General features: G+C 47.7%; 1 protein-coding gene across 1 annotated transcript; it reads right to left on the reverse strand.

The window, feature by feature from the left end:
* Positions 1-20,471: 20,471 nt before the first annotated feature.
* Positions 20,472-52,547, reverse strand: MARCO (macrophage receptor with collagenous structure; the record flags this gene model as incomplete). The annotated part of the gene is made up of 12 exons (XM_079710713.1): positions 20,472-20,602; positions 21,818-21,994; positions 23,282-23,380; positions 24,307-24,351; positions 32,240-32,302; positions 32,396-32,494; positions 32,990-33,025; positions 33,132-33,398; positions 37,712-37,786; positions 39,127-39,279; positions 40,157-40,258; positions 52,439-52,547. 12 exons carry the CDS (start codon positions 52,545-52,547, stop codon positions 20,472-20,474), a joined length of 1,356 nt encoding a protein of 451 aa, XP_079566839.1.
* Positions 52,548-72,089: the final 19,542 nt, after the last annotated feature.

The following is a 72,089-nucleotide window of genomic DNA, read 5'->3' on the forward strand; positions in this document are numbered from 1 at the left end:
TCTCTCTGTGGCTTGATGAGCAGCCTGCCCATCTGCCACCAGCCAGATGTCCCCCATCCACGTGGGGCCCATCCATCCTTTGCCAGGGGCTACAGCGTATCCAGAGAATGAGAAGACAGAGGTCCTCCCTCGAGGACCCTGGCATCTCTTTGGGAGACAAAGTGTAGGCACAGCCATGCCCTTAGAGAACTGCACGGAGCGGTTTGGACTGCAGGTGGGCGGGACGTCTGGGAGGCTGGGGCTGGAACACGTGGTCAGGAAGAGCCTCGTGGGTGGCTGGCTGAGAGCAGGTGCTGGTGGAAGAGGATATTCCATGGGGAGGTGAGAAGGTGTAGGAAGTTGGAGGAGGGGCGTTTGCAGGCATGGGGTAACCTGGTGACACGCCACCCTCCACCTACATCTTACGCTCAGACCACGTGTATGGCTGCTGGGACTGCAGGTACTGGGTCCCACCCCCCAAGCCTTTGCCATGCGTCTCCCCCTGTCCAAATCCCCCTTTCCTCCTGGAATTCCTGCACAACCTTGCAAGGGGGACTTCTCTCCGAAGGCCACAGACCAGGAGAGCATTTGCAGCCTGGACTTCACATGGCCTCTCCCTCCCTCGGCTAGGCCCTCTCCTAGGACAGACCACATCTTACCTCACTCATCCTGGACTCCCAGTGTCACAGCAGGTTTGCCACAAATGCTGACTGGATCAAACTGAACTGCTGGCCCAGCCCGGCCCAAGAGCCTCTTTCCACTGCGAATGTGCCCATGCTGTCCCGATGCTGGTCCTCTCCTGCATCTCCGCTCCCCCCGTCCCCAGCTCTGCCACTTACTCCCGGTGATGCCTGGGCCATGTGCTTTAACTTTCGGGCCTCAGGCTTCTCCACGTCGGTCAGTTATGAAGAGATCTCCACACCGAGCGGTTCTGAGGCTTACATGGCCCAGAGCCTGGCAACTCGGAGGCCCTCCAAAAACAGCCCTTCCCTTCCCCCACGCCTGGCTCCCTTCACCAGCCCCTGTCCTGTTCCTGCAGCCTCCACCCATCTCCTTTTAGCCAGTCTTCCCTTCGCTGACACCTCTTGGTGGCCCAGGTGAGCCTTTGGGGCTGGTCCAGACTCTCGAAGCTTGCCAGACAGGAGGTTTGCATGTTTGGTTAATAGGAGAAAACACAACCCTGGCAGAGGGAAGACTGCAGTGTGCAAAGGTGAGATAAAGGCTCAGGGAGGTGGACCCCAGGGAGAAAAACACCGGCTCAGCAAGCCCCTCACCCTGTCTCTGTTCTCAGGTGCGTCTGTCATGGCTGGAGGAAGAGGGTTTGCCCAGTTGCAGATGCCCCAAGCCCTATGAAACAAACGTGACAGTGGCTACACAGGCACTGGGTCCAATTCTGCTTTGGCCACCGACTAGGCTGTGTGAACTCTGGCAAGATAGACTACCTCTCTGAGCCTCAGACTCCCCAGGTAGAAAATGCAAATGGTGCTAGAGCCATCTTCAAAGAGGGTGACACGAAGATGAAATGCAATAATGCTAGCACCATGCTTAGCATGGCGCAGGGGATGTGGGAAGCATGAAATGAATTATATAAATGAGTGAATATGTGCATTTTTACAGCTGGACCAAGCCCAGAGAACAGAAGGATCCTTAGGGTGCATGAGGCCCCAGGAAAACATTTGATTAAAAATGTGTTATAAAATCCATGTGGAGTATAATGATTCATAGATGAAGATTTAGAATAATGGGCAGAGAAGAGAAACTTAATTGTTTGTTTATTGTCCAATCAGAGCTCATGAAGACTCTTCAGAGTCCCCAGGCTCTATGTCTCCCTGTTCAGGCCCAGAACCTTCTCTTTGTAGCTTTACTGTCACATGCACATTCCTGGCTAGTTTCCTATTTCCCACTTCAAGGAAAAGGTGGCAACACTATTTTAACTCTCAATGCCATGGCTTTTCGGAACCTGTATATAAACCTTTTCGTCTCTGCAGGTCCCTAACGCTACTTAGTTAATGCTGGTTTACATCGTTACTCCCAAAGCTGCATCAGCCACTGTGCTGCCCGTGACTACTGACTTCACTGATTTTAAGCTATTATTGTGTTTTATTTCCTGATGACCACTTGGGCAGGTCTTGCCCAAGACTGCAAGGAAATGAGAACAGTAATTCATTTTCTGGTCATGTTAAATTTGCCTCTTGGAATTTTGTAGCATTAACGTAAAACAACACATATCTTCCACCCACGCCTTCTCTGGAACTCGTAATCACTGCGTCCCTAGAATGTGATAGCTCTCACTGTGGCCCGGGGGCTGGCCTTTCGCATGCTGCCACCAGCATGGAGAACAGGCAAGGGAGGGTGGGGGGAGCCAGCAGACTGGTGCATGCACGTAGGGGTGTCCATTCCCTCTCCGGCATGGCTTAAGATGGGCCAGGGGACCGTGGTGTCACCACACCACTGGCCATAAGAGAAGGCATCAGTTGGAAAGCTCCACTGGCATTTCTCCAAAGCCTGCAGAGGAGATATGTGTGGCCATCCATGGAGTCTGCCTGACTGGGAGCCTGGGGAAGAGGTGTGGGAGCCATCCCGGGTGCCCGAGGTGGGAGGCACGCAGGGGGGAAGGAGGCCAGCCTCCACTCCCAGTGTCCTCAGGTGCCATAGACTGAGGCAGCACCGCGATGGAAACACACCCAGAAAGAACCAGCACGTGGGCGCACAGCGGTGGCTCAAGCCCGGGGGTCCATGGTGGACTGGGATCACTCAGAGACCCCAATTCATCCTCTGTCTGTCACGAATGAGAGTTACCCCAGAGCAGCATGTCCGTTCCCTTCTAGGGGCAGAGGCCCATGCCAGCCAAGTGAAAGAACTAGCCGGCCAGCCAGCAGCTGTGATCCACTCAGCTGGCCACGCTCCTGGAACCACGGCCTGGCCGTGGGGCCCTTGGATGACCCCCACGGCATGAGTCCTTGGGGGCTCCAGTTGTCTTGTAGATCCCCACGTGTGGAGTGGAGGGTCTGAGAGCACCTGCAGAAACAGGGCTAGAGGCCCTCACCAGGCTCAATCTGGACCAGGGGTGCCCTGCTCAGAGGCTCTGCCAGCCCTGGGGATCTCAGGTACCAGAAGGGACGTCAGAAAATTTCAAGGAGCGTGCAGCTGGAACCTGGGAACACACAGGATCTGGTCGGGGCCTGGGGTACCCTGCTTGGACACAGCTCCTAGCCCCAGCTTGTCCTGGGTACCCAAGGGGTCTCAGAGAATTTCAAGAAAAGCAGCGCCAAGTGAGGCCCCTTAAGGTGCAAAGGCCAGGGCAGGGGTCTGCTTGCCTAGGCCTAAGGGAGGTGCTTCCAAAGAAAACATTGAATGAGATTTTACATCTAAGGTTCATGAAAAACCAAATTGCATAAGAATTTCTCTGCCCCAGCCAACATTAACCTAATTGCTATGGGCCTGTCTGGCTGTAGTGGGGCACAGGGGCTTGGCTTGGGAAGGGATGACCCAGGTGCCCCAGGGAGGCCACTGTTTAAAGAGGGTAACTCAGCAGGCCGGTGCTTCTCCTTGGGCCTTGCCTTCCGGTGCCAGGGCAGGGGTGCCCAACCTGGTGATGTCCTGGTCCCACACCAGACCAGTTAAATCAGAATCTCTGGGGGCTCCTATGCTCAGAGAATGCATGAAGAGGTAGCAGTGATCTGACTCCAAATCCTAGCTCCTCCACCTAGAAGCTGTTTGACCTTGAACAAGTTAATTAACCTCTCTGAGATTCAGTTTCTGATTCCGTAAATGGGATAGGACTCTGCCTTTCCGGACTGTCACAAATGCAGTAATTGAGACCGTGGACTTGGAGGTCAGGCAGGTTCTCTGTTCTTTACTAGCTGTGTGACCTTGGGCAATTTTCTAACCTCTCCTGAACCTTCATTTCTCCAGTTTTTTTAAAAAAATTATTTATTTGTTTATTTATTTTTGGCCGCATTGGGGTCTTCTTTGCTGCACGCACGCTTTCTCTAGTTGTGGCGAGCGGGGGCTACTCTTCATTGCGGTGTGCGGGCTTCTCATTGCGGTGGCTTCTCTTGTTGCAGAGCACGGGCTCTAGGCGCACGGGCTTCAATAGTTGTGGCACGTGGGCTCAGTAGTTGTGGTGCATGGGCTTAGTTGCTCCGCGGCATGTGGGATCTTCCCAGACCAGGGCTTGAACCCGTGTCCCCTGCACTGGCAGGCGGATTCTTAACCACTGCATCACCAGGGAAGTCCTCTCCAGTTTTTAAATGGGCGTTATAGTGTTACCTCCCAGGGCTGTGGACATGGAGTAGGATAAAGTATTTTAAATACCTAACATAGTACCTGGTTCATGGTTAGGAATTTCTTAAAAAGATGATTCTCTTGCCTGTAGCCCTGCCTATAAGGAGTGGATGATCCAAATCCCCCATCGGCTTTCAGCGGTCTCCACTGTTGCTTTCCTGTCTGCTCCCCCGCCCCCAGTCCTGACAACATGCACCTCATCAATCCTTGTCTCCCCTAACTGCTCCAGTCATATTAATCTTCCTTGTTCTTTCTTAGCTCCGAGCCTTTGCTCCTGTCAGGGGCAACAGAATGATCTCCCCTCTCCTTTCTGCCAAACTAGGCTGAGCACCTCATTCATGTCTTTGTCAAATTAAAATTTTCTCCATGGCAAAAAAGACCATGAACAAAGTAAAAGGACAAACCAAGGGAATCTATTTACATATTCATATCCACGCAATACGAAGAGCTCTTACAAACTAGTTAAAAAGAATAATAACTCAATTAAAAAATAGGGAATGACCACATAAGGCAGTTTCCAAAAAGGGAAGTACAAACGGTCAATAAACATATGAAAAGCAGCTCAGACTCACTCATTATTAAAAAATGCACATCAAAACAATGAGATGCCATTTTCACAATTATATTGGCAAAATGAGGATGACAATATACAGTCAGACAAGAGGATGGGGAGAAAGACAGTCATGCACTGTTAATGGGGATGTAAGCTTGTGCAGCCTCTTGGGACAGCAGCTTGACAGATTTACCGGTATTTTAAACGCTAATTCCCTTTGAGAGGGCAATGCCACGGCTAGAAGCTCTTTTACAGTTGTAATTACACGTGCACCTCTGTTCAGTCAACAAATCTGCAGTAAACTCCTGCTGTAGGCACTGTTCTTGGCGTTGGAATGCAATGAGGAGAAGGCAAAACCCAGCTATGCCTGGATTTGTTTCCTATTGCTGCTGTAACCAATTATCATAAACCGAGTGACTTAGAACAACATGGATTTATCAGGTTACAGTTATGGAGGTCGGAAGTCCTACAATCAAGGTTTCGGCAAGGCTGAGTTCCTTCCGGAGGCCCTAGGGGAGGATGCATTTCCTTGATTTCCCAGCTTGTAGAGGCCTCATGCCCTCCTTGGGTCATGGCCCCTCATCCTTACTCTGACTCTGACCCTCCTGCCTTCCTCTTATGAGGACCCTGTGATTACATTTAGGGCCTGTGGGGATAATCCAGGATGATCTTCCAGTCCCCAGATCTTTCATTTAAATCCCATCTGCAAAGTCCATTTTGCTACAGAAACGAACATAGTCCACGGGTCCTGGGGAGGATGTGGGCCTCTCTGGGAGCTGTTGTTCTGTTTGCAGCACAGCCTTGTGAAGTTACTATTCTAGTGATATTTATACACAAAGATATTCATGGCAGCATTACTTGTAACAACAAAGAACGTAGCAAAGAAAAGCCTAACCATTCAGTAGTGGACTAGTTCAACTGGTTATGATACACCCACTTAGGGAAATCCTAGGCTGCCGAAGACCTAAACGGTAGAGCTGGGATCCATCTCCCAGACACCTTGCTGAGTGAAGAGGTGACACCAGAGCAGGATGAAGAGTAAGCTGACAACCGTGTAGAAAGAAAAGCACGTGTGCTTCTACAGGTATAGACCGCATTTGAAACTATACACAGGAAACCGCTAACGGAGACCGGGATCGGGAGCTAGGGTTTGAGTGAGGGTGAGACTTACTCTTCATAATATACCCCATTGTAGTCCTTTCCTGTTTTACTGTTTGTGAAAATAACTTTTCAATTAAAAAAAAAATCTCGCTAAGGAAAAGATAGAAACGATACCTTCCGTGTCTTACCTGCAGCCTCCAGCACTTCCCCAAAGCTCTGACCACATCCTCTTCCTCCATGACCTCCCCTCCCAGGCGCCCTGGGGCAGGATCCCCAGGGATCTGCAGACTTGAAGCATCGGATGCCCCACCCTGGGAGGACTGCTAGAGGGCCAAGGGTGCTCAGAAACTTCAGGCTGAGGCAGCAGCAGAGTGAGGAGGTGGGATCTGAAGGAAAGTAAAGGCAGGACAGATAACAGCTAGGTATTCTCCATTTCATTCATTCATTCATTCAACACATAGATGTAGGAAACCGCTGTGTGCAGGGTCTGAATCAGGGCCTGGGAGGAGAGCTTGGAGATATCTCTGGGGGATGTGCTGGAGCCCCATCTCTCAAGGTCCCCCGTCTCACTTCAAACCCACAAACCTTTGTCAGCTGCCCACTCTCTGCCTGGTTCTGGGCTGGAATTTTGCCCCATGGAATGATGAAGTCAGATTTGAATGTTAGAGATGCCTTTGGGCTGCAGCGGGCCCAGAGATTGGATGGGCTGAGGATTGAGGCAGGCAGCTAACTGGAGGCTGGTTCGAGGGGAGAGAGGACAAAGATCCAGATAAGACAGTGGCTGTCGGGGAACAGGGAGAGGATCTGAGGATGACTTGTGACAGAATTGAAAGGACTGGGGGAACTGGAGCGCTCGCTCCGGGAACTGCTGCCTGTCTAAGAGACTGCATGGACGACAGCATCTTCCAGTGGGAGAAGCGATCTGGTGAGAAGGTCCTGGTGTGGGACTGTGCAGTGGAGGCGCTCGTGGGGCACCCAGAGGGTGGTGAAGCTGCAGCAGTCGGAAGGTGAGGTGGCCCAGGCAGCAGGGGTGACATCCAGGAGACACAGAGCAGCCGCACTGCTGAGAGGGGAGAGGCCGTGTGCACGTGTACAGCATGCTGCTCTGGCTTAGGGTACATCAATAGAAATAGCAAGATTTTCTAAGGTGTGTACAGTCAAGCTCTACTGGAGAATGAGAAAACATGCACTTCACTCACCTTTTTCCTCTCCACTTGCTTCTTCATCTGCTTTGGAAGGTGCTTTGGGAGGAAGCAGATGGAGTTGGAGGGTAACCACCCCCAGGCACCCCTTGGCATCATCCCTGCTAGGGACCATGGGGCCAGTGAAGAGAGAGAGTGAATGTCCATTTTTAAGCCACAGGCAGAGAGAAAGAAGCCAGGGAGGAAGGCTGAGGAGGGGTCAGGGAGACAAAGCGGGGTGAGACTCCAAAAAAGGTTGAGAAAATCAGGGGGAGAAATGTTTCAAAAAGTACATAGTGCATTTTGAATTTAAAAAACATTTTTTGAAAGGAGGCAATGATTAACATGGTCAAATACCTCCAATATCTCTCTCTCTCTCTCTCTCTCTCTATCTATCTATCATCTATCTATCTATCTATCATCTATCTATCTATAATCCATCTACCTAGTCAGTAAATACTTAAGACATGCCTGCCAAGCATAAGGCATCACCTTAGAATCTGCAGGCAATGCTGTTAAGGCACTGTATATTCTAGTCGGTTGAAAACTGAAACTAGCTATAAAATATTTAAATAACAGTTTAACCCTGAAGCCACAAAGGAAAAGATAGATAAATTTGACTCCACAAAAAATGAAAAGCTTTAGTACAAGGGAAAAAAATCTTCAGGACAGACTGTAAAGGTATTTGACAGACAAAAGACTAATTTCCTTCATTTACATTGCAAGAATCACTGAGACAGACTCCGAATGAGCAGATGTGAACAGGAAGTTCTTAAAAACGAAAGCTGATATGGAAGTATTCTCAACCTAACTCATAATGAAAGAAATGTAATTCAAAACTTCATTAACCACATCTCAGTTTGGCAAATATTAAAAGGCTCCTCAAGGCCCAGTGCCATGAGAAGCGTGAGGAAAATAGACAGCTACTTACTACTGGTACCAGTTAACTGGTACAGCCTTTTTGGAAGGTAATTTAGGATCATGTCAACATTTAAAATACATATCCCATTTGACCTAGAAATTCCATCCCTAGGAATGAGCTCTATAGGTGTCTTGCATAGACACCAAGGTGGACCGGGAAGGATGCACACAAGTGGCAAAGATTGCACACGACCTAATATTCATCAACTGGGGACTGGATAAATAAATGAGGCTATGTCCAGACTGTGGAATATCGTGTAGCCATTAGGAAGGATGAGCTAGAAGTGAAACCAGCTCAATAGAGAACAGGGTGTCTCTCATTAGGACATTACACTGATAAAAACATATATACTGTATATGGATTATACTAAATTTTATTTTGGAAGTAGACATGTGAAACTAGTAACCATTTCTGTCTTGAGACACTGCGTGATTGATTGTTCCATCAAGTGAGATAAGAAATGCAGGAGCAGATCTTTGGGTGAAAATCATGACTCTGGTGACTGTTGAGTTTAAAGTACACTTGGGAGGAGGACTGAGCAGGGTTCAGTATAGAAAGGAAGGCTGCTGTTATCTAGTTTATGTTTTCAAGTACTCTATGAACTTTTTTATTAAGTACATGTATTATATTTTATAATATATAAAATATTTTAGAATAGATTGATTTTTTTTTTTTTTTTTTTTTTTGCGGTACGCGGGCCTTTCACTGCCATGGCCTCTCCCGTTGCGGAGCACAGGCTCTGGACGCGCAGGCTCAGTGGCCATGGCTCACGGGCCCAGCTGCTCCATGGCATGTGGGATCTTCCCAGACTGGGGCACGAACCCATGTCCCCTGCATCTGCAGGCAGACTCTCAACCACTGCGCCACCAGGGAAGCCCTAGAATAGGTTTTAAATTAAATTACATATTAAGACAATACTTGAGCAGTTGGCCCAAGGCCACATGTGACAAACATCATTGAATTTTTCCCCCAAAAATGGCCAGGACAGGAAGTCTCTCTGATCACCCCTCTGTATCATGTTGTTTCTCTATTTTGGGAAATCCTTTTGTCACTGCGTATTGTTCATGGAGGCCCTTAGGAAAACCCCCTGCAAGATGCCTGAGATGTTCCCACCCACAGCTAGCCCCACCATCTTGCCTCAATATACAGCCAGGACAGGAGTTTGTTCTGAGTAGTTTCTATTGCTTTGACATGCCAAAACATCGGTAGGGTCTTGGCCAAAGTTAGAATGAATCACTAATTGGGATAATTTTGTGTGTGTGTGTGTGTGTCCCAAGGTGAGCAGCACAGCTTGATGAGTGGGAGGAACCCTGACTTAGGGACCAGGGGCCTTGGGTTCTAATCCAGCTCAGCAGTCGACCAGCTGTGTCCTGTGGCCACCACAGTGCCTCTCGATCTCCATCACCTGTCTCTAAAATGAAGGAATCTGAGCTTCCCTGGTGGCGCAGTGGTTGAGAGTCTGCCTGCCGATGCAGGGGACGCAGGTTCGTGCCCGGGTCCGGGAAGATCCTACATGTCACGGAGCAGCTGGGCCTGTGAGCCATGGCCGCTGAGCCTGTGCGTCCGAAGCCTGTGCTCCGCAACAGAAGAGGCCACAACAGTGAGAGGCCCGCATACCACAAAAAAATAATAATAATAAAATGAAGGAATCCAACTGAGTCATGGTCTCTAATGATCCTCGCAGGTCAGACTTTCTGGTTTTTCTACATTTCTTTCTAGGCCTCAACTCAGGCCTTGGTTATATATTCTTCCATTTCTCTACTTTACCTGTAGAGCCTCCTGTAGGACTGAGCCTGCAAAGGGCTGGAGTCCATAGCTTCCTGGGGTGGAGAGTTTGGGCCTTGGAGGCAGATACCCTTGGGTTGGAATCCCATTTCTGTTCCTCACCAGCTGTGTGTCCTGGAATAAGTCAATTATGTTCTCTGAGCCTTGGTTTCTCCCTCTATACAGTACTTTCAAGGTGGTGGTAGAGATTAGAGATGTACCATCTCCATCTCAGGGGCCTGGCACATAATAGGTGCTCAATAAAAAGGGAAATGCTTATAATGTCCTCAGAAAGTAATGACAGGAGGACACAGGATGCCTACTTCCTTGCCTCCTTCAAGTCTTGTCAAATGCCCTTCCTCTGGGCGTTCATGTCCCAACCTCTCTGACCTTCTGTGTCGTGTCCTACTGAAATTGTCTGCTGATGTCTGTCTCATCCACTAGACTGTGAAATCCTTGGGGTCCTGAATCATGAAACCCAGTACCTGGCACAGTGCCTGGCACAGAGGTACCTTTGTCAACTGAGCATACCCACCTGGTTACCTGCCACAGGTAGGCCTGAGAGGCCTGCAGGCTTCGGCGGTGGTTATGCCCCAGGCCCAAGCTATCCTTGGCCCACATGTTTCAGCTCCGATTGAGCTAACCTAGGAGGGTTCCTGTATGGATGGGGGCAGGGAGGGCTCTCTGGGCAAACTGAGGTAAGCAGTGACCCCTCGGCCCCGTGCCTGGTGGGGATTCAGCCGTCAGCCAGGAACCTCAGGGAGAGGCAAGTCCATTAATCCAGGAGATAAAGAGCCCTCAGGTGCTCCGGGGAGCATCTGTAAATGCCACTCACCAGGGAAGGAGGCTCATTTTTAATTAATTGCAGCCTCTTTTATCAATAACAGCAGGGGCCACAATCAGCATCACAGAATCGCTTTAATTGCCTCTGAGAACTCTCCACACTTCGGGTGCCCTAGGACTTCCCCCTCAGCAGGCCCGGGAAGCCCCAGTGGGCCCTCCTGTTCACGCCAATTGCACAGCTCCTCAGGGCTTCCCAGAGGTCAAACCCAAGCTTCTCTCTCCCTGAGACTGCCCTCCGTTTGGATGGCTAGCACACTACACTCCTGGGTACCCGAGCCAGGAACCCAGGAATCAGGCTGGAGTCCACCCTCCTCTCCAGGCACTGAGGGCCCACCCCGTGCCCCTTGCTCCTGTTCCAGGCCTCGTCCTCTCTCAGCTGGGCTGCTGTGCCAGTCTCCTCACCGCTCTTGTCCCCTAAACGTCCAGCTCCCTCTCTCTGGAGCATCTTCCCTCTGCCCTCACTCCCCTAGCTGACTTTACTCATCCTCCCAGCCCCGGGGGAACTCTTTCAGGAAGCCGCCCAGGATCTCCATCACCCCCAGCGGTTCACCGTCCTCCGCTGGGTCTCCCTGGACCCCGTGTTGGATGGCCTAGCTGTCTGTTGATGGTTCTGACTCCCCAGCTGGACTGAGAACTCTTGAGGGCCTGGCTGCCGGTCGCCTCGGTCCCCACGTCCCACAACTGCCGCAGGGTCTGACACGTACCATATGCCTGCTCAGGGTATGTTGGAACAGAATGAAACCCGACACGTTCATAGCAGAAAGAGCCGGAGGAGAGAGACAGCTTCCGGCAAGGAAAAGGTGGGCTCTCGAGTGCTGGGGGCACCGCCTGATGCCAGTGGCCGTGGGGCTCCCTGAGACCCTGGGTGAGCACCTGCTGGTGTGGGTATGTTCTCCCCTTCCCTCCCAGACCCCTGGCCACCCTCAGGCAGGCCTGGGGTGGGGCAACTTTTCAGGGGCTCTGGTCCTCTGGTACCCAGACCTCACTTCACAGATGGCATAACCCCGAGACTGTTTGTATAAAGGCTCCCTCCTTGCTCTTTTCTGACCTCTCTGGCCGGCCCTTGGAGGAAGCCCAAAGTCGGGGAGTCCTCCACGCACAAACTGTTGGAGATGCCGGGGGCCTTGGGAATGACTTAGTCCCAGGCCACATTTTCCAAACAAGGAAATGGGCGCTGGAGGGGAAGGACCTGGCTGGAGGTCACCAGCTAATACTTGACTGAGTAGAGACTAGGACTCAGGTCCCCTGACTAGTTTGGTGCTTTTTCCGCTGTAGAGCTCGGTCTCCCCCAAGCTCTTCAGAAATCCTTGCATCAAACCTGCTGTGGTAGCCCCTCTTCCCGCCCAGGTTCTTTACCCTGGGGTGTGGGTATGGAAGGCACTGGCAGGGATGGGGAAGGACATGGACTTTGGGTCAGCCTTGGGTTTGGACCGTTAGCCCTGCTGCACACCAGCTTGCTGGTGACCCTGGGCAAATAACCTAACCTCTCTGAGCTTCTCAGTAAAATGGGAGCTATAGAATCTCATGAGACTGTTCTGAAGAATTAACGTATTTAAAGAACCTCACACAGTACCAGTTCTTCGTGAATGGGAGTGCTTCGTGAATGGGAGTTTCCCAACAGCCTAAGGACCCCCTGCACGGGCCCTTTTGAACGGCTTCTGCCCAGGGTCAGCGGTAGATTGGTTGTTAGTGCGCTTCGGGGGGAGAGAATGAGGAATGAGTTTCGCGGAATCCCGGACGGGGCACAGATGAAGGGGGTGGATTTCTTCTGAGCGGTGCGCTGGATCCGGCCCTGGAGCCTGAACCAGTCTTTCTAGGTCCGGCCCCGGCGGCGCCGGGCAGAGACCGAGGCCGGCTCCTGGCGGGTTGAGCACGGCCTGCAGCGCCCCCTCGTGTCTTCAGCGAGAAGGCGGCCTCCCCAGCCGCAGCGGGTTTGCAGGTAAATGCCCCCCAGGCCTTGTGCCCTGAGCGGAAGCGGGGTCCTGCAGACCACGCGGAAGGGCAGGCGGCCAGGTTATGTCTGTGGGGCAGGAGGCTTGAAACCCACGCTTCCCCCAGACGGTTCTCCGGTCGCAGCCCTGCCACCGCCTGCAAAGGTCGGTCATCGCCCAGCGTTTACCGAGTTGCGGGAGCGTCGCCAAGCCTGTGGTACCAAGCGCCTACTGTGCTCCACGGTGCACCCGCTGTGTTCTTCCCAGACCCAAACAAAAAGGGGCCGAGGGCCAGAGAAGAGCTGCCATCAGCTTATGAGAGGACTCCAATCAGAAAATCCAGGAAAATGCCATTTTAACATGCATTTTAACACACACGCACATTTCATTTGCTATTTGGTATGATTTTGAGCATATTTAGAGGGGAGATACCATGCAGCTGTTTGGTGTGTGTTCTTTAAGATGTTACCATAGAGATTTGGGGAGGTGGTAGGGAAGGGATCCCAGCCTGGCCCTTGGCCTGGGGGCGTTCACAGAGCAGAGACCCCTCTGGCCCCGACCTTCCTGGGCCGGCCAGCCCGTCACTCCGTGCTCATGTGTCCCCCGTGAACCCTGGCCTCAGGGGTCAGGAACTGGGTCTTATTAAATCTTTGTGTCAGCGGCTCCCAGCACAGCGCCTCACACACAGAAGGGACAGGTAGAGGCCAGGTTACAGGGGCAAATGCAAGGGTGAGGCGGTGAGGCTGGGAACAGCATTGTGGAAGGTGGAAGGAGAAGCCGCACTGGATTAAGCACAGAGGGGGCCCTCGTTAAGAACCCCCCTAAACTCTTCTGGTAGGACGTTAAACCTTCGGCACTCATTCATGTATTAGAGCCCCCCAATTTGCTGGTCCTGCAGGGAACGGACTTGACTAGGAAGTGAGCGCTGGGATGAGGAGGTGCCCAGAGGGTTAGAAGGGAAGGCAGGGCACCAAGGCTCAGCGTGCAGAGGGCTACTCGTCTCTGGCATCAGCCGTACCTGGTTCAAGGCCGGCCTCTGCCTCTTGCTAGCTGTGTGAGCTTGGACCCACAGCTCCTCATCTGTACAGCGGGCCCAGGAATTCCTACCTTGCAGATATTCCGAAGATAAGTGAGAATGTGTGCCTGGCACAGAGGGAACCCTCAATGACGGTTGCCCGATGACTCCTAGCATTTCCAGTAAAGGCGGAAGTGCAGTCCTCCCCACCCCAGCTTCAGACCTTTCTCCCTCGGTGCCCCCAGCACCCATTCTTCCCCTGAGCCCGCTCAGCGGCTGACCTAGGCTCGTGCCCTCTGAAAGAATAGAAACAATCAGATGAGAACGGCCTTGTCCCTTATCTCGCCACCACCAATCCTACCCGCTTCTGCATCTTTATTCAGATTTTCTCCTTCCTTCCTGCCATCAGAGAGGGACTATTCCCGCCCCCAACAATTGCTCAGAACCCTCCAGTCCTCGTGAGGACCTGGCTCCTGAAATTGTGTCGTCCCTCCTGAATTATTAATTTCTCCCTTTCTACTGGGTCGTTCCCATCAGTTTACAAACAGGACTTTATCTTTTTATAAAAAATAAAGTCCTCCCCTGCACCCCACCTGTCTTGCTCCAGCTGCAGCCCCATTTCTGTTCACAGCCACACAGCAAAGGTACTCTCTGGAGTCTGTACCCCTGTCCTCCCAGATGTGTGTGCACCAGCGGCACACAGAGACACACAGAGAGACTGGGACGGAAAGTCTGAGCTCAGGAGGGGGAAGATTCTGGACTCTTTGATGATACATATTGCACTCTTATTGTTTACTTTAAATGACAATTTCTTTTCTGCTTATAAATATATACTCATGGAAGACAACCACCAAATCATGGAAAAATATAAAAAAGAAAAGAAAAAGCCATCACAATTCTACTGCCAAGCAGAGACATTTTGGTGTGTTACTTCCAATTTTTTTCCCTAAGTATACTTTTTTTTTTTTTGCGGTACACGGGCCTCTCACTGTTGTGGCCTCTCCCGTTGCGGAGCACAGGCTCTGGGCACGCAGGCTCAGCGGCCATGGCTCACGGGCCCAGCCGCTCCGCGGCATGTGGGATCTTCCCGGACCGGGGCACGAACCCTCGTCCCCTGCATCGGCAGACGGACTCCCAACCACTGTGCCACCAGGGAAGCCCAGCATACATATTTAAAAATGTATAGAAATATATATACTGTGTGCCATGCCCTGTGCTCAGCAATAGGAATAGAGCAAGACATAGCTCCTGCTGTCAGAGCAGAGAGAGGCAATGTGCTAAACTGTGTTGAGTGCCATCGTGCTGGCTGAATCCAGGTGTGTGGGACTCAGAGGAAATGGGCATGAATGACCACAGCTGTCCTGAGGGACTGAATGAAATGCCTCAGGCTGGAGAGTAAATCTGGGCTTTGTGGCAAGTGGCGATTCAAAGGCTGCATGACCAGGGCCCCTTATGTCGTGGCTGGGAGTGGGGACTTCCTTGTAATGGCAGTGGGTGATCTTTGAAGTGTTTGAAACAAGGAAAGTGACAAGAGGTAAGGCCACCCTGGCTGTTCTGGGTGCATGGCAAGGACGGGGCAAGACTGAAGGGGGAGAGAGCAGCGAGAGGCCAGAGCCATCATCTAGGCCACGTCGCTATGGCTCAGGCCATGCTGGGGAGGGAGGGATAAGTGGACACACCCCAGAAGCATCCGAGGGAGAACTCAGAGGTCTTTGGTGCCTGACTGAATCTGGGGTAGGCATGGTGAGGAAGAAGGAGGAGGCTTTTTTTTTTTTTTTTGTGGTATGTGGGCCTCTCACTTCTGTGGCCTCTCCCGTTGCGGAGCACAGGCTCCGGACGCGCAGGCTCAGCGGCCATGGCTCACGGGCCCAGCCGCTCCGCGGCATGTGGGATCTTCCCAGACCGGGGCACGAACCCGTGTTGCATGCATCGGCAGGCGGACTCCCAACCACTGCGCCACCAGGGAAGCCCTAAGATGCTTTCTTTTAACTTACCTTTTCAATTAATCCTCACAAGACTCTGACAGGGAGGAACTGTTACTGTCTTTATTTTACAGATGAGGAAAGCCCTGAGAGTTTCAGTAACTTGACTGTGCAGGTAAAGGCCTGCTACGTGGCATTACCAGATCCTAACCCAGGCGGTCTGGCTCCAGAACCTCAGTTCCGAGCTGCCCCTGTCCAGCTGGATGCTGGGAAACTCTCTGTGCTCTCCCTGCCAGGTGGGGAAATGATGGGAATCTTGCACCCAGAGGACCCTGCCGTCTCCATTGTGCCCAGCCAGTATGCTCAGTGCTGGTGTCTGTGCTGCCGGCCTCACACAGGGCACAGAGTCCCCAGGAAAGGGAAGCAGGAGGGAGGAGAGTTATTTCAAGTGGACGGTAGTGTCACACAGAGGTCATGCCCAACATATGGCGGCCCCGGCCGCCCAGCCTGTTCTCTGACCATTGAGGATCCACTCCTGCTAATTTTACCCAGTTCCTCTTCGGTCCCACCGTCAGCCGCCGATCAGCCACAGCACCAGCATGCCACACACTGCGGCTACTTTCTGTGGTCTCTGTGGTTCTGAAGGGACTTCCTCAGCTTAGCTCGGCCTGAGAGCTTAGCAGAGGACCCACCAGGCGGAGGTGCAGGCAGCAACTCTCCGGGCTCTGTGAATCCCCCTCCACTTCTCACTGGCTGTGGATAGTTTTATTTAGCCATTATTGCTACATAACAAACCACCCCCAAACCTAGTGTCTTTCCGTTGCAACCATCTGTGATTACTCATGAGTTTATGGGTCGCTTGGGCAGTGAGTCCTTCTGCTATGGACTTGACCAGTCTCTGCTGGGCTCGCTAACATGGCTGGGGCCAGCTGTTGGCTGGCTCGCGGAGGATGGCCTCTGCTGGGGTACCTGGGTCCTGCTTTGCATGCTCACTTCTCCCCCAGCAGCTTAGCCTGGGCTTGGTTTCATATCGTGGCAGGAATTCCAAGCGAGGGAGTGAAGCAGTAGCAGCCTTGGTTCCTGTTGAGAAGAGCTGCAGTCACGTCGCAAAGGCAATGTGAATAGGAAGGTGGTGCGCTGGGACCAGCGTACCCCAGTACGGAAGCTCTCAGTGACTCAATTTGCTTATGTATGAGATGCGAATGATACCGCCTGTATCATGTGATGCCCTGGTGTGCTGTGTCCTTTTAGGGGTTGGTCGGTCAGGTGCAGCCTCAAGAGGGGACCCAGGAGGGGCGTGGGAAAACAAAGTCTATTCCACTCACAGGTTCTAGTGAGATAGAGTCACTGCAGGCTGAGAGGGAGCCACCCACAGGCAGCACCAAGGGGGTGGGTCAGCCACGCAGGCAGGGGGCTGGGAAAGGGTGAGAGCCCGGGGGTGAGGGCCTTCGTCGGGGGGTTGGGTGGGGTACACAATCAAACAGCGCGAGGGAATTTCATTGGTGCGTTTGAATGTCATTAGGTCACAGCGACAGGAAGGGAGGAAGGGGAATTTGTGGCAGGGCCCAGCTTATCACACTGGTGCACCTGGTCACCTGGTCACCTGCGCTGGTGCTCATAGCCTGTTTGTGGCGATGCTGAGGCAGCAGGAAGATAAGAACTTTTTTGTTTTTTTTTTGCGGTACGCGGGCCTCTCACTGTTGTGACCTCTCCCGTTGTGGAGCACAGGCTCCGGACGCGCAGGCTCAGCGGCTGTGGCTCACGGGCCCAGCCGCGGAGGACCGGGGCATGAACCTGTGTCCCCTGCATTGGCAGGCGGACTCTCAACCACTGAGCCACCAGGAAAGCCCGATAAGAACTTTTAAAATTTACAATACACCTTGTAAAAGTTGGACTCCATGATTTTGTTTCGAAAGCTAATCTTGTAAAAGGCCTCGGATTAGATTTGCCTCTGGAGAAAACCATTCCTTTGTATGGGGGAACCTGTTTAGTGGGTGGGGGTGCAGGGGTCTTTAGTCACAAAAATTAGAGTACAGTGCACAACAAGGATGTGCCTCCCGTCTGAGGAAAGACTATGACGCAATCCCAATACGAGAAGCTAAGTGTTCTGTTTAGCATTCCTTCATTTGTTCAGGCAGTCATGCATTTATTCAGGGAGCCAGTCAGAAAATATTTATCATGAGTCTATTGTGTAAGAGACATTGCATAAGAGAAACTGCATGAACACAGGACTGGATGTGATCTAGGGGAAACAACACATTAAGGTTGCTGGAGGACCAGGTGAGATTGTCAGGGGCACATCCTTGGAAGCCGTGATGGTGAGTTTGACCCACTGCCTAAGGGAATGGGGAGCCACTGAAGGCTACAGGCAGGGAGTGGCATGGCGAGCTGTATCATTTCTAAAGATCTCTCAGGCTGCTGCCTGCAGAACGAATAGGTGTTTGGTGGAGCACGGTGGATGCAAGAGACTAATTAGGAGAAGTTCCAAGCACCCAGGCCACTGGGGCTGGGGCCTGGATCATCCTGGTGGCAGAGATGGAGAGGTTTGGGAGGTAGAATGACTGAGACTTGGTGCCTGGCGGAGGCATGGCATTTGACACTCAGTTTCTGTCTTGGACCCTGGATGGAGGGAGCCATCGGCTGAGGTGGGGACAGACTTTAGCTGCCTGACCTTCGAGATACCCGTGTGGAGGCACTTGGTGGACATACAGGTGGCCAGAGCTCAGGAGAGAGGTCTTCACTGGAAGTATAGGTTGGGGAATCAACAGCCAAGAGATGAAAACCCAAGCCATGGAAGGCAAATGTTGGGTGTGCTGGGCCGTGTCTCTCAGCTTCCTTGCTGTGATGGGGTGGGGGGGGATGGTCCATTTTCTGCAAGGATTTTGTCTCTTCTGTGCCTGTAAACTGTTGTTTGTTCCTATGGAAAGATGTGTGTGTGTGTGTGTGTGTGTGTGTGTGTGAGAGAGAGAGAGAGAGAGAGAGAGAGAGCATGCCTACCGACACATCCCTAACGATGATGGAAGGGGTCCCCCAGGCAGGAACCAGTCCCACAGTGCATCATTCTTGGAGGACGCAGATCCTGGGAGAGGAGATGAAGGTGGGAGAGTTGGGCCTGAGGCTCCAGGGAGGACCCTCCTCTATTTTTGTCTCTTCGTCTCCTTTCCCACCTTCCCCTGTGAGGGGCAGGGGCCTTTCACGGTACGTTCCCTTCCTGATTGCTCTGTTCAGACCTCCTGCACTTAAAACACTATAATCAAGTCAGCCAGGCTTGGCTTTTGATAAGCTAAATGGAAAACACTAGAAAACTATCTCTGCTTTCAACTCTATTTTCATGGCTCTCCTCTTTCTAAAGAGGTTCAGGAAGTCAGCTCTGAGGTTCAGATGGGAGAGATGACTTTTTTTTTTTTTTTTTTTTGCATTACGCGGGCCTCTCACTGTTGTGGCCTCTCCCGTTGCGGAGCACAGGCTCCGGACACGCAGGCTCAGCGGCCATGGCTCACGGGCCCAGCCGCTCCGCGGCATGTGGGATCTTCCCGGACCGGGACACGAACCCGTGTCCCCTGCATCGGCAGGCGGACTCTCAACCACTGCGCCACCAGGGAAGCCCGAGATGACATCTTTGTTTCAGGCTGTACCTGCCCTTTCCTTCCTTTATGGGGGTGGGGGAATGGGGGGTGGGAAACTTGTTGGGAGATAAGGAACAGGCAATAAGATTGGAGAGAGAAGGAGGCTGCTAAGACGCATTAGTTACCATTTGCAAAATATTATATCCCAGCGCCCCTGATAGGGCTTAAAATGTCCCTTTCCTCCCTGACTGCCCTACCACTCCCCTGTCTCGAAGTGCCAGGAAAACCTGCATCATTACAGAGGTTTCTGACAAATGAAAACAGGCAGCTTTCAACCCCCCGTCCCATGGCCCCTCTCCCCGCCGAGGGCCAGAGAGCCCTCCCGTCCCCCTGCAGCTCTGCCCTTGGTGCTGAGTGTGCAGCTGCAGCCTCTGAAAGTGCATATTGGGTCCCGGGTGGCTGGTTGAGCTCTTGAGGCGGAAAGCCCTGAGGTGTCCACTCCATCTCCCAGCCCTTCCACCGCCCCACCATTTACAAGTGTCCCTGGGCAAGTCTCCTAACACCCTGAGGCTGAGCTCCTTACAGGTCAAGGGTGGACGGGGATGCCTCAGAGCCGCATCCCTGCATCCCACTCTCCCGGATTGCACATCTACCTGAACCATTTACAACACCTGGAGGGAGAGGGTGAGAGCATGTGATTGCGCTCAGAGAATATGTATCCCAGGGGAAGACTGCAAAGGGTGAGGGAGGCCAGATTTCTCAGAGCGGGTGAGCTGCTCTACCTTCTTGGTTTCATTCAGTCGTTCATTCATAAATATTTACTGAGCCCCTACAGGGGTGAATGAAACAGACAAAAGTTCCTGCATTTATGCAGCTCCCATCCTAATGAGAACAAATGTTCATGCTTAATGGTACATTTCCTATTTTCCAGGCAACCTGGTGCCAGCTACCTGCGGCCTCTTCATTTGCTGCCGAGCAGCTCCAGGGCTGGAGGGAATGCCCGCTGCTGTGCAGAGATGCTACATCGGATTGATTGAAACGCTGGTCATGACTACTTCTGTCTACAGGTGAGCCTCACTTTCGGCATTGCATTTCAGCACCCCCTGCACCCTTAGCCTCCCCGGCTCTGAGCTGAGACTCCACGGTCCCCGTGCGTGGGAACGGGGGTGCGGGGAACGTGAGGACTCAGTGAAAGGCTGTGGGCAGGGAGTGGGCAGGAGGGACGAGCTAGTGATTTCAGCCACGGCGCCGGGTGGTACCAGGTAGCGCTTTGAGCTTTATTAGCAAGCCCACTTCACAGGCTGTCAGCCACCCCAAGAAGCCCCTCGGGGAGCACGGCCTCCCTTCATGGGCTGAGTGTCTTGGCTGTGGACGCCTTGGGGGCGGAGCAGTGAACAGCCGGTGGGGTCAGCTGCAGTCCACGCCTGCATCCTCACTGTGGTTGCAGTTGTGAGAGCCCCAGCTGTTCTTGCTACAGCTCCACAGGGTCGATTCCGACCCCTGACACGCAACGTTGTCCAGCCAGATGGTCCCAGTGCCTGGACACAGCAAAAGCAAGGAGGGAGAGGAGCGTGGGATTAGGGTCCAAGCAGCGTGGCCCGTCTGTCCTCAGGGGCTTCCACGGGGAGCTAGACTGCCAACTTCTCCCACACGTGCCCAGGCCCACCGTGCTGACGGCGGGTCTGCTCTCTTATGGCGGTTCTGCCTCTGTTCTGCTTTCTACCCTTTGACAAAAGTCTCATCCGAGTATTTAAGATGTAGCCCAAGCATGATTTGAACTCTCCTCCTAGGGATCTCTAGGGTTTGTCTCTTCCTTAACTGCCTTTGTAACCAGGCCATGCACGTGGTCTAAAGCATTCACACCTTCCTCAAACCCCCTTGCTTCTGATAGAATTGATTTCAGATCAGGAGCTCAGAGGAATTACTGGATTATTTGATTTCCATAATTTACACGACAGTGTGACCATCTATGGAGGCTTAATCTGTTTGAGGAAAATGTGTATCTTAAAGGAGTTTTGTAATCCAACTAGACTCCAACTAGACTCAGATTGAAAAGTAGGTATGCATTTTGGTGGGGTTGGGGGGAGAGGTAAGGGCAGAGGACATTTTGGGGTGGGGGCAGGGGAAACGGGCCTAGTGTCCCTGCCAGATCAGCTCAGAAATGGTCTCAGGCCTGGGGCTTAACTCTTTTGTTGAAAGTCTAAACCTTTTGCTGCAAGACATAGCTGAGTCTCTAGCACCCCAGGACATCTTTCTAAAACGGATTTTAGGAGGTCCCTGCTCTGATTAATTTTCTCTTCCCTTCATATCTTCTCCTTGAAGATGATCAAATTTGGGCCACCTAGATAGACCTTCAGGTTCCAGAGAGCTGGGATGACCACTGGGCTTGCCTGCCCTGCATCCTTCTCTGTTCTCTCAGCTCCAGCCCCTCAGCTGTCCAGAGAGTGTCCCTCATAAACACCCTCCGACACATGGCTTTCTGGCTTTAGGGCTGGACAGACAGCAACTCAAACAAGCCTTTGCTGTCCCTTTGGGGAAGAGAGCCTTCTTTTTCCTGGGACTGCCAAGTCTGAAGGATGTAAGCTGGGGCCCTGGGCTGCAGAACTTTTCAGTTGCTTGAACCAATCCTTTTCTTTTAGCCCAACCAAGCTGAGTCACTTGCAACCAATGGTTGCCAACACCCTACCAGGGAGAGAAAGCCCACATCAGCACCTCAAGGACAGAGGCTCCTGGTTGAGGATCGATTCACTTACCAGCTCCCACATTGAAAACGGCAGTTCCCGAAGAGTAACCCAGCATGCGGCAGAAGACAGTGGCATCTGAATTGTCCCAATCGTCATCGCAAATTGTCCCCCAGGCACCATTATAGTAAATTTCAGCCCGGCCTCGGTTCCTAGAGCCAACAATCCGGACGGACACCATGGATTCGCCTGGATGACAAAACACACGTGGGAGAGGTGAGGGAAGCAGCCCAGGGCTCTGTGTGAAGGCAGGCTCTGCCTTTTCATTTCCGGAAGTCCTATAGTTAGGGAAAAGAAGCCTCCTGCTTGGCTGCCACCACAGCTGGGAAGATCCCACGTTCTGGCACCAGCACAACCAGCGGCCTCTGTGAACCTGGGCCTGCAGGTGCGAGGCCATGGGGGCAGGTCCCTCTGCAGCTGGCCTTGCAAATCCAGCCCACCGTGTTTAGCCTTGTGTTGTCGATAAAAAAGGGGGAAGAAAGAAGGGAGGGAGGGAGGAAGGTGTTATCTGTGGCTCTGTACCACGGGCAGGCTTACTTAAGGGACAAGCCCTTAACTTTCCCCCCAAATGAGGAATCTCTCTGAGAACCAAGGCCTCTCCCCCTGGCACACCTACAATTTTCAGGTACAGAGTAACCTCCGAAACACACATTAAAGAGAACAGAAATAGCAATTACCTTTTTGACCTTTTTCTCCCTTTGCTCCTTGTGGCCCAGAAGATCCTATCATGAGGAGAAAAACCACACAGTTCAAAGGAAACCAAGCCAGGACCTCCTTGCCCTCCTTTGCCAGCAGTGGGGAGGAGCAGCGGGCAGGAGGGTGGAGGGTGAGGGTCAGACTCCCTCCTTCAGCTTTGCCAGCCCCCTGGCATCACGGGGACTGGATGTGCCGTGGGCTCCCATGGGTGAGCAAGAAGAAATGGGCCTGGGGCTTCCCTGGTGGCGCGGTGGTTGGGAGTCCGCCTGTCGATGCAGGGGACACGGGTTCGTGCCCCGGTCCGGGAAGATCCCACATGCCGCGGAGCGGCTGGGCCCGTGAGCCATAGCTGCTGAGCCTGCGCGTCCGGAGCCTGTGCTCCGCAACGGGAGAGGCCACAACAGTGAGAGGCCCGCATACCGCAAAAAAAAAAAAAAAAGAAGAAGAAGAAATGGGCCTGAGCCACAGCAGGAAGGATTCAAGCTCTATTAGAGAGGAACATTCCAGAGACATGGAGTTGGAAGTCTCTCCTGCCATCAGTCACGGAGACTGTGTGGTCCAGGGCCTGACTGGGCGTGGTGCCAGCACGTGGTCACCGGCCTGCCACTTGGAGTGGCCGGCCGTGCCTTATTCACCTCTGTAAGCTCAGCGCTGAGGGCGATCCCAGCACAGGACTTGGCCACAGAACCACTAAACCTCTACCCTTCTGGTTGTGAAAACTCCCAGCACCTTATGACGGGTCTCTCCTTAGAAACCTCACATCAGAAACTGAGGCCTTACCTTTCGCCCCGGGCTCTCCCTTTCGGCCGCCTGGTCCAGGTGCCCCCTTGAGGCCGACCAGGCCTGGGCTTCCCTTGTCTCCCTTCACGCCTGCAGGGCCTGCGGAGGAGAGAGACCACCTCCATCCGACACTCTGCTCTGCTTTCCAAGGGGCACCAAGGGCCTTGGTGTTTGGTGCATGAGTTGTCCTAAGCCACCAGGTTCCCCCCTGCCCCCATCAATGGGCTGTTCGAATGTTCAGCCCGTGTGGGCAGGGCGCTGCCCTGATCCCCCGGCTCCCGTGTAAACTCTGGTTGAGGACGAGCAGGTGAAAATCGCCCACAGTATTCCAAGGCTGTTGGTCCTCATTGGACGGCATCATTGTGTGGACGTTCTAGCCATTCTGGGAGAATTTGCTAGAACATTTCTAGGATTCAATTTCTCCTTCAGTAAGTTAGAATAGGGATAGAATATCCAGCTCAGGTGGAAGAAAGACTGCTCAGGAAATGTGTCTGAGGAGTGTCGCTTTGGCTTCTCAGGGTAGGGCTGGCGAGAAGACTAGAAATGCCGTGGGCAGGGCGCAGTGACCAACCATTAGCTAAGGCGGAGGCCAACAAGGACCGTGATGATAGTCCCGTGAGAAGCAACAGGGAGGGTGGGGCGCCTTGAGGGCCAAAGGATAGAGGGAGATGGACCGAAGCCGATGTGGACAGGCAGATAGAGGCCATGCAACCCACCTGGCAACTGGAGAGGAAGGTCGCCCAGCTCCTCGGCGGCTGCGCGGCCTGAAGCCACCACCAGGGGCAGTTCTCCTGGCCTTCTTTACCCTCCACCCCCTCTGCCCCCACCCTTGTCTCTACACCCCTTCCCCAGGTTTGTCACCCAAAGAGTCTGAGGCTGGAGCGATAGAGCCCTGGAGGCGGAGACACTCTGGGGAAAGGTTACTGAGGTTACCGCCATGATTTCAGGGTCGACAAGACGCACCCTTGGAGCACGAGCTCTTCCAGTCATCACTGTGAGAAATGAAAATGAAGCTGGCACTTTACCTGGAGCTCCTGATTCTCCTTTTGTCCCTTGCTGTCCTTGAAGTCCTAAGATCAAAATACAAAAAAGGGGAGAAGATAATAAAACTTAGATATTAGACGCTTTTAATCTTACACAACCTCTACCTTCTGTCTGATTAATGCAGAAGGAAAGGTACATTGGTTCTCCACGATTGTTTAAAGCCTCTTTAGCAGAGCATAAAAGTAGACAGACTGCAGATAAATGGGGACGTGTGTTGGGGTGAAATAGAAATTGGATGAAAGTCTAGGTTAGATGGACAGACCCCGGACTCAGTGGCTGGCCTTCCTTGTCCAGAAATAGCCTGACTTGGTGTCTAAATTCAATCCCATTCCTTTCTATTGCATTTTATTGAAAAAGAATTGAGAGATAATTTGAAAATAAAGTTATTTTTATTTGTAAAAGACTGCGAAGGAGACTCAGTGGCCACTAGGAGCTTTGGGGGGTCCTCACCCTCAGTAGATATTCCATAGCGTTTATTGCTTTATTTCATTGTGGCCCCCAGTGTAGCTAAACATTTATATAGCTAAAAGGTCTCACGTCCAGAAAATGGAAAAATAAGCACTGCAGTCATTGGGGATGATCCTATTTGTAGTTCTAATGTGAAAGTTGCTTCCTTCCTCCCTTCCTTTCTTTCTTCCTTCTTCACATTCATCTCTTTTTTCACTAACTTACATGGAAGACCCACTATCCCCAGCACCATGCTGGGTCGTCATTTATTGTGGGATAATAATTTATTGGTTTAGTAACTCCATAGTCTCTCAATTTTAAGTGCAACTATTGATTTTATTTCAGAGAAACAGGACTCTCCAAGACAGTTACACAAAGTTGGGGAAATTAAAGCTCATTATTGACCATGAAGTAACAGTTACTAGAGGGTACCAGTGGGAATGCACTCCCACCATGCTCTTGACTGGTATCCCTCCCACCACGCCAGCTCAGTCTTAACCAAGAACCCACCCATTTGATGATCACGAGAGACCACAAGGAACTCAGTTACCCTCGTTGCCAATTGCCTGGGGGAAGTTCCTGCCTTCCACTTCAGTTCCTGGCTTTCCTGAGCACCTACTGTGTGCTGGTCAGTGGAGGGCAGGCGAGGGGCCTGGTAGGCCTCTTCAGGATCCCTTCTTGGAATAATGAGCAAGGAGTCCTGGCTCCTGGCAGCCTTTCAGAGGGCTCGTCTGAGGCTGGGCACTGCCTGCGGAGGACGGCCTGAGGGCCGAGGAGCTAGGAGCTGCTGCTGCAAGCCTGGGCACCAAGGGAGGCGGGCAGCCCTGGAAAGATCTGAGAGGGCAACTAGTTCTGCCCCTCATGTTTGAGATGAGGACCAGAATGAGGCTCAGAAAGCGTCTTCTAAAAGCTGGAGGGACCTTTGAGGCTGGCCCTGGCAGACAGGCTCCAGCTCACCCCGCACCAGCTGTGCCCGCTCCGGTTCCTCGGTTTGGAAAGCCTCACTGCTTTGGTCCCCTGGGGAACGGGATCAAGGCTGTGAAAGCTGCTAAGATGCTAGATGTTGCTGACTCTGAAGCCTTCTCTGGCCTCGCCCGTGGCTGACGCACTTCCTCCCAAGGCTGCACAGGGGCCAGAGTCAGAGAAAGCCTGGGCTTGCGTCTGCCTGTGACCTTGAGCCAGGCTCCCTCTCCCTTAAGCCTCACCTTTCTCCTCTGAGCCTCTGGCTGCCTCAGGGTGGTTGTCAGACTGAAATGAAGTTGTCTGTGTCAAGTACTAAACCTCGTGTCTGACAAGCGGTGCCACAAGGACCCCGGGACCCTGTCGGTACGTGTCTGTCTCTCCTCCAGCGGAGAGCGCCTGGGACACTGGGGCTGAAGCTCCCGCAGGAGCTCCAGGCTTGCTGCCCAGCAACACCCCCCAACCAGATGTTTGCTGTTGACCTCAGGTGGCCCAGCACGGGCAGTAGATGTGTCCTCTCTGCTTACCTGCACCTGAATTGCAGGTGTCAAGATGAGGGAGGAGAAACCACATTCAGAAACATGTCTTTGGTTATTAAATCGAAAAACGGTTCATATCTAGACTCTTGACCCTCTCTGTCACATCCTAAAGGGTGCCATATTGCACAGATCTCTACCTCAAGAGCCTGTCCCTAGACCCAAGTTTGAGGGACACCTCACACTGTGATATCTCCTTCTTGCCTCTCCGCCACCGAAGAAGCCTCCAGAGCACCGAACAACAAATGTCCTATATGGACAGGAGCCCTAGGGGAGCCCCTGTTCACTAGGGCCATGGTCCCCAAGGCCTGACCCTTCCACCTCATTTCTCACACCCTCCCTCCCAGCCCCCCACCTCTTGGGGACTCAACCTCTGCTGCTGCCTGCCCTGCACTAGGCACCACGCCAGGAGCTTCACATACATGTCTCAGCTTCCCAGCGAGGTCGTGCCATTTCCCCCTTTACAGAGGAGGAAGTCCACACTCAGAGACGCTAGGTGATTTATCCCACATCACACAGGGAGGGAGTGGTGACGTTGGGGTTAGGACACAGGGTTGGCCTCCCACTGGTCACTGTGGCTGCCTGCGTTCCACCAGCCTGCCAGCTCACTACTTCCTGGAGTTTCACGTGGGCTCTCCACCTCGTCCCAAAGACTCCCAGTGGCCTTAAGCCACCCCTGACTCCTAAATAAGTCGTCCAACTAGAGTGAGCGTCAGAATCACCAGCACAGGGTTTGTTAAAAACAACTTGCTAAGCACCCGCCCTGCCCTGCGGTTCCTGATTCACTGCACCTAGGCTGGGAATCTGAGACGCTGCATTTTTAACAGGTTTCTGGGTCTTTCTGATGCTGCTGGTCCAGGGACCATGGTTTGAGTAACCACTGCCCTAAACACATCTCACTCAGTCTTCAGGGACCAGCTGACAGCCCGCGTCCTCCAAGCAGCCTTCGAATCTCTGAGGCGCTCACGGCCCCTCCCCTGTCTGAGCCCTCCCGTAACCCACTGGCCCTTGATAAAATGCCCTCTGAGATGTGTGTAATAGGTGTAGGTTTATGTCTTTAAAACTCCCCTCTTCAAGGCAAGGAAACTGGAATTGAGTTTTGTGTGATTTTTTTGGGTGTGATTTCTCTCCAGGACTAGACTCTGAGAGGTGCTCGCTGAGTGGCTATGCATGGATCCAGGGACCAGTAATGACTTCACTATAAATCAAGGCGGCATCCTGATTGGATCAGGGAGAAGGAGAAATGGCTGAAAAATAGAATTTAGAAGTTCATGTTGTAAACCTACACTGGAAGGGAATGAATGCTGGGTTTGTCCGCTTAACCACAAGCAAACTGGGATTCTCTGGGGGTCACAGACTCATCACGCCGAAAGGGCTCAAAATATTTATTTGCAAGGTGCTTATTTATAGAAACAATTTCCCCCCAAGAAAATAGTTTAGTTAGAAAGCACATGCCTTCCTGTTGTTTTGGGTTCAGCTGCTGCTCTGCCTAAAATCTTAGAAGGTCCCTGCTTGAAGGGAAAATTGCCTGTTTCAAACCCAGAGTGCTGGCAGATTGGCAGGGACCTGGGTATTATTCTAGAACTCTCCCCACACTCCACAGAGGAGGAAACCAAGGCTCTGGAGGTCATGTACCAACCCATCATCACCTAGCTAGTTGGCAAGTCCAAGGTGATGCACAGGCCTCCTCACTCTGATTTAAAGTAGAAATTTCTAGTACATTAGGAAACTTCCTTAAATACCATCCCAACTTACAGGCTCAGTGCAGCCTGGCAAATTTTGGGTTAATTTAATATCTAACAAATTAAGCTGTATAACAAGAAGTAAGATGGTAGGTAGGGGGCCCAAAATTGGGACGCATGTAGACTTCTTCAGATGTCTCTAAGAAATTTAGAGGAAAACGAGGAAAACTCTAAGTGACAATTTAGTAATATGAGTTGGTAGAATTTAATAAATTCTTGGACTAAGTCAATACTTAGACATGGGGAATGAAATCAACTGAGAGATTATATTCATGATATAGGGCTTAATTGCTATTATGGATTATTCTTTGTTACTTATCTCTAAAGTAAAACTCATCTTAAAATACAGATGAGAAACTAGATTTCAAGTTATTTGCACTTTGGCTTTGCCTCAAGAGAAACATAAAAGGACATAGAAAATTCAGATTCTTGTTATATTTTAGACATGAAGGTTGTTGAGATGCAGAAATTTTGATCAGATTGGTATTTTGGAGCTTCAGTGTTTTGGCTGTGTCTAACTTCATTTCATGAGGTGAGGTGGTAGAAAGAGACATGCCATGATCACAAGTTGAAGTGAGCCATTCCTTATTTCCAATCAAATTTTCCTTCAAAATGGCCAAAGGATTTAGAGCTAAAATTTGCTTTGTTGTGGATTTTTTTTTTTTTGCAATTTTTTTTCCCCAAAGTCAAATGATTCTGCAATAGTTTGAAAGATCAAGGGTTAGAAAAAACTAAGCTTTGGGGGTTTGATAAAACCCTGTTTTATGAATGGTGAAGGAAACTACCATTATAGAAAGTTCTTCTCGGTGATAATGTCCTACTTAAATAAACTATGCAGTCTATCTTCCCAACAGAATGGAAGGAGTCTCCTCTTCGCCATCTTTATCTTTAATCTTTCTCAAGGGGTGTGAACGTGGGGAAACGTTCCACCAGAACGGGTTGGAGTGTGATTAGTGAGCGTTCACAGCAGCAAGAAGATTTGGTGACTAAGGTAGGATTTACCCATCTACTGTGGGGTGAGAGGTGCGGGCAATTCTGATTTCTCTGAGTCCTATACTCTACGTTATTCTACACAACAAAATTTAGAAAAGCACAATTTTGGAGTCAGACTTTGGGATTAACTCCTGGACTCAGTGTATATTAACTGTGAGACCCTGAGGAAAGGTTTTACCTTCTGGGAGCCTTTGCTTCCTCAGTTGTAAGGTAAGGATGATGAAACTCAGCTGTGTGGATGAACTAAGATCACGGGAGGAAAGGCCCAAACACAGTGCCTGGCTTGGAGGCATCGTTAGTACTAAACAGAACTCTTACTTTTGGGAATTAATGCGCAATAACGAGATCTAGCTGTTACCTAGGTTAAGCCAAGGCACCCAAATTTCTCTGTTTTCATCCCATACTGCTAGATAGTCTCCTGTGAGATTAATGATTTTATTTACAAAATGGGAAATACATCAGTTTGAAAAACTGGCTTGATATAATCAAAATTGAACCCACACCTCAGTACCTCTAGTTTGGGGAATACCAACATCTTGACATTGACAAGTATGCATTGTCTTCCATGATGAGATGGTCTGGCTCCCACTCACCATCCACCCTTCCTTCTCCCACTTCAGAATCTGACATTTCCAAAAGTTCATTAACCTATGACTTCAAGATGAAATACAGCCCTGGCTACAGCTAGCCAGTTTACGGTCCTAAGGGAATTCCCTCCTGAGATGTCTATGTAGACCATCAGCTACTTGATCAAGACAAACGTTTGGGTTTGAGCGGGAAACATGTGCAATTTGGAATTTGTTGTAATCATCACACGCCCCAAATTGAAAATGTAATTCACCATGTTTACTTGGGCAGCCAGAATTAAGGAATAGCCCTTAGAATCTGCCTGGTTGGTATTTCCCACTAGGCCTGATTGATGGAGGTTCCCATAAAGGTGTTCACCAGATATGCAGGGACTCTATCATGGAGTTAAGTGATTCCCAGACAGTTGGCCAAAAGTGTCTGTGGGATCTTAGGTAAATACCAAAGAGCCATAACAGGGCCTGAGAGCTCCATGTTTCCTTCTAAGAGTGGAAGAAGCTGCTGCAGCTTCTGCTCTGATCCTTCCAGGACTTGGGTACAGGGAGACGGTGCTACTCATCCGAGTGCCCTGATGGGGGTGGGGGAGGGCTCAGGCTGCCCGCAGAGGAAGGCAGCATGACAGAGTATAATGGATGAGGCCTCAAGCTTTGCGTCAGCCGGGCCTGGATTCCAACCCTGGCTGCATCTCTTACTGTGAAGCAGCACTAACCAAAGTGTGTTTTCCTTTGGGCTGTCATGAAAATGCTCATGTCAGGAGCTGCTCTTACTATGCAAACCCTCCCAGGACGCAGAGTGCAGGCAAGATTCTCCCCCTTCAGTGGGAGACACAGGCTCAGGGGCCTGGGGAGTGGGTGCAGTGCCCCTTGTGGGTAACATCATGTTTTGTCCCCCATACTCTTGCTTAGTCAAGAATCACTAGTCTGGCAGTGGTGGCGGCGGGGGTCGGGTGGCGGGGCTCCCAGTTTATAACTGAGGGAGAAGCGCCAACATCTCCATGAAGCCAAGCAGAAAACTCAGTGGTAAGACAGCCTCAGAGTCAGGCACGCTAAGATCTGGAGTCAGGGAAGATGAAAGTATAAAATCAGAAAGAGGCAGCCGATTAATCGGGGTCACCTGACCACCACACCCAGATGGAACCTTTCTGGAAGGCGAGACTTGCTGGTGGCCTTCAAGTGGCATTTACAGGGCATCAGGTAGCACAGCCCCTGCCTGCACTGACCCACCATCTGTGAAAAGGAAATCAGCTCCCAGACTGGATGGATTGGAAGGGCATGGACATAGGAGTTGCTTGTGCCAGGGCTGCTGACAAGCATCAGGGAAACTCCAAAGGTCGAAGGCCCAGAGTCCAAGGCTCAGGAGGTGGCATGGCCCAGCTCTCTGGCCAGAGCTCCTGAGCCTCTACCACAACCTAGACCTGGACTCCAGGGACACGCACCTACAGAGCCCTCCCTCACCCTCCAAGACTTCACCTGCTCGGTTCCCTCTCTCTGGACTTGCCTTCCTCTCCCCACATGGCTCAGCTCGACTCATCCTCCAAGACCCAGCTCGAGCTCTTCCGTCACTCCTGCACTGCCTACCTTTTGCTAACCCCACCAGGGGCCACTGTGAACTTGAAGGATTTGGGTCAAGTCGCATTTGTTTAAAAAAATCAATCCGTTGACCACTTGTTCAATGAAAACTGAGAGGGCTTGCCCCTGGCGTAGGTCTCTAATGTGGTTCTGGGGTGAAGGCATCCGGGTTGTCTAACTCAAATATGACCTTCTGCTCTGGCAGTGACTGTCCACAGACATCCTTGGAAGATACACAGCCCTTTCTCACAACCCTGCACTGGCCACAATACCTCCTGGCCTGCACCTGGCTTTCTAAATGGCATGTGGCACTTCTCCATGCAAAACCCACAGAACAGTGTGCCTGACACCATCTGGCAACAGTCCATCTACCTATCTCCTGCACCAGCCTGCACATCTGAAGGCAGGAACCAGGTCTTATGCATCATGGGGGTCCAGCACCTAACACAGTGGACCAGACTTTCTAGACCATCGTAGGTGCCTGGACTTACTTAGTGACTGGAAAAAACACAGTTCTTTATAAAGTAGACCACACTGGTATGATGGTTTATAACCTAGACTACATTGGCATTAACAATTTATAACCTTGACTAGGTTGGCACGATGGTTTATGAGCTAGTCTCTGTGAGTTGGGTAACTGTGGGTCACTCCTCTTGGCCTGAGCCCCCCTGGGAGAATGTGCAAGAAGGGTTTCTCGACAACTGTTGTCCAAATCCAGAGCCCTGACCCTTGGGACCCCACCGCAGGTCAGTGGGATAGAGAGGGCACTACAAGCACCCCTGGAACGCAGGCCAGGAGACAGTGTGGCCAAGGCACCCCCTGCTCTCTTCTTTGACGGTGGAGGTTTGGTCATGGCATTCAAAGCCTCTCAGGGACTCTGGGCAGAGAAAGACAGCCCCAGGGCCTTGGACTCAAAGGGTTCTGGCAGAGGAAAGTGCCCTTTTTAATCCAGGTGCGTCAGGGGCCAGAACACAGGAGACCCTCTGCCTGCTTCTGGTGGGCCTGCTGGGAGGTAGTCCTCCTCTCTGTCCATCCTTGACACCCAGCAACTCCACCTGCCCGCCTACCCACGCCCCCTGTTACCTGTGTCCCCCTTGCTTCCTTTCACACCTTCGGCTCCTGGACTCCCGGGCCTCCCTGATGGTCCTGGACAACAGATACCATGGAGGGTGTAAGGTCTGGGCTGGGTGGATCTTCAAGCATCACTGCCCACACCCACCACGGGACCCAGGACTTCACCTATTGGCCCAGTGGGACCAGCGCTGCCAGGCTCACCCTTGGCACCCGGGGATCCCGCAGCTCCTGGAAAGCCTGGAAGACCCTTGGCTCCGGGTTGTCCTGAAAGTTAAGTCATGAATGAAAGGCTGGGAGTGGTTGGCAGAGGGCCTGGCTGACCACCCCTTCAACACACCTCTTCTCTGCAGTGGCACATGTATCTCTTAACACCTCATAGGTTCCCTGGGCAGCTTAAACTCTAGAAGCCTTGAACTAGCCCTATTAGTGGGAGGAAAATTACAGTCTCAGCAATTTATTAATTTTTTCCATTCACTGCTGCAGACTTTGAGGTTTATGGACTTACTAGGAACTCTGGGTGTGAGCATCCTGCTTCATACCCCTGGGTGGCAGGGTGGAATGAAGCTCTAAAAAAGACTATCAGTTAGGCCTGCCCTCCAAAGCGGCTCTGTTCCTCTTAGGCCAGGCCAGGGTTTACAAAACTCCAGAGACTCTGGGTTAACACTACAGTGAAATAAGACATAGTAGAGTCAGGTCCTGAACTTGACTTTGCCCAGGGACAGCGGTAGCTGGAATGATGCCGATTCCCACAACTCTTACCTTGATCTCCTTTGAGTCCAGGAATTCCAGCCACACCTAAAATACAGAAGGACTTTTAAGGATATTTTTTCCCTCTAGCTCAGCCCGCCAGACAAAAAGGGAATACCCACAGGACAACAGACCTGACTGTGCAGACTCCTACCTGGGGAACCGGGCATCCCTGAGTCACCTTTATTCCCCCGGGCTCCAGGGGGTCCCATGACCCCCATGTCTCCTTTCATGCCTATGTCTCCCTTTCTTCCTGAAAAACCAAGGGAATGTGGCCAGACATGGGAGGAGGGCAAACCCGGCTGCCATGTCCACCTCTGACACATCCTGTCCCACCCAAATTCCAAACTCAGACTCCTTGAATTCCTACTTGGTGCCCAGAAGCGGAAGATACAAAGGCTGCCCTCAAGGAGCACACCACCTTGCCCAGAGACCAGACATCAACTCATGAAAAATGGATGAGGTGACCTGGCCTGGCTGATGGGTAGCGGAAGGTCCCAGAAGCCGGGATCTCAGGGCCCTGGTTAGTGACCTGGTCCCTGGAGGAAGGACCACAGCCCAGGCTTATCCAGCATTGCCTGGTTTATTTCAGTGTGTGAATTTGAGGAATTAGTTTTTCAAACTTCCCAAACGGAAATCTGAATATTCCAGAAAGCAGATCCCAAGGGCTGAGAACAGAAGCTTTGAGGCACTGATGGAGAGGAAAACATTGCAGCAGCACTTATCCCCCTAGCGGTTCAGAGCCTGGCTTTCCTGGTGGCCAAGGTTTCAGAGTTCCCACTTGTCATCAGCATTCCGGGCTCGCCGCGGTCTGTTCTCTCCTGGTCCTCCGTGTCTCCCTCTCCTTTCTGCCACTGCTCAGTGCATATCAATCGAGGGAGCCTCCTCCCTAGGCAGGGCTCGGCAACCCCTGCCCAAACCTGCCAGCCGTCCCACACAGGGCCTGCTCATTGGTACCCACTGGCTTAGGAAGCCAGCCAGGTCCCACCATCAGCAGAGCTCCACCCCAGGCAACTCCCTCAGGGGCTGGGACCAGCTTGCTGGGATGCAATTTGGTTAAAGGACTCCATTCCATTATTTTCATGATTTCAGAGCTGGAGAGGACTCAGAAGGGGGCCAGCTTCTTCTCTAGTGATTTAGGAAAAGTAGACAAAGGGGTCTGGAGTGGAGAGAAAGAAGCAACTGTCATACAGAACTCTCTGGGTCTAAGGTTTGAGTGACATTAGGTGCAAGGCTTGGGAATTAGCTTCTTTGAGGCAGTTTGGATACTTGAAGAATAATTATTCCTTGATGGAAGACAAAAGAGCCATAAAGAACATGTTTACAATTGAAGTCCTTACAACAGACTGAGGTGCAAACAGCAAACAAGTTTTTGGTCATTCAGAGCATCCACGGGAGTGGAAGGCCCAAATGGCACTTCTTAAACAAGGCTAGGAATTATTTCCCTGGAGGAATTTGTTGGTGCCCTATTGCTCTGGGGCCAGAGCCATCATGCTAAGGCAATTGTGTGGCTTTAGGAGGTTTCTTTCTTTCTTTTTCTTATTTTTTGGCTGCCCCATGTGGCTTGCGAGATCTTAGTTCCCTGACCAGGGACTGAACGCAGGCCCTCTTTAGTGAGAGCCTGGAGTCCTAACCACTGGACCGCCAGGGGATTCCCTGTCTGAGGTTTCTTGAGACTGGTCTGGGCCTGAGTCTGTATTGCTATGACTTCCGTGTCTCTCTCAAAAGCTACAACCTTGGGAAGCAAAGTAGTACCGGTGAAAGGACCAGAGTCTGGTGGCACCAGAGGAATCACAGCTGCATCCGACTTCAGAACCTGCCCGTCATCACAGCTAAAGATGGAGTGAGGGAAATAGAAGTGTCCCCTGGAACCTCATCACTGTGGCTTTACCCATCTGCTGGGACAAAGAGCAGAAAACCTCAATACCGCTGGGGCGGGTCCCACTTGGTCCGCTAGCCCCGTCCGCTGGCAGTGGATTGGGCAAGCAGTGGGTAAGAGAGATCTGGTGATCTTGGGAAAAGAAATTTGGGAAGAGGTGGGGAGGTTAGAGTCCTGATTTCTGAAGAAGTGAAACTGATCATTTCCCCTCGCCAGCCACACTGCTTCCAGGCCTGAGTCTGGGCGTGGCAGTGGGTGACAGTGGGGTGGGAAGCAGTGTGGCTCAGACTCCACAGGCAAAAGCCCTGGCTGTCATCCCCTCTCTGGGGCTGGCAGGGTCACCTTGAGAAAGTCTGGGCCATAGAGAAATGTGGAGGGCCACCTTTGGAGTCATCCTCACAGGTCAACTGTCCAACCACCTGCCTGGTGCAAGGATCCCCCGTCAGTCCCACCAAGGAAAATTCTGCAGCCCCTATGCCCCACGCCCCCCGTCTGCCCATTTCATCGTGCGGCCGCCCAAGTCTTAACTCTTTGCTCCTCCCTTACCTCAGCACAATTGGTTCTCCAGAAACCTTTGCCCGTTGGCCTCCATTCTTCTGCGGGGTACCACTGACAGCAAGTCTATTTTCTCTTCCACAGGAACCTTTCTAATATTTGAGGATGACTGACACATCCCTGTAAGGGCCCTCCTTCCTGATGGCAAGCACCCTCCGTTTCTTCTAAGGTATATATTTCCTACATGCCAGGTACAGTCTCACAATCTTCTGTCTTATATTCCTGTTATAATCAATCCTCATTGAAGGTTGCTATTCTTATCCCCCTTTTGCAGGTGAGTAAATTAAGGCTCGGAGAGGTTACACAGCTAGAGCTGTAGTAGAACCCAGATGTGTCTGATCTTGGAACTGAAGTCCTTCCCTTTCTACTTTACAGGATCACTAACGCTGCCTACCGTGTAGCAGAGTTTGAACACAGGATCTCCAACCCCTATAGCTGTCCTGCAAAGCATGTATAATTTAATTATGATTATTTTAATGTAATTGCCATTCTTTGCTGAAAGGAAGAGGTTAAACCTCAGCAGGCCAAGTGACGTGTCTAGTTACACAGGTGAGTAGGGATGGCAACCAAGCCTACTGGCTCCACAGCCTCATTCCCCTGCTGTGCCCAGAGCCACCCTGAGGGTGGTCTCTTGGGAGGCCAAGAGACCAGGAGCACACGAGGTGCTCAGTCCCAGCCAGAGCGCTCGGGCCGTGCTTCCCAGAGCCTGTCCCCTACCTGTCCAGGGTCAAACCCTCCACGATCTCTAAAACACAGACCTGCATTTTAAACAAGCACCTCAAATGGCTCTTATCCATGACTCATAGCTTGAGAAGCACTACACTAGAGAGAGCGCTGGCCATCAAGGGAAGATTCTAGATGCTTAAAGTCCTCCTTCTGGAACCAGCCCCTTTGCCCTCCCTGCCAGTGGTCTCCCCTCCTTCCCCTGCCCCCCTCAGGCCCCTTATCAGTCCCTCACCTTCTTCTGCTCTGAGCTCCCAGCACGGCCTGCATCCCCGCTGGCCTCAAGTTGTATCTGGCAGGAAATTCTTCCCCTCTCACTTTGCTCTTAGCTTTCCCATTCCTGTCCTTTGCTCACCTGGACAAAAGGGACCACAGCTGTGCCCCTGGGATGCCTGGTGACCCACCACCCTCTGAGCGACCCTGCCCCACTCTGGCTCTGAAGGTTGAGTGAGCGTGCGTGAGTTTGTGGCCGGGTGGCGAGTGCGTGTGAGTGCGTGTGTGGGCGTGTATGCACGTGAGTGTCTGTGCACATGTGAGCACATGCACGAGTATGCTGGTGCATGTGTGACTGTGTTGCATAAATGTGTGTGCGCACGTGGGTGTGAGCCCGTGGGTGTTCCAGCGCCTGTGTGTCCCTCTAAACTCTCCTTCTACTCATCCTCCCCCTGAAAAGCTCCCCGGAAAAACCCTGCTGGTGCCCTAGAACACTAGGTAGTTTGGGATTCCCCCTTCTCTTAAAGTCCTTCCAAAAATTAGTTACTCGAAAAAGAGTTTCCCTTTATCAAGTTTCCCTTCTGTAATTGGTGGTGTTTTTCACTCTATCTCAGTGGCCTGGAGGCTGAGAGGTTCTTGGTTTGTTTCTTTCCCCCTTTCTTGCAAATCCTCTCATTCAGCTTTTTCCTCCACTAATGTTTGTCTTTGCATCTTTACAACTCAGCAGCCTCAACCCCGCCAGGGACTGGAGGTTTGAGAGTCTAAGTGAAGAGCAGAGTGGACTGTAACAGGGATGGAGACCCCCTCCCCCTGGGGGCAGCCAAGCCCTCACATTCTCTGACCCAGCTATGCCGTGGCCATTTGTAAGGCAGCTGGGCAGGTTAAGGCCACAACCTAAAAGGGAGAGACAATCATGTGCTTTGAATCGTTATTTTAACCGCCTAGTAACCCTCTGAGGCACTCTTGTCCCCATTTTACAGACAAAGAAACTGAGACTCAGAAAGGTAAGGGAATGCTCCCGAAGTCACAGAGCCAGTCTATGGTGAAGGTAGATGTGTCAGACTCTGGAGTCTGCACCAAAGAGCTTGACTCTTCCCAGTGAGGCTCACAGGCTTGTACTCTGAGCACCAAGGAGGGGCTTGGAGTGTCCACACCCCTGCAGCCACACCTAGGTGTCTTCCCCAGGATGCAGGTAATTCCCAGTAACCCAGCCCATCTAGGATCTCACTTCAGGTGACCTCCCTCACATACAGACCCCACCGGGTGTTCAGAGTCTGGGGATGGCGTGTGTGCCTGCGGTCCCCTGCAGCTGCCCCGAGACAGCCTTCTGTGCTCGCTGGAGCACACGCCCAGCCCCTGCTCACCTGTATCTCCCTTGATTCCTGGTGGACCTTGGGGTCCTGGGGGGCCTGGAAAGGAGAAGGAATTCAGAACGTAGCCTGCACAGAGGAGGAGAAAAAGGACTGTGGGGCCGGTAGACAGAGGCAGGTTTCTGCGGCTCCATGTCGTCCGGGGCCCCCTTCTCCGCTGGTGGCCCTGGCAGACGGGGGAGGCGAGGGCCCCTTTGGACCTGGAAGACTTGAGGAGAAGGGGCACCAATGCCCCAACCAACAAGGGGGGGTGGCAATGCCACTCACACCGTCATTCACTTCACGAGTGTCACTGAGCGCTGAGGACCAGCCAAACTGTGTGGAAGGAACACGAGAAAAGACGGAGCTCCTTCCTCCAAGGCGCTCATGGCCCAACAAACGAAACACAGCTGTGCAGGTGATGATTCCCGAGGGAGGCTGAGCCAGACAGACCTGAGTTCGAGCGGCAGCACTGCCACTTTAGCTGGGTGACCCTGGGCACATCCTCATTGTTTGGAGCATCAGCTTTCTCATCAGTGAAATGGGGTTCCTATACCACTTAGGCAGGGCTGTCCTGAGGCCGCCATGTGGAGACCAGCACGGAAAGCACACCCATGCTCTGATAAATGGTACCCATCCCCGCTGCCACTTACGTCAGATCTCTCCCTTGCCAGGGCTGCTCTGTGGACCAGAGCCTCCCAAAGACTCGGGTGGCCGGGACAGGGCTCCTTGTCTTGTCTTGGTCCGTTCTGGTTGCTATAACAACACACCACAGACAGGGGTGGGAGGAGCTTAAATATCAGAAATTCACTTCTCCCACTTTTGGAGGCTGGGAGTCCAAGATCAGGGGCCGGCCTGGCTGGGTTCTGGGGAAGGTCTTCTTCTGTGCTGCAGACTGCAGCCTCTCGCTGTGTCCTCACATGGTGGCAGGAGCCAGGGCTCTCTCCTCTATAAGGACAGGCCCGCTGTCCTCTCCCCTCGAAGGTCCAGGCGCTGGCCAGACTAGCTTGGTGCCCACTGTTACTCTCTCCAGCCACAGACCAGTATTAGTTCGCTGCTTGGGAGTGGTCCTGGACATCGCCCTGGACTCTGTCCTGCACACTCTGGATCAGTCTGAGGGCTCCGTGACTCAGACCCGGCCTTCGGCTGGTTGCTGCAGACCTTGGGTCTTGGAGATCACACTTGTCTGGAGCATCCTGGGTTCCTAGGTCCCTGACCCCACTGTCTCCCGGAGAGCTGTCTGCAGCCACCCAGGGTGCCTGTAACTTCATGCCCTCCGCATACAGCCTTCACCCCCTGTCTTGGCCTCCACGCTCTCATACGAGGCCAGAGAAAGGGATTCAGGTCCAAAGCCCCCTTGGTCTGCACACGAGCCGCTCCCCCTTTCCCGTCCTCTCTGGGGAGTCCCAGCCCAGGGGCTAGGGGCCAACCTGGGATCCGAGTAACGTTGTCCACCAGTCGTAGTAGGTGCTCCTGCCTGGTGCGGACACGGATGAGCTGGGCTTGCAGGATATGCTCGGGGACCAGCGTTTGATTGTTGTAGGGCATCTCCAGGGCCTGGAGCCGCTTCTGCAGATTCAGAACTGGACACCCCACCACCACGCCTGCAGCATCCTTTTAGGGACTTCATTAAAGCCCGAGGCACTTGAGCATAACCCTGACATTCTGTGTCATATGCATAACTCTGCATCCTGAACAGGTAAGCGTGTGTTTAGTGTACCGTGAGGACCTAGAGTGAGCACACAGAACTTTGTCTGTATCTTGCACACGTGCACTCCACACTCAGATATGACGTTACACGTCCACAGAACATACCTACACTCTGTATAACCACCGCGTCCATGAACAACCTGCATGCAGTTAGGAGCTCTGTGCATGCTTGGACATGAAAGCATGGCCACTAATATGCTGATCTGGCATAATCATGTGTGACTTTCATATGCGTGTGACGTGTGTTTATGACAACTGGCCACACGGCATTCTTGAGTGACTTCACTATCTGCTGATGGAATTGCTTCATGGCCTAACCGTTTGGACTAGGAGCACTTTGAAAGTCAAATCGTGTTAAAATGAAACACTCTGGTCAACAAAGCTACTTCCCATTCAGAGGCAGGGAATCCTTGATGTGAGAGGCACAAGGCACATCCTTGTGAGATCACTGCATCTTTCACTGCTTCAGACACACACAGCCTCACACACGTGGTCCCTCCCTCCCTCCCTCCCTCCCTCCCTCTTCCTCTCTCTCTCTCTCTCTCTCACACACACACACACACAACACACACTTCCCTTTCTGCTTCCCTGTCTTCTGCCCCCAGCATTCAGACCACCCAGGGACTGAGAACTCTCTCCCAGCAGATAGGCAGCAGTAGCCCCAAGGGCTCTCCTGTGAACCTGTGCCTTGTGTCAGGCCGGGCCACACTGTCACCCCAGGAGGGACCAGACAGGACCCAGATGCTTTACCTTGCAACACCAGCAGCCCAGCACCTGCGGTAAGCAGAACCAGGTAGATGATCAGCAGGACCGTGAAGCAGTTTATCCCATTTCTCTTCTTGGGCTTTGGATCTGAAACACAACCCAGGCAGATGGCTGCTGCTGCAGAGGGCAGAGAGCGGGGCCCCCAGCCTGTGCCCAAATCCCCTCTGTATGAGCAGGGGGCTGCCCATGAGGTCCCACGAGGGGAAAGACACAAAGGCCCACGACCCCCAAATCTTCCCCTTGATCCTCCTTGTCACAAGGCAAGAAGTGCCATTGTCAGCCCCTCATTTATGTGGCTGGGCAAAAAAACCCCGTGCACACATCCTTAGCTGGAAGAGCACGGTCCTCAGTCAACCTTGCTCACCGTCAAAGCCCCAGCACGGAACCTGCCCCAGGGGTCACTCAATAGATGTACATCAGAGAAATTGATGAATTAACATATTTCAATTTCAAAATTCTGGGAGGAGGAGGATTGTTCCTGTTTTATAAACAATGAGTGGGGTTTGGAACAGTCGAAAAAACCTGTTAGGTTATAAGACAAGATCTGGAAATCATGTCCAGGCCTTTGTTTTCTTTTTAATTACAAAGGTAAAACGTGCTTAATATAATGCATCAAACAATATGGAGAGCATTTCAAGGATTAATAATCTTATAATTAATCCCCTGAGGTCCTAACCCGCGGAGGGAAGCTTTGTTAGCATCCTGGGTTGTGGCTTTCCTTCCATCTCCCCTTCCTCTCAGAAACTTACAAACTCACATCCTCCTAGACAGACTTGGTTTTTTTTCTTTTCATTTTACTCTAATGATATCATGTTACAATTACATATTACAGTACCTATCAATTATAGCACATGCGCTTTCTGCAGTGAAGTGTTTTTCCATGGACTTCCCTCTAGTTTTCTCAGTAGAGAGAGATTTAACTGTTCTCTTTAATAGTTGCCTCGTATTGCTTAAAGACACGTGGTTGTGCTCAGTCTAGCACAGGGTGTTCCCCCCACCCGCATGCACTCCTGGAGTCTAGGCCCACACAGCAGCCTGAGTGAGTTCTCCAACACATAACCTGCTCCAGTCACTCCCTTGCCCTCAGCCCTTCAGCTCACTGCCCTCAGGACAAACAGCTCCCCTGCTGGTTCATGTAGCCTGGCCTCCAGCCAGCTCTCTTATGGCCACACCTCCATACATCACCTCCCTGTTGACACTGACCAATGGTCAGGCCAGACCACTGTGGTTACACCCTTGTGACTTCAGGCAGAGTATCTCCTCTGAATACCCAACCTCCCTTCCTTCTTTCTGCATAACTAATTCTTACTCATCCTTTGGGAGCACAGTAGATCTTTTCCTGCTCCAAGATAGATTCTCAGACTCCCCTCGGCTGGGTGGGACCTCGCTCTGCTTCCCCACATCACTGTGTTTTTATCCACTGTGGCCCTGAGCATCTGAACTGTATATATGTTTCAGTCTCCTCCATATGGCCTGGAAGTTTCTTAGGCTGTGTTCCAGCACCAACATGGTGTGCTGGAAAGATGGTGATGGGCTAGATGAATGGATGAACGAGTGGTTTGGGTGCTGAATGTGTACAGAGTTGAATATTTTGAAGTGTTGGGAGAGCATCAGGAATGCAACTTAGGACCTCAGGTGTCCATATAGTCATGATGGTGAAGATGGATAACATACAGAGGAAGCCTCACATTTAATAGAAGATGGTGGATGGTGAATACAATCTCATAGACAGCAACCAAACATGATGAAACATAACATGTGATGGGAATAGAAAGATAAATTATGCTTCAGAGACACAGGTATCATAGAGGTCAGAGGTGGAGGTGAAAGCCAGCATGGAAGATACAGATATTTTCAAATTACATGGTAGGACCATGGTGCAATGCATTTGAGTAAGGATGATGAGAGGAAAAACAGACATGGTAGTGTGATGGGAGTAGTTCAAGCCCAGAATGCTTTTTAATTCAGAGCTATCACCTGGCATAGAGGCAAGGTATTTTAGAAACTGGGAACTTCAAATCTGTGAGCTTTGTCTAACTCACTCTATACAAAGCAGAGGATCTGATAAATTCTTTACCCTTACATTGATCATTTCATCTCTTAGTGGTTAGAATAAACTGTCAAGGCAATATCTACTCTGGTTTGGGGTTAACCAATGAGCAAGAGTTGCTTGAGATGAGAGAATGAAAATTAAAAAAAAGAAAAAAGAAAAAAGCTTCATGTGAATAAGAATGAGCTTACCTGGAGTAAGCTATTATTAGTCTGGGTGGAGATTTTAGGGAAGCAGGTTTTAGAAATTTGACAGCTCTATTGTCTGACTCACAGTGAAAATATGGCTCCAGATAGAAATAAGATTTCAATTCCATAAAAGAGCTAAGTGAAGAAAAAAGGCTGCACACAAATTTTAGGGTTCCCAGCCCTTCCATCTCCCAACCCTTCACCAAGTGGCAGAAGATGGCTTGGTAGGTGTACTTCTCTCCTACTGTAACACTAGTGGAGATCAAGTGGGAGCCCCTCTCCCCACATTCTCAGCACTGGGCTACTGGTGAGGCCCAGGGAAGTGGTCTCTGCCCTGTGGGTCTGAGGTCTCCCACCCTCTACTTAGTAGCACTGGGCAATGTAGAGCAGTGTCCTCTGCCCCTGCAGGCAGCACCAGCAGGGGGCAAGAACACCAATAGCACAGGGAACAAAGCAGACTAGAATAGCATGGTCAGGGCTCTGAAAATTAAATTGCGATTGGAACCATAGCCCACAAAATGAGCCAGAATCTATCTAATAAATCTAAATAGTTCATGTAAGAAACCTAAACCTAAAATCATTGAGATGAAACAAATGTTGGAATTATTCAATAAGGATTTTAAAGCAGCCATCACAAAAATGCTTTAATGAGTAATTACAAATAAAACTTTTTTTAAAATGTCACAAAATAGAAGATATATAAAAGAACCAAATGGAAATTGTATAATTTCAAAACACAAACACACAAAAAAATTTTTAAACCTCACCACATTGGCTCAATAGTGTAATAAATATGATAAAGGAAAGAATCACTGATTCTTTCAGTGACTGATAGATAGATAGAACTAAATGATAGAACAATAGAAATTGCCCAATCTGAAAAACAGAGAAAATCATCAACAAAAACAACAACAAATAAACAGAGCCTATGAGATGGGTGGGTCAATAAAAAAGAAAAAAGAAACACATAATACTTATATCATTGAAGTCCCAGAAAAAGTGTGAAGCTGAAAAAATAATCAAAGAAATAATGGTAGCTGAAAATTTCTCAAATTTGGGTAAAGACATAAACCTACAGATCCAAGAAGTTGGGCAAATCCCAAACATGGTACATTCAAAGAAATCCATACCAAGACACATAGGCAAAAATCTGAAAAATCTAGACATAAAGAAAATTTTAAATCTGAAGAAAAAGAAAAAATTTTGAAAGCAGCCAGAGAGAAATGACACATTACCTATAAAGTGATACCAATTTGGAATGTCGGCAGATTTTTCATCTGAAACCACAGAGATCAGCTAGAAGTGGCATAATATTTTTTGTGTGCTGAAAGAAATGAATTGTCAACCATGAATGCATCCTTTAGCAATGTATGGGAAATAGAGAGTCTCAGATGAAGGAAAACTAATAGAAGTTATTGCTAGTAAACCTACATTTAAAGAATGGCTAAAGGAAGTTCTTCAAATAGAATGTTAATAATAGTAAGAGAAGTCTTGGCACTTCCTAAAGGAAGAACAAGAAAAAGGAAAGAAGAATGGGTAAAATATATGGCTATATATTAGACCATACTTCTCCTCATGATTTTTAAAAATCACATTTGATGGTTGAAACAAAAATTACGATGCTGTCTGATGTGGTTCTCAGTGTATGCAGAGGAAATACCTCAGGCAATTCATTTTAAAAAGTGAAGATAATAAAAGGACATAAATAGAAATAAGATTTCTACACTTTACTCAAAGTGGTAAAATGTTGATACCAGTAGACTGTGATATGTTATGTATGTATATTGTAATGCCCAGAGAAACCACTAAATAAATTATTCAAAGAGATGAACCACAAAAATCTTATAAATAATTAAAAATAGAATTCAAAAAATGTGCTCAAGTAACCCATAGGAAGGTAAGAAAAGAGAAACAGATGAATGGAAAACAGAAGAAACAGAGAAAATACAAAATAGGATGGCAGATTTAAGCCTAACATACCTATAATTACTTTCATGTAAATAGTCTAAATATACCAAGTAAAGGGTAGAAATTGGCAAAGTGAATGGAAAAGCATGAGCCAATTATAAGCTGTCTATAAGAAATCAAACAGGGCTTCCCTGGTGGCGCAGTGGTTGAGAGTCCACCTGCCAATGCAGGGGACATGGGTTCATGCCCCGGTCCGGGAGGATCCCACATGCCGCAGAGCGTCTGGGCCTGTGAGCCATGGCCGCTGGGCCTGCACGTCCAGAGCCTGTGCTCCTCAACGGGAGGGGCCACAAGAGTGAGAGGCCTGTGTACCGCAAAAAAAAAAAAGAAAAAAGAAAAAAAAAGAAACCAAACAGTAGAGCTTCTATTCACATGAAACAGAATTGATACAACCGAAAGGAGAAATGGACAAATCCCAATTATAATTGGAGACATTAATACCCATTCTCAGCAATTGATAGAAAATCAGCAAAGGTATAGAAGAACTGCACACCACCAACAACCAACAGGATCTAATTAACATTTATAGAATACTCCATGCAACAACAGAAGAATACACATTCTTTCCATGCATACATGGAATATTTACTAAGACCATATCCTGGGTCATAAAACAAACCTCAACAAAATGTAAAAGAAATTAAATTTTACAGATGTTCTCTGACAATAATGGAATAAAAATAGAAATTAATAACATACAGACAGAAAAATGCCCAAACACTTGGAAAAATTTTTAAAACTTCTAAATAATGCATGGGTCATAGAGAAAGTCTCAAAGAAAAAAAAATTAAGCAGAACTGAATGAAAGTGGAAATACAACATACCAAATTATGGGCTACATCTAAAGCAGCACTGGAAGGGAAATTTACAGCACTAAAATCTTACATTACAAATGAGGAAAGATCTCAAATCAGTAAACTAAGTTCTTACCTCAAGAAACAAGGAAAGAACAGTAAAATAACCCTAAACAACCAGGAAAAAAAAAAAAGAAATAATAAACACCAGAGCAGAAATCAATGAGATTTAAAATAAGAATACAAAAGAGAAAATAAAAAACAAAAATCTGGTTCTTTGAATAAAATCAATAAAATTTATAAAGCTCTAGCAAGATGGACAAAGATAAAAGGAAAGAAGACACAAATCACCAATATCAATAATAAAACAGGGTATATCACCACAGATGCTGCAGCCATTAAAAACAAAATAAGAAAATACTACTACTAACTTTATGCTCACAACTTAGAAGAAACGAAATAGTTCCTCAAAAATCACATACTACAAACACTCAACCAAGATGAAACAGATAATATAAATATCTATGCCCATTAAATAAATTTAATTTGTAATTTAAAATCTCCTGTAAAAGAAATATCCAGGTCCAGATGATTTTATTGAAATATCCTAACAAAAGTTTAAAAAAAGAATTAGCACCAAGTTCAAACAATCTCTTATGGATAACAGAAGAGTAGAAGACACTTCCTAACTCATTTTGTATGATAAGTATTACCCTAATATGGAAACCAGACAAAGACAGTACAAAAAGAAAATTAAAGATCAATATTTCTCATGAAATTTGATACAAAAATTCTCAACAAAATAGCATTAAACCATATCAAGCAATGCATCAAAAGGATTTACAGGGGCTTCCCTGGTGGTGCAGTGGTTGAGAGTCTGCCTGCCGATTCAGGGGACACAGGTTCGAGCCCTGGTCTGGGAGGATCCCACATGCCGCGGAGCAACTGGGCCTCTGAGCCACAACTACTGAGCCTGTATGTCTGGAGCCATGCTTCGCAATGAGAAGCCGTGACAGTGAGAGGCCCGCGCACCATGATGAAGAGTGGCCCCCACTCGCCACAACTGGAGAAAGCCCTCACACAGAAACGAAGACCCAACACAGCCAAAAATAAATAAATAAATAAATAAATTTATTAAAAAAAAATAAAAGGATTTACATACCATGACTAAATGAGATTTCCAGGTATGCAAGACTGGTTCAATATTAGAAAATCAATGTAATCCACATATCAATAGGCTAAAGAAGAAAAATCATATAATCATATAGTTGATGCAGAAAAAGCACTTAACAAAATCTAATTCATAATAAATTGTCATAACTATCACTCTCGTAATAAATAAAAAAAAAAGAGAATCAACAAGCTATCTAAAGCTAACAGTCAGTCTTAATGGTGAGACAGAAAACTTTCTTCCTTAGGTTGGGAACAAGGCAAGGATGTCTGTTCTCACTCCCTTTTTCTGTATACAACTGACAAACGAGTGCAAATCGAAATTTAAAACACAATGGCAGGACACATTGGCTCAGTGGTTAAGAATCTGCCTGCCAATGCAGGGAACATGAACTTGAACCCTGGTCTGGGAAGACCTCATATGCCATGGAGCAACTAAGCACATTCACTGCAACTACTGAGCCTTCACTCTAGAGCCCATGAGCCAAAAGTACTGAGCCAGTGTGCCACAACTGCTGAAGCCCTTGAGCCAAGAACCCATGCTCCACAATGAAGAGTAGCCCCCCCTCACTGCAACTAGGGACAGCCTACATGCAGCAACGAAGACCCAATGCAGCCAAAAATATATAAATTAAATACATAAATTTATATAAAAATGGCATTTACAATTGCTCCAAAGAAAATGAAATATTTAGATATTAAATTTAACAAAATGTATACAGGGTCTGTATGCTGAAAGTTACAAAATCCTCATTAAAAAAAAAAAAGACCTAAATAAATGCAGAAACATACCATGTTCACAGATTGTAAGACTGAACATAAAGATGGAAAGATGTCAATTTTCAAACTGATCTAGAGGTGTAATATAATTCCTACAAAATCCCAGCAAGGTTTTCGATGGTATAAATTTATACCAAAATTTATATGGAAAGGCACAAGCCCCAGAATAGCTAAAATCATCTTGAAAACGAAGAATAACTTGTGAGAAATAATGTTACCTGATGTTCAGAGTTACAATAAATCTACATTATCAAGACAGTGTGGTATTGGTGCAGGGATAGACATGCAGATTAATGGGATAGAATGAAGAACACAGAAATAGACGCACACAAGTATGCCCAACCGATTTTTGACAAAGATGCAAAAGTAATTTCCTGGAGGAAGAAGAGACTATTCAGCAGATGGTGTTGAAGCAATTGGACATCCATAAGCAAAACACACAAACCTTGACCTAAACTTCACATCTTATTAAAAATCAACACAAAATGAACCATGATATTGTAATGTAAAACTGTAAAACTTTTAGAATGAAGCATAGGAGAAATCTTTGGGACCCAGTGCTAAATGAAAAGTTCTCAGACTTGACACCAAAAGCACAATCCATAAAAGGAAAAATCAGTAAATTGGACCTCAATAGAATTAAATACTTTCGCTTTGCAAATGACTTTGTTAAGAGGATGAAATGACAAATTACAGACTGAGAGGGAATATTTACAAATTATGTACCTGGCAAAGGACTTGTATCTTGAGTATATAAAGAATTCTCAAAATGTTTAGTTTTAGTTTAGATTAGTCAAAAAACAATCCAATTAAAACACTGGCAAAAGGCATGAAGAGACATTTCACTGAGGAGGGTATACAAACAGCAAATGAACACATGAAAAGATATTAGCTATTAGGAACGTCATTAGCTATTAGGAAAATACAAATTTAAATTACAATGATGTATCACTATCACATGTCTATCCAAACGGCTAAAATAAAAATAGTAATAATACCAATTGCTGGCAAGGATTGAGAATCAGTTGTACACTGCTTGTGGGAATGTAAAATGGTGCATCCACACTTGAAAAACAGATCAGCTGCTTTTTGTGATACTAAACATATATTTAGAGTACAGCCATTGTACTTTCGGGCATTTATCCCAGAGAAATGAAAACTTGTGCTTACACAAAAACTTTTATGTAAATGGTCATAGCAGCTTTATTTGTAATAGCCCCAAACTGGAAAAACAACCCAAATGTCTTTCAATGGGTGAACGGTTAAACCAACTGTATACATTCATATCATAGAATAATACTCATTAATAATACAAGAACCAACTACTGATACGTACAACAATTTGGATGGATCTCAAGGGAATTATGCGATGTGAAAACAAGCCAATCTTTAAAAAGTTACATGCTGTGTAATTCTATTTATATAACTTTCTTTAAATAGCAAAATTATAGAAAGGAGGAACTGATTAGTGGTTGCTGGGGGATAGTGATGGCTGGGCGGGGAGAGAGGGTATGTGCGTCTATGAAAAAGTATCATGTGGGAGATTTTTGTGGTGATGGAACTGATCCATATCTTGATTTTGGTGGTGGTTACACAAGTATACACATCTGATAAAATTGTAGAGAACTACATTCACACACCCAAATGAGTGCGTGTAAAACTAAAGAAATCTAAATAAGCTCTGTGGGTTGTACCAATGTCAGTTTCCTGGTTGTCATATTGTACTAGAACTAAGCAAGATGTTATCACTGGGGGAAAATGGGTGAAGGTCACAAAGACTTCCCTGTACATTTGTTTTTTGCAACTTTCAGTTGCAAAAAGTTACAATTATTTCACAAAAAAAAGTGAAGAAACACTTCTGGGTAAAGTCAGATTTTTACAATTTACAATTATTTCACAATAAAAAGTGAAAAAACACCTCTGGGTAAAGTCAGATTTTAAAAAAAATTCTAAGAACTAGTGACACGACAAAAAATAAAGTCAGAACAATGACATGAAATGAAAGTAGTCATCTCAGCAAGGCTGACCCTGCATAGACTCCAGGGTTAAGGTTTGTTAGCAGAATATTTAACATTAACTTCAGAGCAGGAAGGAGGGACAGCTAGGGCCAATGTTGGGGCCACTGCTGAGTGTTAATTAAAACAAAAAACAAAAAACCCCATAACTTTCTTTCATAATTTGTATTTTTTGGGGTCTTCTCTGTCAGGAAGGATGATCTTCAGATGGAAATTGGTGGGAAGAAATATCATGAAGAAAGGTGTGAGACCTGAAATAGTTGAGGGCTTTGGATGAGAGGGCCAGATTACATTCCACAGACCGGCAAAAGGTTGCCAATATGGTAACAGAACTTGAGAAACCAGACCATCAGGAGACTGACAGGAAGACCTGAGCCAGACAAATGCTCATATTTTCAAGAAGGTGAAAGGAGCGCATCCCAGAAAGACAGGGTCCACAGGGACAAATGTGAATTCTCTCGTTCAGGCTCCAATGCTCCATTGTTGGAGGGGAGAAGGGCTGATACCGGTTCATAAGGGAAGACCTGGGGTTTTGTTGGACCTTCAGGGCAGCAACAGCCAGCAGTCTGTGGCAACGCTTCAGAAAAATGAAAGCAATCTTCAGCCTACAGAGAGCTAGGTAAGTAGATAGATAGATAGACAGACAGATGAATAGATAGATAGACAGGTAAACGAGGCTGGAGCCATTTAGTGCTAAAGTAAGTAGTTTTTATCATCTCAGTAAAGCCCTGAGGGGATAACTGTGGTACAGAGCCTCACAGTGAGAGCTGTCCATGATGACACTCATCTAGTAAGTTCCATATGTTCTTTGTATGAGGACACAGAAGTTGTGAATGCATTTAGGAAAGGGTTCCATCCAAACTGGAGCGATTTTGTTCTGGGGTTAGATTTTTACCTCGTGGTATCTATAACCCCAGCCACAAATCTGGGATTCACCCTTGACTCTTGTATCATCCTCACTTACCTTGTCCCCCCACTATAGTCCTACTGATTTGACTTTTAAAAAAATATATTTATTTATTTATTTGGCTGCACCAGGTCTTAGCTGCAGCACGTGGGATCTCCGTTGCTGCATGTGGGATCTTAGGTGTGGCGTGTGGGATCTAGTTCCCTGACCTGGGATTGAACCCAGGGCCCCTGCCTTGGAAGCATGGAATCTTAGCCACTGGACCACCAGGGAGGTCCCAGATTTGACTTCTAAAATTTCTCCGGAGCATTCTCGTTTCCTTCCACACACCCACTGCCTCACATCATCTCTTGCTGCCAAGCTCCTCTCTGTCCTCAGGGTGACTCTTCCCAACCTGTCCCCCATCTGTGAGGGTGAGTAATCTCAAGTGCAGATCACTGCCTCTCAGCCCAACTTCAGTCTCTTCAAAGCTCCCCATTGCCCCTGCCACTTACACATTGGCCCTTGCCTTCTCCCTCTACAAGGATTAAATCATGAGCCGCTGCAGCGGCTGACCTTCAACACCCCCTGAAAGGAGTTCAGGGTGGAGATCAGGAAGGAGGTGCTCTGTGCTCTGGGAAAAACTGGCAGAACAGGTCTTCAGATATTAGATATTTTCAGGAGAAGATTTTATGAGCCCAATTCTCACATCTCCTCGTATTTAGAAAAGCACTAACATCATTAGCAGTGACATCTGCCCCTTTTGACTAGCAATGAGCCTCTGCCAACGTGTGTGCTGGACTGCACGTCCCCCCGTCACTAAAGTCATATATAAAGCAGTTTCTCAGAGCTCTCTGAAATGCTGTCTCCCAGGCTATAGTCCTCATTTTGTCCCCAATAAAACTTAACTCGCATCTCTCACGCTGTGCTTTTTTTTTTTTTTTCAATAGACACCCTCAGGATAAAGTCCAAATTAATTGGTCCTAGTCTCAAACCCCACTGAGCTTCCCCACTCAATTTTGACCGCACAATATGGAGCTATTTGTATTTTTTCTGAATATTCCTTGGGAAGGTGTCATAAACACGCTGTGCCCTACCCCTGCTCCAGCCTCCATCTCCTTTCTCTAACGAATCCTTGTTATCCATTAAACTTTAGAAGAGGTCTCAGCTCTGCCCTCCAGGGTCCCACATCAGCTTAGATCTGTCCATAAAGTCCTGTGCAAATCTCAACGACAGCCAGTAATGAATCGTATAGAAATGGGTTATGAATAGGCTCTCTCTGCCGCCCTCCATCCAACATGACTGTGGGCTCCCTGGGGCCAGAGGCCGGGTTGATCCATGTCTATTTTCTCAGTGCTGAGTGCAGTGTCCAGCATGGAGTAGGTGCCAAATCTGTTTGATCACCTGACTTTGCTTGAACACTTTTCGTATCTTAAAAAGTCATGTGTCCAGAACGCTGCCTTCTCCAAAGTTCTGAATAACCAACAATTATTAAAGTCATTTGCACTCCTGCCTTCTTTGTTACCCCACTGTGAACACCTAAAGGCAGAACACTGGACCCTTAATCTTTGTACCCCCCGTAATTCCAGCCACTGACCTGAACAAACAGACCCTGGGAAAGAGGGATAGCCAGGCCAGGGGACAGAGTTGCAGTTGTTCCTGCACATACAGTCTCCAGAAGAGAGAGTGGGAGTGGGAAAGACTCATCAACTTGGAAGACAATTCCAAGAGGATATTCTGAAATGGGAAATCAGAGATCCCCTGTGGGAAGCACTCACCAGTGACTTTGAAGGCTACAAATTCTAGAAGATTTAAAAAAAATGCATCACCTGTGTAACACTGAGGGAGAAAATAGAACAACAGTTGACTGAATTTTTAAAATCTGAGTTTAATCTAAGACACACTAATTATGAAGCTATAACACACCCTAGCCCACACCAAATGGAGAACACACTCCCTGAGGAACACATGAGTTTTCACAGAAGACATCTTAAAGAATTGTAACAGAATGACATTAAATAAATATGACACTTGGCTTCAGTTTTGTGGAACTTTTTCATCCCTCTTGTTTTGCATTGTCCTTTCATCACACGCGTCACAGACATAATCTGTGTGTCAGAGTGAGACACTAATAAAAAGGAGGAACATATAATAAGCATTAGCATTAATTGAAGGGAAAATATTTAAGTACAATTGAAAGGAGTCATGAAGCTAAAAAAAAACCCTGTATGCTAAAGACACAGCATCTATTACTCGCATTATACAAATTTCCAGTGGAAGCATGGAAGCATTCCAGAAATGTATTATTGACTCTCTAAGGTGCAGACCTAGACTCTCAATGGACTTGTCTATTCTTATGCCGCCAAGAGAAAGACTACATCACGGGCAATGCCATTACTGGGGACTAGTACTTTACCATTAAGTTCAAAGGTCTCCATTGTAGACAGCATGGTTTGGTCCAGAGTCGTTCTTTCTCTGGTGCTAGCTGAGAGCTCTTTCTCCTTGAGAATTTCCTCATTTCCCATGGCTAAGCTTTATAGATGGCCAAAGTCCTGGAGCCAGCAGAAATGCTCCCCACAAGAGGAACCACTCGGGGAAAGATTGTTCCCTTTTAACTACTGCTGCTACTGGTGGAGCACACAGCACTTCCCTTGACTCTGATTTCTGAATTTGCAAAATGTTTCCTGACATGATCAGGATTAGGCATTTCTCCAAAATGGGCTATTCACATGTGGAGCTCCTGCTTAGTGCAGCTGCTTGTTCAAGGGGGTGTGGGGAGTTGGGACACAAGTCACAGGTCCTTGAACCCACCCCTTGTTCCCAGGCCCCTGAGATCAGAGACGATGACCCCCCACACTTTCTCCATTTGTCCAGGCCCTGCCATCATCCCAGACCCAGTTTATTGCCGTGGGACCTCTCCCACCCACAGTGAAACCTGCCTCCTCTGACCTCCTTCAACCCTTAGAGTTCATCCTTGCTGCTCAAAGTGTGGGCCATGGACCAGCAGCATCAACATCACTTGGGAATTTTTTATAAAGGCAGAGTCTCAGGCCCCACCCCACAAAGACTGAATCCAAATCCACCATTTAAAAAGGTCCCCATGGGCTTCCCTGGTGGCGCAGTGGTTGAGAGTCCGCCTGCCGATGCAGGGGACACGGGTTCGTGCCCCGGTCCGGGAAGATCCCACATGCCGCGGAGCAGCTGGGCCCGTGAGCCATGGCCGCTGAGCCTGCGCGTCCGGAGCCTGTGCTCCACAACGGGAGAGGCCACAACAGTGAGAGGCCCGTGTACCGCAAAAAAAAAATAATAATAAATAAAATAAAATAAAATAAAATAAAAAGGTCCCCAGGTGGTGCATGTACACATTCAAGTTGGAAGCGCATGGCTCTACCTCATACATTTTAGTGGTGAATCATGTTTCCTCTCAAAGCTTTCCTGTGTTCTCTCTGTGTGCGTGCACATGTGTGCTTGCTCTGGCCCCAGTAAGATCTGAGCTACTTAAGAGAAACCCCTTTTCTCTGCCCCCTACACTGGGCACTCCCTACCAGGGAGGTTGTATAGCATGGTAGTTAAGACACAGACTCTAAAATCTCGAATGCCTGAGTTCCATTTCCACCTCCTGCAAGCAGCTGTGTGACCATGGGCAAGTCATGTTAGCTTTGAGCACCTCGGTTTCCTTGTTTGTAAACTAAGGAAGGTGGTAATGATTTCTGTGTGCATTAAATGATTTAAATGGTATAAGGTGGCCAGGATGAGCACTAACACCATGGTGCTGCTGCTATCACTAGAGACATTGTGAACCCACTGTGTCCAGGGAGATGAAGGAAACAGCCTTTGCCTTAAAGGAGCTCAGTCTAGTATGCGGGATGATCGTGGATACAACTGAATTCCAGAAAATCGCTGTTGGTGATTGGACCACCTAGGAGGACAGAGGTGGCCCGGAGGCAGAGAAGGCAGGGCTGCGAATGCCGCAAGGAGCTTTTCCATCAGATCTGGGTTTAAAGGGATGACTTGGAGGGTCACCTGTAGAGCAGAATAAGGCCAGGGCCTTGCAGGTGGGAAAGATGGCAAGTGTAGCCTCACAGTGGCCAGATGCTTGCGGACCATGGACCACTGGACTATCTGGGACATGAGAGGTGAGGTGGCAGGAGACGAGGCTGAGCTAGGTCAAGTCGCTTTCTTTGGCCTGTGGCATGGCAGAAAGTAAAGGGGTAAGAAAGTCAGGAAAGAGAGTTACTGGCAGCGCCCCACAAGGCAGGGGTCCCCATTGTGCCCACATTTCAACATTCAGGAGGTCACCGGTTCAGGCTGAGGGATAGGAGCAGAAGCCAGGACAGAAAAAGTTAAAGGAGAGAATTGGCAGTGAGGAAATGAAGGCAGCTGGCAGCTCCAGTCACAAGTTTAGGGGGGGTACCCCCCAAGAAGACAGGGGCTGTAAGGGCCTCCCCTGTGGGCAGGAAATCCCCTGACAAAGGGGTGCCTCTTCTCTCCTCCTGGTCAGCTCAGCTCTGACCAAGGGCAGTCCTCACTCATGGGGGTTCAGAAGGGACACTTTGGAAAATGCTGTGCGTTAATTACCGAGTGTAGCCTCCTTTGGAGGGGGCATTTAGTGGATGTCAGGTCTCGTCATTTAGCTCTGGCTCTGGGATCAAACAGACTTGGGACCCAAACCCAACTCTTTCATTAACTTGCTGTGTGACCTTGGGTGATTGACTTAGCTTCTCTGAACCTCAGCACAAAGTAATAGCTCGTAGAAGGATTAACACATATACATTACTCACAACTCCCAATAACTTGTAACTTTCCTCTGATCTTGTGGTTAGAAAGTGATGAAACCAGAATGCAAATCCAGGACTTCCTGCCTCTACAGCTTGGTTTAAATCTAGTTTAATCCAAGGGCTATAATCCAGAAGTTCATACCAGATGAGCTTTCTGAAAACACACATACCATTTCCCCACCCCAGCCAGAGATTCTGGTTTTAATAAGAAGCCTCATGGTTGGTTCTAATGCACAGCCAGGCTGAGGACTGCTGTGAAGAATAGTAAACAGTCACAGGCAGCACGGAGACCTGTGTGAGCACTTGGGACTCCATCCTGGGAGGATCCATGCGGTTGGACAATAGGAAATTACTGATATTCATCCCATTTGATAGTTGATAAATAAATACGTCATAGGATTCAAGCTAATCCATCCAGTCAGCAGGGCCAGACTAGGCAAATGAGGCACTAGCGTGGGGTGCAAAAGATTCAGTAATCAAGCTAAGTAATATATATATATATATATATTTTTTTTTTTTTTTGCGGTATTCGGGCCTCTCACTGTTGTGGCCTCTCCCGTTGCGGAGCACAGGCTCCGGACGCGCAGGCTCAGTGGCCATGGCTCACGGGCCCAGCTGTTCCGCGGCATGTAGGATCTTCCCAGACTGGGGCACGAACCCGTGTCCCCTGCATCGGCATGCGGACTCTCAACCACTGCGCCACCAGGGAAGCTCTCAAGCTAAGTAATATTTTAACACAATTTTTAAAAATCAAAATTAATGCAAAAAGCCCATAATGAAAACAAAATCAACATTTTAAATAAACCACAAAGATCCCATGCTGCATTTTGCAATGACTCTGGTCACCCGCTCACCTGGTCCCAGCCCTGATCCTTCCTCTGTGTTTCAGCATCATCATTTGCAAAACGGGATACCAACAGTTTCCCTGTTTGTCCATAGGGTGGGTGTGAGGATAAAACGAAATAATAAAAGTCTAAGTGTAAGCGAAAGGGCTTTCAGGAGAATAACATCTTATACCAAGCCGGCACATAATGTAAAACTCCTGCATTGTCGATGCTACCCTTAAAAATACCTTAAGTCTCCCAAAAGTGCAAAACACACAATTTGGAGAATATTGTACAGTTTCTTCCTAAGTCTCACTCAGACACTTTTATCTCCAGAACACAGATCTGGCTGTTGCTTCCCTTGAACACCAGATGAAGTGGTCGACTTGCATTTGGGGACCATGCTGTTCAAGAAATGCAGGGTTTGGCTCCCTTTTTCTTTCAGAGTGCATATAATTGCATTGGAGAATTTAAATGTATTTTCAGAGGGGTTCTGGTGTAGTTCTATCAAGGTCTGATGTTCTCCAAACTGGCTTCATTAGACAGGGGTAATGGGGCTGGAGTCCTAGGCAAGCACAACCCAACCCATGGTAGCCTCTGCAGAGCTTGACTCTCTATAAACTAGTATAGTCAATAGACCACCTGGCAGATCACCAAGAACTCCTGAGTAACGCCATTCCCGCTTAAAACTGGGGCAACCATGTTAACACATGATGTAAAAATCAAACCAAAGTATTCAAAACAAACAAACAAAACCTCACAGCAAACAGGCAAGCCAAGACTCTGGGATGGTCCTTGAGTCCCCGTCACACCTCACTGGCAGCTTGGCCATTTGTTCTGTCGTCTTCTTAAGCTCATCAGTGGAGACAAAGGAAAGAGGGACCTGGGCTAAAGAAAATGTAAAGGAGACAAATATTAACCATTTCTATCTATTGACTTTACTTTTCTTGCCAGTTGTGCATGACCGTAGTGGTCGGTGTCTCCCAGGCCTAGCTTAGCACCTACTTAATCATTTCATTAATGGTACTTCACGAAGCATAATTACTGCAGAGTCATTTTAAAAATAAAAAAAAAATCAACAACACAAATGATCATCATTAGGTGAACAGGTAAATAAATTGAGGTATGTCCATTCAATGGGATACTAATCAGTAATAAAGCGAAAGAAACGGCAACATGGGTGAATCTCAAAAGCCATTATGTTGAGTGAAATAAGCTAGACCCCAAGAGAACATATTGTATGACTTCAGTCATATAAGTTTCCAGAACAAGCCACACTCATCTATAGTGTCAGAAAACAGAGCCACAGTTTCCAGGGGTGGAGGTAGGGGAGAATTGAGTATAGAGGAGCCCAAGGGAAATGTATGGGTTGATGGCAGTGTTTTGTGCCTTGATTAGGGTGTTGGTTACAAAACTCATCAAATTTTACTTTTGAAAAAAAAAAAATATATATATATATACAGTATGTAAATTACATCTAAGTAGAGTTAATTAAAACAGAAATTAAAGAAAAAAGATGACAAAATTATTATTGTTGGACCTTGGCCCACCTCGCAGAAGTTTGTCCTTTGAGAGCCGCTGCAGGGTGTAGATGGGGTGAAGTGTGTGTGAGGCCTCGCCGAGTCACCACACCTTCTCTCCCCTGTGTAGGGATGCTCACACACATTTTGGGATTGCTGCATCAGGACTGCAGCCTGTGTTCTCACAATAGAGGGAAGAAAAGGGAAGCAGACTGGTCTATGGTGGGACTTTCCCACTGACCCAGCACTCCCACCCAGGGCACACCCAGCACAAAGGCCAGCGAGGCAGCTGTGCTTCCCTGGCCTGATTTTATTTTTTATTTTATTTTATTTTTATTTATTTATTTTTTTGTGGTACGTGGGCCTCTCACTGCTGTGGCCTTTCCCGTTGCGGAGCACAGGCTCCGGACGCGCAGGCTCAGCAGCCATGGCTCATGGGCCCAGCCGCTCCGCGGCATGTGGGATCTTCCTGGACCGGGGCACGAACCCGTGTCCCCTGCATTGGCAGGTGGACTCTCAACCACTGCGCCACCAGAGAAGTCCCCCAGCCTGATTTTAAAAACACAAGTTCTCCTAACCACAGACACCACCCTCTGTCTTCCGGACACCTACAGTGTTTTCACAGGGGTCAAACATTTTCTTACCCCAATTTAAATGTATCCCGTTCTTGGAGATTATTCATACTGACGTGTAAACAAGCAATATTATTCCTTTCCCAGAGAAGGTTTTGGGAGTTGGAGGAGATGCAGGGGCAGGTGAGAGTTGGAACCACCCTGGATTCTGGAAGCCTCTGCACAAGAAAATGTTAAATATGCACTGAAAGAAAAAGAGCCACTATTAGAAGTTGTACCAAGGGTCACCTGTGCTAATTATCATTGATCTGAAACAATTTTGCCTGAGCAATCCTGGACTGAGAGCAACTGGGATGGAACAGAGAAGACAGGAAGTCAGTCAGAATTGCCTGGAGGTGGTTGTCAGTCATCCCCCATTCATTCAACAGATGTTCATTGAGTTTTTACTCTGTCCCAAGCTCTGCACTGGTAAGAAAACAGACTCATACCCTCTCCGATGATCTGGTTCTTCCCCTCTATTAGTCACATGCTGTCAGGGTCATACCCTACCTTGTCATTTTTACTCATAGGGAATCCTTCATAATCACTCATCCATTCTACTTTCTGGCCACAGCACAGATCTTTACAGCTCTTCCTTCAGTATGCTATTTCTAACAGTCCTTTGCCTCTAGGACTTCTGATGTGTTATTCTGCCACTCTTCCACTGTCCATTCCCCAGTTCATGTCCTTTCTCCCATTTAAATTTATGGTCAGTCATTTTAATCACCCCTGGTACGCATCCTCAACTCCCTTGCTCCTGTTTTGCTTCATTGTACTCAGTTGACAAAAAACACGGCAGAGGTTAGATCCAACCCTCTCTGCAACTGAATGTAACTGGAGTCAATGATGTGATCATGGTGGTGGTCTCATTTTAATCTTGGGACATAAACTGCAAATGAACCTTAATCCCGTCTGGCGATAAGACTATAGTTCTTTATTCAAGTAACTCTCCCAAACAACTCTTTCATCTTCACTTCATCTCCTGTCTTCACTCTCAGCTGATGACCTTGTCCTCCTCTTAAGAAAATTCAAGCAACCAGAAGTGAAACACCCGACTTCCACCACTGCCGGCATCTCTACCAAGATGCCATCTTCCCGCCTTCTTATGACTTAGATGAACTGTCCAAGCTCCTGTCAAGAAGCACTCTCTCAACCCGTGCACTAAATCCCATCACCTCTCACCTACTTCCGGGTATTTTCCCAGCAGCAGTCCTTCCTTCTCTCTCCTCTACAACATCAGTGATACAGTCTCCATTGGATTGTCCCCAACTGCTGAACATACATACTATTAGTTTTCCATCCTGAAACATTTACTCTTGGTCCACTTCATGCAGCCTACTACCTAATTTTTGCTCTCCTTTGTGGAAAACTTCCTCAAAATTGTTGTTGATACCCATTGTCAGTAATTCCTCTCCTTCCATGCTTTTTAAATCCACTCCAATGGAACTTTTATCCCCATCGCTTAACCAAAACTACTCTCATTAAATCACTAATGGATTCTACATGGTGCCCTCCTATGGTCAAATTTTAGTCCTCATTTTTTTTTTATCAGAAGTACATCATAGGGTTCCTCACTCTCTCCTCCTTGAAATAATCTTTTATGTTGTCTTTTAACACATTATTGACTGGTGGATTTTTGCAGAAACTAGTGCCTGTGGCCGGAGATTTGTTATGTAAGTGAATAGTGAAACGTCTCCAATCAGTAACGTTTGGGTAACAAAAGACGTATTAAGATGTCTCTGGTCAATAAGTTGTTAAGACATAGCACTTTCTTGATAGTTTTCCTACCTCACTGGTCACTCTTGGTTAATTTTTCTCATTTGTTCTCTCTTTCCTCACCTATTTATGTTACGATGCCCCAGGATTTGATCCTTTGTCATCTTTTCCACTTATACTCACTTCTTTGGTGATGTTATCTGGTCTCATGTTTAAATTCCACCTATGTGTCATTATTCACAAATTTATATTTCTAGATCAGACTTCACTCTTGAACTTCAGATGCCTATTTCTACATACATGTTACATAGACATCTCAAGCTCTATGTGCTCCTATTTTGCTCCATCTTAGTTGATGGCAAATTTATCACTCCAGTTGTTTTGATCAAAAAACCTGACACCAACCTTGACTCCTTTCTCTCTCTCACACTCTTTCTCTCTCCACATTCAATCCATTAAAAAATCCTTTGGCTTTACCTCCAAAATAGATCCAGAATTCGAAATTTCTCATCATCTCCCCACTACCACTCTGGTGCAAGTCACCACAATCTCTCTCCTGAATTACTTCACTAACTTTGTTTTTTGTAAAGAAACAAGATATTAATATAATATTCAAACTTAGTATTTACTATTCTTTTCTTTCCAGTTTTATTGAGATATAATCGATATACAGCACTGCATAAGTCTAAGGTGTACAGCATAATGATCTGACTTACATACATCATGAAAAGATCACCACAATAAATTTAGGGAACAACCATCATCTCATATAGATACAATATTAAAGAAATAGAAAATAATTTTTCCCTTGTGACGAGAACCCTTAGGATTTACTCTCTTAACGACTTTCGTACATAAAGTTCTCCAGCATTAATTATATTTATCATGCTTTACATTTCATCCCTACTTCAATAATTTTCTAACTGGTGTCCATACTACCATAGGGTCCACATTCAATATAGCAGCCAGAGTTATCCTTTTAAAACATAAGTCAGGAGTGATGTCGGGGTAGATGATGGAGTAGAAACTAGCAGGAATCTATTTCTCCAGATGAACAACAATTATACTGACAGAAACAGTGTGAAGTGACTATGTTGTAACTCTGAAATTTATTTGAATATTTGCGGCTTCTATGAAACAGCTTGGCGGATAAATTGCAGTTCATTTCTACTGATTTCAGCCATCAGCATGGTGGCAACTAACCATCTCCTACCTGCCCCTCACCCCATGGCAGGCATTTGTAGGGACAGCAACACACATTTCTGGCATGACTTGATAGAGCCAGGGTGTGCAATAGGACCTTGTCCTCCAAATAGTGGGGTTCTGTGTTCTGACTACAGATTGCTCCTTCAGATTACTAACGGGAAGTCATGAAGACTGTATGCCCTTGTTTCAACCCTCACCAGCTGTATCAGCTTCGAGGAGATTTACAGGAGCGGTACCTGCTGTTTTGGGCATTCAAAAACAACGCTATATATGGCAGAATTTAGAAAGCAAGTCCAGGGAAAGAGGCAGATTCAAAAGAGAGCTGAGAAAACCTTAGGTTTTCACTGTAGGCCGATCCCCAGCACAGAGACACCCTAGAACAATGTTTGAAAAATTAAAACAACACAAATTTTTTTAAATTAAAAAAAGCCAGCAATCCAGAGAAAGATGCTAATTTACAGATTTACCGCATTATAAGATTCAAATGTCTCAGGTTTCAACCAAAAAAATCACAGGGTATACAAAGAAATAGGAAAGTATGGCCCATTCAAAGGAACAAAATAAATGGACAGAAACATACTTGAGGAAGCCCAGATATCAGATTGACTATACAAAAACTTTAAAGCAATTCTCTTACAGATGCTCAAAGAGGTAAAGGAACACATGGACAAAGACAGAAAAACAATGAATGGACAAAATGAGAATATCAACAAAGGGGTCGAAAATATAAAGATGAACCAAAAAGAAATTTTGCAGCTGAAAGGTACAATAAGTGAAATGAAAAGTACACTAGAGGGTTTCAAAAACGTATTTGAGCAAGCAGAAGAAAGAATCAGAAAACTTGAAGATATTATCATTGAGATTACTGAGTCTAAACAGAAAAAAAAAAAAGAATGAAGAAAAAGTAAACACAGTTTAAGGGATCTGTGGGGCACCATCAAGCTGACCAACATACACATTGTGGGAAGAAGGAAAAGAGAAATGGCAGAAAGAATATATGAAGAAATAATGGCTGGCCGCTTGCCAAATGTGCTGAAATACATGAATACCTACAAATCCAAAATGCTCAACAAACATGTAGGATAAACTCAAAGAGACCCATAGTGATACGCATTATAGTCACATTGTCAAAAGATGAAAAGAATCTTGAAAGCAGCAAGACAGAAGTGACTTCAAGGAATCCTCAATAAGGATCTCTGTGAGGCAGCACAGAACACTACAGCAGCAGAGTTTTTGTATGCTGTTGAAATTAAGTTGGGATAGATTCTAATTAGAATGTTATAACTTTAGGATGTTGAATGTACTGGTAACCTAAAAGAAAATAGAATTTACACATAAGAAAATGACAATAGAAATCAAAATGTTTCACTATAAAAAATCAGCTAAACACAAAGAAGGCAGTAACGAAGGAAATGAGGGGAAAAAAGCTATAATTCATGTAGAAAACAAATGACAAAATGGCAGAAATAAATTCCTCCTTTCAGGAATTATTTTAAATGTAAATGATTAAACTCTCCAATAAAAAGGCAGAGTTTGGAAGAATGGATTAAAAAAACATAATTCAACTATATGTTGTCTACAAGAGACTCATTTTATTTTATTTTTTTATTTTTTGTCCTTGAGATGTTTTATTTCATGAATTTTTATGCCCTATGCCCAAATAATTTTTTATTGGAGTATAATTGTTTTACAGTGTTGTGTTAGTGTCTGCTGTGCAGCAAAGTGAATCAGTCATACATATACATATATCTACTCTTTTTAAGATTTCCTTCCCATTAAGATCACCACAGAGATTGAGTAGAGTTCCCTGTGCTATACAGTAGGTTCTCATTAGTTATCTATTTTATCCATAGTAATGTATATAAGTCAATTCCAATCTCCCAATTCATCCCACCCTGCCTTCTCCCTTGGTAACCATAAGTTTGTTCTCTACATCTGTGACTCTATTTCTGCTTTGCAAATACGTTCATCTCTACCATTTTGCTAGATTCCACATATAAACGATATTATATGATATTGTTTTTCTCTTTCTGACTTACTTCACTTTGTATGACAATCTCTAGGTTCGTCCACATCTCTGCAAATGGCACTATTTCATTCCTTTTTTTTTTTTTTTTTGTGGTACATGGGCATCTCACTGTTGTGGCCCCTCCTGCCACAGAGCACAGGCTCCGGACGTGCAGGAACAGTGGCCACGGCCCACGGGTCCAGCCACTCCGCGGCACAGGGGAGTCCCCCTGGACTGGGGCATGAACCCGCATCCCCCGCATCAGCAGGCGGACTCCCAACCACTGCGCCACCAGGGAAGCCCTATTTTGTTCCTTTTTATGGCTGACTAATATTCCATTGTATATATGTACCACATCTTCTTTATCCATTCCTCTGTCAATGGACATTTAGGTTGCTTCCATATCCCGGCTATTGTAAGAGTGCTGCAATGAATATTGGGGTGCACGCATCCTTTTGAATTATGGTTTTCTCTGGATATATGCCTAGGAGTGGGATCGCTGTGTCATATTGTAAGTGCTATTTTTATTTTTATTTTTTTTAATTTTTTTTGCGGTACGCGGGCCTCTCACTGCCATGGCCTCTCCCATTGCAGAGCACAGGCTCTGGACATGCAGGCTCAGCGGCCATGGTTCACGGGTCCAGCTGCTCCACAACATGTGGGATCTTCCCAGACCGGGGCAAGAACCCGTGTTCCCTGCATCAGCAGGTGGACTCTCAACCACTGCGCCACCAGTGAAGCCCTTTAATTTTTTAAGCAACCTCCATACTGTTCTCCATAGTGGCTGTACAAAATTACATTAGCACCAACAGTGTAGGAGGGTTCCTTTTTCTCCACACCCTCTCCAGCATTTATTGTTTGTATCAATAGATTTTTTGATGATGGCCATTCTGACCAGTGTGAGGTACAAATCAAAACCTCATTGTAGTTTTGATTTGCATTTCTCTAATCAGGGATGTTGAGCACCTTTCATGCGTTTATTGGCCATCTGTATGTCTTCTTCAGAGAAATGTCTATTTAGGTCTTCTGCCAATTTTTTTATTGGGTTGTTTTTTTTGATATTGAGCTGCATGAGCTGTTTGTATATTTTGGAGATTAATTCCTTGTCAGTTGCTTGGATTGCAAATATTTTCTCCCATTCTGGGGGTTGTCCCAGGTACACATGGACATGTTCAAGAATGGATGGATGTTCAGACACAAACAAGTCCCAATATATTTTAAAAGATAGATATCGGGCTTCCCTGGTGGCGCAGTGGTTGAGGGTCTGCCTGCCAATGCAGGGGACACGGGTTCGTGCCCCGGTCCAGGAGGATCCCACATGCCGCGGAGCAGCTGGGCCCGTGAGCCATGGCCGCTGAGCCTGCGCGTCCGGAGCCTGTGCTCCACAACGGGAGAGGCCACAACAGTGAGAGGCCCACATAATGCAAAAAAAAAAAAAAAAAAGATAGATATCATACAAAGTATCTTTTCCAACCCCAATGAGATGAAGTTAGAAATCAGTGACAGAAAGAATACCAGAAAATTCACAAATATGTGGAAATTAAACAACATATTCTTAAGCAACCAATTGGTCAAAGAAGAAATCACAAAGTAAATTATAAAATAGCTAGAGGTGAATGTAAACAAAAGTATAACATACCAAAACTTACATATACTTATAAATGTTAAAATAAATATTTTGTTATATATATTTTACCACAATAAAAAAAGTAACTCAGATTGGCCCGAATAGCCTAATAACCTCTCTTGCTGGGTAACAGGCCCTACACACAATAAATCTGGAGGATGGGAGCCTATCTTCCCCTTTTTTCACCCTCAAGTCTTGTCCTTGCCCCACAGTCCCCAGGAAGTCTAAGTTCAGAAGGACATTGCCTTTGGGTAGAAGCAAGGTTCATTTACTAGCTGGTCAGTGTCATATGACTTCCTGGGAGACCCAAGGAATCAGTGGAGTGATCTGAACCTAAAAAGTCATGGGGAAGTGGGAGCCTGTGAAAGAAGACCCAGGGATGGAATATTTGCTTAGGTTTCTCTTCTCCTTCTGACTCATATTTCTGGACACACCTGGCAGCAAGCATCTTGTACTGGGAGGGCTGAATGGTCATGTGGACTGTAAACACTGGGTGAAGAGGCATTCATTTGCAATCTCAGAGAGCATCTAGAGAGCTTCAGGAAGAAAGAAAGCAGTGAGTTGTTGTTTGAGGTGACTAACAGATGAGTAGACAGATGATACATGACTGCTGCCTCACGGTGAATGGCTAGCTTCACATATCTAAATAGAATTGTTTCACTTTGACTCCACATTAGCTGAAGCAGGGGCAGGGTAACGTCTACAGGCGGAACTCAGGACGGGTGAAACCAGTGTTTATTTGACTATTCCCCTGGAGCTAAGCTCGGATGCAAGTGGAGAAGAGATGAGTTCTCAGGTCCCTCCAGCCACTCAGAACTACTGAAGCTGTGCCAGGTACTTGCTCTGGATTGCTAGAGTAGACAAGTATGGGTGTGGGAGCTGTCCACACCCATTTTCCCTTTCTGGAGCCCCCCAACTTCTTTCATCAGTATTACATTTTGTCTATTGTTATTCAGTCCAATGTGATCAGGGGACCTGCAGTAACTCTGCCAAGGTGTAGGCAAGCAAACAAAGCAAGGCCAATAGCATGATTCCCTTCTGGTATTTAAATCACAGCTGACAAAGCGAAAGAGAGGCATGGACATATATACACTACCAAACGTAAGGTAGATAGATAGTGGGAAGCAGCCGCAGAGCACAGGGAGATCAGCTCCGTGCTTTGTGACCGCCTGGAGGGGTGGGATGGGGAGGGTGGGAGGGAGGGAGATGCATGAGGGAAGGGATGTGGGAACAGATGTATACGTATGACTGATTCACTTTGTTATAAAGCAGAAACTAAAAAAAAAAAAAGATACAAATTAAAATTGTTAGCATTAACTTAAAAAAAAAAATAAGCTTATAAGGCAAAATAAATAAATAAATAAATAAATAAATAAATAAATAAATCACAGCTGGAGGGACATTAGCTTAAAAATAGTTGGGGTTTTACTTCTTCCTAGCAGTGTTGTCCTGAGCAGGCCATTCCTGCTACTTGACCTTAGCCCTGCCCTGCTACCTACCATCTCAAACTGCCTCAGTTTCTCTCTTTTCTAAGCCCAGTTCTTTCAGTCAAGTCTGGAAGTCCCTGACAGTCTTCCAATAAATTTCTTCTTGCTAAGTTGGCTAGATTTGATATAGATTTTTATTGGGTCTAGCTAAAGAACCCAGGTTCCCCTAGACTTTCACAAAGGGCATCCAGGGTCTTCTTCTGACCCTCTTTCTGCTCACCTGTCAGGTCTATGTGCCCTGTGTTTCTGGATTCCCAGTGCTTTGGGTCCGGTACCCCCATCAAAGGCCTTAGCCTCATAGGACCCAACCAACCTTGAACTCAAGCTGGGGGAGGGGGAGTCTCATAGTTTTCAGAACTAATATGGTTGAATCACTCCCCGGTAACCCAATTCAAATCCAATAATTATCGATACTTTTTTGACAGTTCTCAATTTTAACTATTTCTGAAAGGAACAATTTTTTTCAATAGTAAAATAGCAACAAAAAAATTTTTAAACAAAAACAACAATGACAACCCAGAAAAAACATCATATGGTATTGAGTAGAGTGTCCCTTTCAAATAGTCCCTAGGAAATGACTCAGGGGCGGCCCCTCCCTCTTGTAAATCACGATTTGGTATCAAGTCAAGAATGCTCCAAAGACTCTGGATGAGGCATTTTTCCATTTGCTTAGTTAAGACTGCCTGCATCTGAGCTCCGTTCAGTGACTGGGGTCTTTTCCACCTTTGGAGAGTCAAGGGGTGGCAGAAATCATGTTCTACTAAAAGAGGCTGATGAGTCTAGTTACTTGAATGCCCAGCCTCACTGGCAGCCAAGCAGGGGTATGTGGCCAACCAGGCACACCCTCCACGTTCCTTTAAAGGAGAAGCTGGGATTACTGCACACCAGAGAAGGGACAGCAGCTGCAGCCATGCCAAGGGTTTCATCTCAGCCCTCCCTGGCAGCATAGGCAGCAGGAGAGTGGTAACAGCAAATGGATCCTCACGGGATGGGTTCTGTAGCATGATTTTGGCTTGTATCCCTGACCCTGACCTTCTCCTAGGCCTGGTTCTGCAGTCTTATCAGCAATTCTGTGAGCTCCCAGTAGTTTTCCAGTAATTTCCTTCTCAGTTTAAATCAGATTTCCATTTCTGTTGCTTGCAATGAATATTGCGGACTGTTGCAGAGAGCAAGAGATGTAATCAGCAATCCAGACCTTCAGGAGGCCCTAGTGTTTAGATTTTTGGAAAATAATAAGGTCAGGTTCCTTATTTGCTTGGCAAATAAGGGCCTCTCTAATTGTGCCAGTGCCTACTTCCTAGACTCTTGCTGCCCTCTCCTCCATTTACCCATGTTTCTCTGGTCGCCCTGAATTACTACAGTTTACCAAGGCTGTTTGTTTAGCTTGAAGAGACTTCCCCACTCCTCAATCTCATCTGACAAATGACCGTCACTCACCTAATGGCACCTGGTCTATGAAGCCCATTGAGTAGGACTGACCCTTACACTTCCTACCCATCTTTTCAACGTACATTCTGCAGAGATTTGTGGATAGTATAAATAACTCCAGTAGTTGTGCTTATTGGTCTCCTCCCTAAGCTGTGAGCTCCCCAAGAGCAGGAACCACACAGTCCCATTGCTTTAACCCCAGTTCACCCCAGAGTGAAGAAATGAAGGAATGATTGGGAAACACCGAGATGCTGAGAAGGGGCTCCTACACAGTTTGTGAGCAGCACCCAGAATTGTGTGTCTCCCCCATGATATATGGAAGGAGACAGGAGGAAAGGGCAGGTCAGAGGCCCTTTTATTCTCTTATTAACTTGTTAGATTGGATCAAAAGAATGGTGATCCAGAAAGGCTTTGGGAGGACCTGTGGTTTTTTTAATCCAGCCCAAAATATTGTCCTGTGAAAACTCTAAGGAAGTCTATGGCCAATTCCATCTGAGATTCATTCTTCAGGGTCCTTCACCTTTGTCCCAGGATATTAGCAGTGGTTACTGATGCTGGATATTCATCTTCGCAAGAACTGGACACTTTAACAGAGACCCTAGACTGTCAACTGACTACATTTCTGCAGAGGTGAGAGACTGGGGGCCGAAGGTCTTTGCTGAGGCTGTACTTCCTCACCTCTCTGCCCTTGTTGGGGAATTGAATGGACACATGAAGGCATTTCTAGTCATCTGAAGCCAAACTGTGCCCCTCCCTCCTTTTAAACTATTTTTGAGTAGGAAGATGTGCAATAAACAATACAGCTTTGCCTCCATCATTTGGTCTGACCCTGTGCTTTTCGTTAGATGAGGCTGAAGTCTTGGGGCTCATGATTCTAAAGTCTGTCCTGAGTATGGTGAAACCATGTAAAACATACATGCAAGGAGGTGTATTATCAGTCTACAAAAGTCCCAGGCTGTTACTGTCTCCCTTGTGTCATTTCAGATCACAGAAAGGAGTTACCTAACAATGATTGTGCAAACTGGATATGAATAAGAAAGGAAGTGAAGTGCTGATGCAGAGTTTTCAAAGGCTGGGTGGAGGGACCTGAAGTAATTGCATTTTCCTAGACTCACTTTCAAAGTGGTCAGTTTTATAGAATCACTTCCCCAGGAAAGGGAAGTGAGTGTTTACATTTTAGGACCTACTCTGAGCCTGGCACAGTTAGACATTTACACAGGTTCTTTCTTCACAACGATCCTCTTTAAATGTAAATGTCAGTGTTTCTTTTTCACAGATGAAGAAACTGAGGCCCGGGGCCATTAAAATACACATGCCAGGGACTTCTCTGGTGGCGCAGTGGTTGAGAGTCCGCCTGCCGATGCAGGGGACACGGGTTCGTGCCCCGGTCTGGGAGGATCCCACATGCCGCGGAGCGGCTGGGCCCGTGAGCCATGGCCGCTGAGCCTGCGCATCCGGAGCCTGTGCTCCGCAACGGGAGAGGCCACAACAGTGAGAGGCCCGCGTACCGCAAAAAAAAAAAAAAAAAAAAGAATGCTGCTTTGGCTTCCTGGGGATGCAAAGTGCCTGTCCACGTTGAATCTAAAAACTCAGGGGAATCAAACTTCCTCTCCTTGAACTGTGTCAACGTGGGCCAGGCTGGGAGGCTTTTTGGAACCCTCAGATGTTGAGTATTGACTGGACAGGATGTGCAGGTATCTGGCCAAATACTTCCTTATTCCAGCTGAATTCTTCCTTATTGCAGCTGATGTTCTAGAGTCAGACGATGGATGGGGGCACCTTGGAACACTTGAAAGGCCTTCAGTCTTTACAGGAGCTGGGTCCTTTCCAGGTCAGGACTCACAAGTATCTGGTCTTCTCTTCTAGGCCCATGGAGGATTTACGACTTAGCTCCCTTGATTTCTTTGGAGCCATGAGATTAGTTCTGGCTAATGGCCCATGAGTACAAGTTTTATGTGGTTAAAAGCTGGTGTGAGTGTTCCATGTTCTCTCTTGCTCTGCCACAGTGACTCGGGATGCCCCATGGAAAGATAACAGAGCTATAGGATAGAAAAAGTGTGAACTGCTCAGTCATCACATGGAGGACGGCTGCCCACCAGAATTCCATGAGGAAGAAATAAACTTTAGTTGGGTTAAGCCATGGAGATTTCATTATCAGTTTGTTACTGTAGCTTGACCTGGCCTCTTCTGACTCTTTGACACCCCAGAGAACTGATGGGGAGCAGAGACTGGGAGAAGGTGAGAGCCTAGAGGTGAAATCCTTTAATTTCTCTCTTAGTGCTCCGTCTTTGCATGCAGTGCTCTTGTGCATCCTCTCCCCACCTCCCTCCACCCACCACCACCCTTCAGTTATCCAAAGACCTACCATGGTGCTTCGCCACTGGTCTGTCACTACAGACAAGGGGATTTCCCTGACAGCCTTGCTTCATAATCTGCTGTGATTCAGAAAATATCAGGGCCGAAGGGGGCCCTGGAGCCTACCCAGTTCTGCATCTCATTGAACAGAGAGAGAATTCATGGCTTAGGTGGTAACGTGACTTGCCCAAGGTCACACGACACCTGATGATAGGACTGGTACCCAGGTCTCCTGACTCATAGGTCCAAACTTTCTCTTCTGTCTCTTCCCATTGAGCTAGATCCTAGTCTCAACTAAGGGTGATAGGCATGTTATTCTACATCTCTTGTGTTAAGAAAAATTTATCAAAATCTTGAAAATCAAAAGGAAGCACAGCAAGTCCTTTAATGTTGTACCAGGGCCTTGTTTAACAAGCCTGCTAAAGGGTTATTAATTCTCTGGGAAACCATACTTGTGCTTTATACTATTTGATTAGAGCCTGGATACAGTGAAATTACATGTTTAGCTGTAGATTTTGGTCTGGCAAAAGAATATAACCCCAGTGGTTATGCTTTTATTACCATATTTATTGTCACATTGGTATGGCATTAATCAGTGTTTATCTAACCTGACAATCTTTTTCTTTTTTTCCCTCCCTTCCTTTCTCCCTCCCTCCCTCCCTCCCTTCTTTCTCTCTCTCTTCCTTCCTTTCTTTCTTTCTTCCTTCCTTTCTTTCTTTCTCTTTCTTTCTTTCCTTCTTTCTTTCTTTTTTTTTTTTTTTTTTGCGGTATGCGGGCCTCTCACCGCCGTGGTCTCTCCCGCTGCGGAGCACAGGCTCTGGACGTGCAGGCTCAGCGACCATAGCTCACGGGCTCAGCCGCTCCGCGGCATGCGGGATCCTCCCGGACCGGGGCACGAACCCGCGTCCCCTGCATCGGCAGGCGGACTCCCAACCACTGCACCACCAGGGAAGCCCCGCTTCTTCCTTTCTCTCTCTCTTTCTCTCTCTTTCTTTCTTTCTTTCTTTCTTTCTTTCTTTCTTTCTTTCTAAAAATACCTTTCTTATGACTTCTCTGATGGTCCAGCAGTTAAGACTCCGTACTCCCAATGCAGGGGGCCTGGGTTCGATCCCTGGTCAGGGAACTAGATCCCACATGCCACAACTAAAAGATCCCACATGCAGCAAAGAAGATCCCACATGCTGCAACCAAGATCCGGTGCATCCAAATTTAAAAAAAAGATACCTTTCTTGATGGGCTATATTAATCTAAGTTCTTAAATCGTTCTTGGAACTAATTTTACCATCTTACTAGTTCTCTCACTCATTAACTGATACGTTGAATAAAATCTGTGACACAGGAGTACTTTATATTTGTAATGAAAGTCATGTTCTTAACTTTTTAAAATTATACTTTGACACTTGAGATAAATATCCACTATCTTACAGCACCTACCATAGTGTCTGACTTTGAACTGGAAGTCATAAATGTCCACTGAATGAGTGACTGAATTAAGGTCTATCCATCAAGATCATTGATCATAGACCTGCCTTTTATCAGGATCTTTAATATCTTAACTCAAAGGAGAAGCTCTGATGTAGGAACCTCAGGCACCAGGAGAATCTGATAGGGAAATGTTTGGGTTTTTATGAGCCTTTCCTGATCTTCCTTTATAGGCTAACTCCATCTTCACAGAGAAACAAAGTCCTTTTGTCCTAGTGCCCCTGGGGACACACCGGCTACCTCAGTGGGAGAAGCTGGGACGAGTATAATCCTCTAAGTTACTCTCATACAGACCCAACTGTGACCTGTACATCCCCCCTGAAGTTAAGAGGGAGAGTCAGTCTGTAATTCCACCCTCTCAACCTTCCCCCATATTTCATCAGCTTAGCTGGTCATGTCTGATATTCAGTAAAACTGCAACAGGCAGCCAGGGGCCAGAAGAACTTATCCCTTCTCCTACCTGCTCTAATGATAGCTCTTGTACCAAAAGCCCTGTCCTTCAGAATGACGTGGCTTATAATGGTGTCGTTCCCCAGAAACTTCTACAAGAGCTTCTGATTAATCTTCCCTTCCACCCAAAGACATTGTCAGGTCCTCAAAAATGTAAGACAAGTTAGCCTTCCACGCTCCCATAAGCAGACCCTGATACCCAGACAGAGGAAGGTCTTCTGAGTGTGGCTGAGCAGTGTCCTTCACCTGCCCAGGAACTTCACTTGAGCTGAAGGAAACAGTTCATTTTGCCTGTCACGATTTAGCCTTACCGACAGTGTTTATCATTCAGCACAAGGCTTGGATGGGACTGAGTAGATTGGAACTAAAGCAGCTGATTTATATTCAGAGCGGAGTTTAAATTAACTGCGCAGAAGTCAAATCTCGCATTGCTCGTGTTTGCTTTTTCTGAGCAGTGCCGAGGGCTTATGCTTTGGTTCATCCAAATTCCTAATGGGCCAAGTGCCCCAATTATAGATGCTTTTGTGAACATCTGTAGCTCTTGAGAACTGATGCAAGGATGATTCAGGAGAAGC

This window comes from Hyperoodon ampullatus (genome assembly GCF_949752795.1).
Source record: "Hyperoodon ampullatus genome assembly, chromosome: 8".
NCBI lineage: Eukaryota > Metazoa > Chordata > Mammalia > Artiodactyla > Ziphiidae > Hyperoodon > Hyperoodon ampullatus.